Raw genomic sequence first — 71,211 nt, 5'->3', positions numbered from 1 at the left:
CCCATGTGCTGTTGTCTCCCTGAGCCACTGATATTTTCATAAGGCTAGAGTGTTGAAAAGAAAGAAAGTTAGAAAAAGTGAGAAAAGGAGTTAGTGAGAAAATTAACAGCTTCACCAGCATTAGATGGTTTTCCTCCATTGTGCCTGTGACAATTGTAGCTTCCTAATAATCTCCTATGTGTGTAGGGAAGAGAGGTTAAAGAAGCAATAAATAGTGAGGTGAGATCAAAGAGCACATTTTATCTGTAGTTATGAGTATGGTGCAGGGAGAGATAAAATACCTGACAGTATTGCTATGCCGGAGTAGTGTTCTGCAAAGGTTGTTAATTATGTTTTTCACCATTAATGTGATCTTCTATGTTCTAAAGCAGCAGAAGTATAACACACAGCTTGAAAATCCTCTTCAGATTAATTTAATGTGACTTCAGATGACTGTGCTTCTCATCAAATGACCTTATCCTGACATAGCACACTGGAGAGCATGGAACAGAAATTTACTCTTCCCACACCAAGAGGAAAGGGAGGATGAAGGTTTAACTGAAATGGGAATGAAAGGCTTTGGAGCCTTCCAGCTCCAAAGGAGCTTGGTTCTGGTCTCAGTTTGTGTCCCAGCTCCAAGAATAAAAATTATTTTCTACTCAGCAATTGCTGAAAGAATTCAGAGAACAGAAGTAGGAAGTAAGGGCCTCAACCTTGTTGTTACCCAGCCTTGTCCACAGCAAGTCCGTGGGTAGTCTCAGATTTAGGGTAGAAACCAGCACAAGCTCCCACCCTTGCCAAGGTCCTGATGGGCAGGCAGTTAATACATTTCTGCAGGTTATAATTTCAAACACTTCCACTGAAGAATTAAAGCCCAACTTTATTGTTTTCTGGGTTAGTCTGCAGCTACCCACTCTTAATTTAGGACGGGACTACACAACTGCTTAAAAATGTCAGGTGATCTCAGCTGTCCTATGTGTAGCTGGATCAGTTCTGCAGAATATTCATGAGTGCCAATGTAGTTGAAGCTATAGCACTTCTTGTCATGTCCAGAAGCTGGTACTGAGAAAGTGCCCTCCAGGAAACTGATGGTCAGTCAGGTCCTTTGGAAAGCAGGGACACACAGATTCACAAACAATATGAAGAGGACACACATCTGAAAGCTGTATCTGAAACTTTAACTAGTACTTTTAAAAATAATTTGTTGATTTCCTGTATTTTAAAATACAAAATATCTTATTTTCTCCCTTAGGAATTAAATATTTTACTATATTACATAATCGAATTCCCTTTTAAAAGGAATACTGTACATTGCTCTGAAGGAAACATGGCTGCTGTTTCCACTTTAAAAACTACTATTCCTGTGCCAGTAATCTGTCAGTCAGGATATCAGATTTTGGGATGACGATATTCAGAGACGCTGGGAAAAGCCAGGAATAAACCAACCGAGTTTTAAATAGGATCGCTTGATGCCGCTGCCCATTTTTCGACACATCTGCGAGTTGCAGTCGGTTTGCTTGCTGTCGGCACCCACAAGCAGCAGCCCAGCTGTGAGGTTAGGAGCTATGTCCGCCCTCAGCACCTCTAAAACCCTTCCTGTCAGGAGGGTTCTGCGCGGACGGAGGAGCCGCGGCCGCCGCTGCTCGGGGATGCCGATCCCGCGGGCTGGCGGAGCCGCTCCCCCGGCCGCGCCCGGCCGCGCTTTCCGTTTCACTTCTTCCTCCCTGGGCAGAGCGCTTCCTCACGGCGCTCGGGTGCTGAGAAACCAGTGCGGAGGTGGGATGCTTCCAGACACAGGGGGATAAAGCCCGCCGAGGTGAGTGGGTAAAATTCTTCACTTCATAGTAATGAATGTGAATATCGAGGTGCAAAGTCAAAGTGCTGCTCAGGAGTTTGGGTGATTTCCTTGATCCTGGATTTCTCTTGCAAGATAGCCAAGTCCGCACCACTTTTTAAAGTTCTTGTTCATAATGTTAAAACTGTATTTCCTTCTTTTGCCCATCTGAAACGCTGTCCCTGAAGTTTGATAATGGGTGTGAGCTTTCTTCACTGGACCCCCCGACAAAGCTAAAACACCTAAAGCTGATTCCAGACCTGTTGCAATGACAAAAACCAGGAAAAGGCAGTCCATTGGGCCTCGCTGGAAGTCAGCCAAAGAACCTGCTTTGTGATTGTGCAGTACATTTCTCTGCCTTTCAAACTTAAAGGTGAGCTGGCAACAATTGCTGCAGAACCCGGCAGCTGTCTGATCACCCTAACACAAACCATGAGAATGATGCAGACCAAGATGCAAGCTGCTGTCACAGATAAGCTTCCCTTTTGTTTTCCTTAGTATTTCCAGCAATTGGGGTGCAGAGGAAAGAGGTAGGATAAGTGGTCCTTTTTTTCCTCACCTCCAGGGACATGGGTGCCCTGTTTGGCTGCAGCTGTAGGAGGACAGGCTGTCTGCAGCACCAAGAGTTGGCTGTCCCCTCTTCTTCCCCGTTAATCAGTGGCAGATGAGTGGAGAACCAGGCTACAAGAGCTGCAGGATGTGGGTCAGTGTGACACACAGTACCAAATAGGGAATTGTTTTTTCATTAAGGTTTATTTTAAAACACATTTTGTAGTCCTCTGTGTGTGCCTTCACAATATTTTATGTGCCTCTATCCCTTGCTTGTATCCCCATTTCCACTGGATTATGCAATTGTCTCTCCTTAGATGGCCAGGTTGCTTCAAAAAAGGCATCCATGAAGCTCCCCTCTAGCCACTGTAATGTGACTTTTGGTCACTGGAGCAGTCCTAATGCATGCCCTCATAGCAAGTCAGCTATGGAGACAAACTCTGCTGGGGTCTGACCTGCTAAGCTCCTGTTTGGCTGCAGGTTACAGTGTCAATTCCTTAGAGTGTTTTGTTATGCTAGTGGGAATTTGTGTCTTTAGAGAACATCGGTTATGAAGAATTTTTATTTTTTTCTATACAAATGTGCTGGTTTAATTTCTCTTCTCATTTCTTGTTTCATTGTTTGCTAAAGCGTAATACTCCAGTGTGCTCAAAGCTCAATAATATTAACTAAACACAGGTTCCTAGCAAAGGAAAATGGGAGCTGTAGAAGTAAGAAAGCTCATACTTCCCATGAGTTAGTAGTTTGATAAATTCTTCCAGCTTCCTGTTAAGTCTAGACAGGTTTATTCCCATCTATAACCTGTTCTGTACTGGGGCAATAATAGCCTTCTCTGCCTGGGAGCCCATCCTGCTGAGACTGAACTCATTGGTAAATTGAGGCTGGTAGGTCGGTTCCAAGTTGCTGGCAGAAGGCCATACAGATATGTGTGTATCAAGGCTGTGGAGACATTTTAAGCAATAGGGTTGAAAGTATAAGCTTTCTATTTAAAAAAAAAAAAAAAGACCGGAACTGAAGCTTACTGCTCTCTGCTAAAGCATGAAAAAAACGTTCTGGCAAGCACAGAACTCACAAAGTGTGTTCTCCCTCTACTAAAGATTAATTCTGTAGAGAATAGTATGGAACATACAGAGGACTCTTCTTTTGATTAGAAGAAATGCCATTTAATTAGACAACCTCTATAACTCAGAAGGCTAGTCAAACCCTTCTGAACTCTTACAGTTCTGTTCTGGTCAGAATTTATATGGAATTAATTTTCTTCCTTGTGCAGTAAAGTTTCATTACAAGATCACCATGAATTTAGATCTAATGGATACCAAATGGAAAATGAGCAAAATATGAAAAAGCCTAAGATTCACTAGAAATGTAATGACAAAACAGGTAGAGCCATTGAAAATTAGAGTTTCAGTGTTGATATCCCAATATAAATGACCAAAAGATATGGGGTGGAGTATATATAAATTCTTAAATGAGTACATTTTCCTGAAAGTATTTGGATAAATATATTGAATCTTGGGCAATGTCTCCTCTACACCTTGGTTCTTCTCCATTTCTTTCTCTGATTAGGTTGGCACTGGATTATTTTGAGTATTCTTACTTTCTCATATGTGTTTCTATAGCCTGGTGTTCCTTCTTTCTCTATAAGATGGAGTGACAGAATTTTGTGTGTTTGGCTTTTAAAATAAAAACTGTCGAGAAGAGTAAAAGAAAGAAGTAGTATAATATGTATTTTTACTGCATATACCTATATATATTTTACATGTAATTAAGTTCATAGATCAGTTATTAACACTGAGATGCTTATTACAATTTGTTATATTTATTGTATTTTATTACTGTTAAAGCAATGCAAAATTAAGCAGAAAAGAGAAAGTGATGGGAAATTTTCTTCAGTTTTTGAATATAGCTTTCCATTTGAACATACCTATTTTTAAGTAAGACAATATTATTGCTTTTAAATAAAAGTCTTTATTTAGAGAGATGATTGGACATAACTCATCTGAAGAAATGAATGCAGAAAAAATTTCAGGGATTAAAAACACCAACTGTTTGCTCACTATGAAATCATATATTTTTAAGCCTTGCTTGCTTAGCCTTTAGTTGAAGATTCAAGTCATGTCAAAATGATTGTAATTTGCAGTGTTCATTTTACCTTTGCAGATAGAATGATGCGAAACGCTATTCTTTGGTGGAGCAGCTTACACATCAGACTGATGTTTGTCTTCTGGCCGTGTGCATCAGCTGGAAAGCAATGTCATGTCCAAAATGAAATCGCTGACTGTAGTCACCTAAAGCTGACTCAAATTCCCTCTGATCTTCCAAACAATATAACGAGCTTGGACATTTCTCATAATCAGCTAAGACAGCTAGGCCCTGCAAATCTCACCAAGTACAGCCAGCTGGTTTACTTGAATGCAGGCTACAACAGCATCTCTAAACTGCAACCAGAACTGTGCCAAAATGTGCCCCTGTTGCAGATTCTAAAGTTAGAACATAATGAATTGTATAAGCTCCCTGACAGAGTCTTTGCTTCCTGCACCAACCTGACCGAGCTCAGTCTAGGATACAACAGGCTAAATATAAAAAATGATCCTTTCAAAACCCTGAAGGTAAGAGTCAGAAATGCACCTTCTCACGTAAATAAAGTATAAATGGGGAATTTAGTGTGTTTTCCAGTGTGCATACAGAACCGCTGCCTTGGTATCTCAAAATACCCAACATATAATCTTTCTGAAATCTTTCTGATTATATGTTGATTTTTGCTGAAGAAGAGGCCATGTGGCTCCTACTGTTATGGCATATTGGAGTCTCAGTCATCTTTGTGAGTCAATGGTCTCCATTCCTTTTTCTGTGTTGCATCCCTTTAAGCACCTCTCCATGCAGGATATGTGCTGAGTGAATAGCATAAGCAGATGATGAGAATAGCAGCAAAGTGGATGGTGTGGAATCTGAGCTGCCTGGTAGCCTAAATTTTAGAATTTTATCTGGTAGCCTAAATTCTCAAGGTTGAGTTTTAAGTATTCAAGCCAGGAAGGCCAGTGCTCAGGATGAATGTAGTGTCTCTCAGGACTTTAAGAATTGAGAAAGTGTAAAAGTGCTTTTATTATACCTTTGCTTTCTTTGGTAGTTTACATGTGGTAGCAGAGATTGGGGGACCACCACAGAAAGCAGGAAAGGATTATTTCACTGTCTTTGCACCAGGTAGGAATGATGCAAAAGAAAGAGCCTAAGGACAAAAAGAGTAAAGTAGAGTAAAGACAATGTGTAGGTGCTAATTGTCACTCAGTGTTCTAATGAGTATTCTAATGGTTTTGAATAGATCTGAACTTTTCTGTTAAACTCAGTATTCCAGTTCAGTTACATAAAGTGTACTTGCTTGCATTGTAGGACTGCTGACACAACTAAATACAAGTGAGTTCAGCTAGCTTCTATGCTGGGAAATTCACCTTGCTTTTTCCATTTACAGGGCTGCACCATGCTGAAAAGATATTTAATACTGCAATAGTTGCAACTGCAGCTAGCTGTAGGCTTTTTCATTTATCACTTTTCCTGAGCCAGGAGGGCCTTCAGTTAATTAAGGAACTTTAACTAAATCTACTTTGGTTTGCAGTAGATACTTTAGCAGGTTAATTAATGGTATTATTAAACCATGAAAGTTACTGGTGTGAAAGATACAGAATACTTCTTCCAGCAGGAGCTTTAAAGCTGCCATTTCTCTATTACAAATTTATTTTAAGTGTAGTTTTACAACTGATTTCTAACCAATTATACTCCAATGAAATATTTCTATTTTTTTTTTTGTCTATGACATGAAATAAATATATACTTTTCTTTTTCTTGCATCTTCTCTCCAGAACTTGAATATTTTGGACCTATCTCATAATTCTTTGAAGTCAGCCAATTTAGGATTGGAGCAACAGTTGGAGAAACTCCATGAGCTCATGTTGGGTAGCAACCAAATTACGGAGTTGAAAAAAGAAGATTTCAGTTTTCTTAGCAACACCTCATTGAATAGTCTTGATTTGTCATCAAATCCACTAAAAGAGGTAGGAAACATTTCAACAGAAATTTAACAGGTATGAGTATAAAATGGAACTATCCTGATTTACCCTTTATGGTTGTATGGCACTTACAATACAATTTTGACCCACTGAAGTCCAAAACCCATTCTATTTTATATACCATTACTCCTGACCTCCAGCAGTAATTCACAGAATTCTTATTTTGCCACTGAAATCAGCACAGGCTGGTTTCATATGGGCTGGTTCCATGTAGATCGGATGTCTCAAGCAAGACCTAATCAAGATGCTCTAAGAATCCTTACCAGGTATTTTCTGTGCAGAACTTTTTTTGCATGTGCTGAAGGTAAAGGGCTAGCACACTTTCTAAGTGGGTAAAGAGTGTGGTACTATGCAAGTCTGGTTACACAATCTAGGTTTCACTTCCCAGTTAATCAAAGAGAGTGTTCACTTGTGGCTATGGGAACCCCAGAGAAATAATCATTCCAGAAATGTATACTCACTCCTCTAAAAAAACCCCAAATGAGTGCTGTGTCTTCCATCTACCTCACTGTGCTCTCTGACCTGCTTCTCAGAGTTACAATTCTCTGAAGAGTGATGGTAAGTGAGGCAATTCTGAACTGGTTGACCCTCAGCATACAGATAATGAATATCCATTGAATTTCCTTGGTTTGTTTAGTTTTTGTTTGCTTCTTTTGCTTTGTTTCCCAGTAGATTGATCTCTAAAATACATGTACATTGAACCTACAAGAATATGTTAAGGTGGTATAAATTTATATCAGCGCTAAGAGTGAATCCCATCATCCTCTTCTGCTTGGATGCTTCATCCCTCTCTCTTTCTGATACCATCTTTTATGAGACCATGTGGTGGATCACTGGGAAAACTTGGCTTGGTTAACTTGTAGTCCCTACATGGTGTACTGTGTGACTGCACGTAGGGCTATTCTGGCACAAGGGTACAGGGTGTGAGTGAGTGAGTAAATGGCATTACTCCTTTCTTGGGCACTGCTGCTTTGTGCCGCTTCCAGCTGCTCTGGTTTTACAGTACTGCTATCTAAAAAGTAGCCTTATGCATTTGAATCATTCTGACAAATGGAGTAGTTAATCCCTCAATTGGTATCTTAATCAAGATGAGGGACCAGCTCTATGATAAAAGCTTGTGTTCCATATTGTGGAAGCAAATGTATAGTATTAGGTGTCATAGTAGTTTCTGCTTGCACAGAGAAACTGAGTTTCTTCATTTCTGTCTGCAGACATAATAACTAGTAAATTAGTATATCTAGCAGATACCAATAAGAGAAATCTGAAGAAAGATATAAAAAAAAAAATGAGATGCTTCTGGACAAGGAGTGTTGGTCATTGTATACAAACTTGTACCTCACTAAGCCGCTTTCTATCTTCTTCTAAAATACTACTACTCAGGTTCATGATAATCATGTTATAAATGATAGAACTATTGTCACAAGAAGTGTAATCTCCAAAAAGTGTTTGTCTGAATGTGGCTGTGAACCAATTTGTATGAGTTCTATTCTGCTTGAAAACTTCATTTCAAAACCTTTCCAAACTTTTGTTTTATTGGTCAACTTTCTTACATAATCCCCATGTTCAGATCGAGACTTTTTTTTTCTTGTCCTTCCAGTTTCATACGGGGTGTTTCCACACAATTGGAAGTCTGTTTGGCCTCGTACTGAACAATGTTGAACTTGGTGAAAATCACACAAAGAAACTTTGCAAGGAATTATCAAACACAGCGATTAGAAACCTCTCACTGAACCATGTGAAACTTTCCTACATTGGCAACTCAACTTTCCAGGGACTGCAAGGAACAAATCTTACAATTTTAAACCTTTCCCAAAATTCTCTCTCTGCCATAGAAAATGACTCATTTCAATGGCTTTCAAGTTTACAATACTTAAACCTGAATTTTAACAATATTCGCATATCTTCACGTTTATTTTATGGATTATCCAACCTTAAACATTTGAATCTCATAAACTCAATTACTGGGAAAATTGAAGATTTTTCTTTTCATTGGCTATACCACCTAGAGTACCTTATAATGGATAATAACAATTTTCCAGGAATTACTGCTAATATGTTCACAGGTCTGAACAACCTGAAACATCTGAGTCTCTGCAACTGCAACATAAACTTACAAAGAATAACTAATAAAACATTTTCATCGCTTGCTAATTCTAGCTTACAGGTTCTCAACCTCACAAAAACAAGAATCTCTACAATAGAAAGTGGGGCATTTTCTTCCCTGGGACACCTGAGAATACTTAACCTTGGTCTCAATGAAATTAGTCAACAGCTTACGGGTCATGAGTTTAGAGGTCTCAATAATATACAAGATATTTATCTTTCCTATAATAAAAACTTGACTTTGCAAAGTGAATCATTCATTTTTGTCCCAAACCTTAGAAAACTGATGATGAGGAAGGTAGGCTGCAGTAATCTGGCACTTTCTCCTTCACCTTTTCATCCTCTACGCAACCTGACTGTCCTGGACATCAGCAATAACAACATAGCAAACATAAAAGAAGACTTGTTTGATGGACTTGACAAACTTGACATTCTGGATTTGCAGCACAATAATTTAGCCCGGCTTTGGAAACATGCAAATCCAGGTGGCCCTGTTCTTTTTTTAAAAGGCCTTCCCAATTTACAGATTCTTAATTTAAAATCCAATGGGCTTGATGAAATTCCAATTCAGGTTTTCAAGGGTCTGTTTCAATTAAAACACTTGGATTTAGGATCGAATAATTTGAATTTGCTTCCAGCAACTCTGTTTGATGACCAAGCCTCTCTGAGTTCATTGAATCTTCAGAAAAATCTGATAACCTCAGTTGAAGAAAAAGTATTTGGCCCACCTTTCAGGAGCTTGAGAAAACTAGAGATGGATTCCAATCCCTTTGATTGTACCTGTGAAAGCATTGCTTGGTTTGCTGATTGGCTTAATAAGACCCATGTAGATATACCTGGATTGAGGTCCCAGTACATTTGCAACACCCCACCTAAATATCATGGTAGTCCAGTTTTGTATTTTGATAGTTCAGCCTGCAAAGACAGTGCTCCATTTAAGCTTCTTTTTGTGATCTCTACCACTACTGTGATGCTACTAATTTTTATTGTCCTTGCCATCCATTTTGAAGGGTGGAGAATAGCTTTCTACTGGAATATTTTAGTCAACCGAATGCTTGGTTTTAAAGAATTTGAGAGACAACAGGAACAGTATGATTATGACGCCTACATTATTCATGCAAAAGAGGACAAGAATTGGGTGTCCAAAAATTTCATGCCTCTGGAAAAAAATAACCACTTTGAAATTAAGTTTTGTTTAGAAGAACGGGATTTTGAAGCAGGTGTATCTGAATTTGAAGCCACAATTGACAGCATAAAAAGGAGCAGGAAGACTATTTTTGTTGTGACTGAACACCTCTTACAGGATCCCTGGTGTAAAAAGTGAGTAGGATATAAAATTTTATCTGTAAGGGGGAAAACGGATGTTTTAGCAAGATCATGTTTAAATTGTAATTAAATAAAAATAGAATTGAATGAAAAATAACCACACAAAATCTACCTAATATATTGTTACTTCAAAATAATTCCCAAGTTAATGAAGTTAATTTTTGTAGCATACATTTGAATATGTAAGTCAACATTTTAGGCATTTTCTTGGGTGTTTTTTATAGTTTGTTTGAATTGTTTGGGTTTTTTGTTTGCATCAAGGGTTTTGGGGTTTTTTTGTGGTTTGCTTAGATTGTTGGTATTTTTTTATTCCGGTTTTGTTTTGTTTTGTTTTGTTTTTCTTGGGGGGGGGGGGGGGGGGGTGTTTTTTTGGGTTGGGGTTTTTTTTCCAGAAGTCAGGCTGCCACCTTTGCAGATTTCTTTCCTTAAAATTACACATTTGAAGAAAAGCAACAATGAGTAAGACCACTAGCATCATAAGATTATTTTTATTTGCCTTTAAATTAGTCTTTTCACCATTCTTATATAGTGGTCTTGTAAAGAAAGGGATTTTGCTAAACAAGGCTATATCAAGACAGTAGACTAAGGTTATATTTGTAGAGCAGAATTTTTTTTTTCTTTTAGGTAGAGGCAACTAATTTAAGAAGAATAATAACCATGGTATATCACAAACTAGACATGCCAAGACAGTTCCCAGTCAAGAAGTGTTTTTCATTTCTTTTTCTTTCACATAAAAGAAAATATCGATTTTTGTCTTTTTTTTTGCTTCAGTTTCAAGGTGTATCAAGCTCTTCAGCAAGCTGTTGAACAAAGTCGGGACTCCATCATACTGATCTTTCTTGATGATATCCAAGATTACAAGTTGTATCATGCACTTCAACTGAGAAGAGGAATGTTCAGGTCTCGCTGCATCTTGAACTGGCCAGCCCAGAGAGAACGAGTCAGTGCATTTCACCAGCAATTAGTGATGGCACTTAAATCTAAAAGTAAAGTGCACTGATTTTTGAACTAATGATTTGAATTATGGGGTCACTTTTGGCCATCCTGTAAATAGATGTAAGAGTCACTATAATTTATATTTTTTTGTTTATATTCACGTTTTTGTGGATATTTTAATTCAGTTGCACTGAAGTGATGTTGAAAGGGATCATGGTGGATAGTAATTTCAATCAGTGTATTAAAAATGTAGAAATTCTGAAGAGCAGTGGGAATCACTGATGTTCTAGGAAATGATGCATGGTAGAAAAGACATAGACTCTCTAAGGGGATATACAAAAGAAAATGCATTAATGATGAAACAAGCAATTATTTGTAGAAGGTAGAGTGGACACTACTACTTGCTTTTGAAATATGGGGGATTCAGTGCCTCAAACTGGAAAGCTTTCCTTGTGAAACACAGTAAATAACACAGAAAATGACTTCTGTAATTCAAACCAAGAAATACAACCTTTTTAAAGCGAGTTTTAAAACCTTTGTGATTATGCCTTCTGGGGGGGCTAATACTGGTTGCTACCAAAAAGTGACTTTTAAGCTGATAAGTCAACTGATTTAATAAATTTGGTATAAGGAAAAAAAAATTGCTCTTCTCTGGTGAAATTCAGAGAGCTGTCAGGACATTAATACTGAGGGATGTCACCTTGATTCTTAGAATGCAACACAAAACCGTGTGCCTATACGCAGAACTTGAAATCAGTGTGACGCATGGCCAAGGCACAGCTGCTGCACCTGTATAAAATAAAATGTATAAATGGCACAGATATTTTTATAATATGTTGGATCCCAGAAACCTGGGTTTTTTGATCTTTCTGTATTTTCTGGCACTGACCCCCTGGAGAGCATTGCTTTTGACCTGAAGCCTTAGAGAAGGCTTCTAAATTTGAGTGATGGAGTTAAAGTCACGGGTGTGTAGCTAAATAAAAGTGTGTGATTTCACATGGTGAAGGGTTTTAAATTTGAGGTTTTTCTAATACAGTAATAGGCATGGGACAAGATGGAGGATTTTGGGTGGTGTCTCTTTTCGGTGTTTACCTTCCCTCTTCTGCATGGTTTCAGGTAGTAGTTTCTGGTTGGACAGTTAGTGCTGTGCTGTGGGCCACAGGCATTTAGTTACTGGGTCAAAAGTATAAATAATAGAGGTGTTAATTCTCTATTGGACAGTTTAGCTTTAAGAGACCTTGTAGCTAGCTAGGTTCACCTCCATTTTGATTGCTTCTAGCCGGTAGCTGGAAGTGTTGCTGAATTCTCTGTACTTCAGATAAGATTTAATAAAGAGCCAAGCCCACACACGAGAAATTTCACCTCCTTCGTGTTTTTAACCCTGGCTCTGAGTGAAGATGGAAGAAACTACAGAAAAGCAACTAATTAAGTGGTGCAAGAAATACCAGCTGTTACAATAATATAACCAGAAGACAACTTTGTGGAGAAAGTGATGCTACTGCAATTTCATTACCAAAAATTTTCTTACTGGTGAAACAACAACAAAAACAAATAGTTTTAAATAGTATCAGAAACATTATTGTGACTACAGCTAGAGGTAGAGTGGGAAAAAATTTAAAAACTAGATTAATTTCAATTTTTTATTTACTTTTATACACAGTTTTGCCTTTGATAGCTAAAAGGAAAACTGTAAATAAATCAGATAGAATTCTGTAGTTTAATTTCTTGCATATTAACTAGTTTGATCTTTTTTTCCTGAACATATTTTACAGAAATGTGGGCTAGATGGCAATTGCCAGGGCATTAAGCTTCAAACATATGGGCTAGCAGCTTGATCTGGAGAGAGAGCTGAGACTGAGCAAAAGGTCCTTTGCAAGGGTGTTTATAATGTTTAACGTTGACTAAAATGTTATGGTGAATCTGAGCACTAGTTACTGTAAACTAGACACAAGGCAGTCATTTGTATATTTTTGTTAATATTTAATTGCTGCTTCAAGGACCTTCTAAAACTTTGTCAGCTTTTAGTGATCCTTCAATAGCTCAGGAATATTTTTAAATTGCTTTTTCCCCCTAGCATTTCCCTCACCAACTTCAATACCACTATTGCTACAAGAAAGCTGCTTTACTACTTTAGAGAACAGTTCTATACTCAAAATTTTAAGCAGCTTTTCTCATTATTTGTTGTATCTATAGATAAAAAGACACTGGGTTTTAACAGGTTTCCTATGTCCCATGATGATAAAAACCTAAACAAGACAAATAGTGAAATAAGATTTTTCATTCACTGGAATAGTGAAGGGGATGGCAGATGTCTTCACTTGCCTGGGAAGTCCTGGGTGAAAACAAACCAGGCTTCGTTTACAGCTGAAGTGATAGATGATGATTCCCTAATTACAGTAATAGGATTATCCCCATTGTGGTGCTTTCATCTCATCTTTCTGACCTTTTCAGGTGAAGTGACACATTCTTTCTTCATGCTTAGGCCATGAAAGTTGAGGAGGCAAGTTGTTAATTATGGCGTGCCAGGTATGCACCATGTCAATTGTTCTTTCTCTTATTTAAAGACTAACATGTGACAGGATTCCTATCCTAAATGTGCAATGACACATAGCAGCAGAATTTCTCTTTCCACATCAATACAATTTGTTTAGAAAATGCGAACAGTTCATATGAGTAATAAAAATCACATAAAAATGATGAGAATGCATAGAGAAATATTGTGGTGAAATGTGGTACAAGAGGTCAGACTAGATGATGAAATAATCTTTTCTGACCCTTAGAGCCTGACAAATGACAGCATGTTTAGTTCCTAAAGATTTTTCTAGTTACTACAAAAGCCCCCCCCAGCTGGTTTCAGAACAGCGAAAAGAAATGTTTTGAATGCTTAGTTTTGTAATACAGCTAGGAATACAAAAAAGAAGTACTTGGTGATGAATGAAAAATCTCTTTAAATTATAAAAATATGATGAATACATTCTAAACAGTTATTTTAGTATCTAGATTCAGTTTAAAATTATTTACCACAGTAAAAGACATTATATAGGTTCACAATGAGAATAAGACTAATGCATTAAAAAATACCCCTATGAGAGTAATAATCACAGGGCCAGTGGTAATCATCAGTTATACCAGCCCTAAATTTTTCCTATAAATTTTCCCTGTTTTTCTGAAAGTTACCTACTTCTGCTCTGGTCCTGTAGATTTGTTTTACAATTTTATTGAGAATAAATAAACGGGATCACCATGGCTAAGAGTTGTAAATCCTTTCAGGTTTCACAGTCTGTGTCTGAGCTGGCCAGTCTCTTTGCAGTGGGTAGCATCAGGTTATATTATGCTGATTTGCTGATGAATTGAACACCAAATAAATGAAAAGTAGTTCCAAACTTGTAATATCAAAGATAGAAGTAAGTAAGATGCAAGTACGACTAAAAAGGAGCTGATTGTATTGAAAGCAGAATATGTAAAGGACTTAAATGAGGCAGAACGCTCAAGCCTGGAGATTTGGAGTGGAACCTGACTGTTTCTGCAGATCTTGAATGACAGGCTGTCACGATTTAAGAGCAGTATTCCCCAATTTAGCGTTCTAAGCCACGTACTGCTCACTCTCTCCTCCCTCCCCTTGGAAGTCTGGAGAGCATAACTGGAGGCACAAAAGGTAAAGACCATGGGTTGAGATAAAAACAATTCACTTGAAAAAACAATGAAGCAAAAACCAAACAGTAACCTGAACAATATTAATAACAAAGTGTACAAGAGAAGTGATCGATTCACATGTGAGTTGTTACCACATGGAACACGACCAGAAAGAACCCCTGCTCCCTGTGCTTGATGTGAGGTGATACAGAATAACCTCAGGGTCCTAGCCATGGCCCTCCTTGCTACTGCAAACATTAACCCTGTCCTGGCCAGAACCAGGACACAGGGAGAAATGAACAAGTTGCAGACAGTGACGCTTATATATATATATATATATATATACCTGAGATAAACAAACTATCCACTAATGAGCTCAGTTATGCTACATTCACTGTGGCTCAGTCAGGGCTTTTTACCATGGCAGGAATAAATTCAGACTGCGCTGCCTTGAGACTTAAGTGCATCTATCCCATAAGGTTTTGTCAGAACATATTTTATTCCAGTTTGTAAGCAAAAGTCCAGGAATATCCCAGTTTCAAAACTTTTACTTGGTGTTCTGTGTGCTCTCTCTGCCAGCTCATGCACTCCTTGATGTGCTAGGAAGACAAGGCAGGGATGAAATTCCTAGCTTTGTACCCTTGGTTGCTGTGGACCAGCAGCTGCCAATGTAAACTCGATAGTACAACTATAGTCGCTTGACGTACGATCCTGGGGCTCATGCGTATAAAGCAATTGGGATAACTTTCAGCCTGTGCTGTCCTTTTGGGCACTCCAAGCGCCACGCGACCTGTCATGTTCTGAGATGACAATGTTTGCCTTGTCCATAACACCAAGCATTCCAGCGTTCCCAAACTGCTGCTGGAGTGGCTTCTCTTCACCCGGGCAGACACCCCAGTGCTGAAAAACTAGGGCAAAGTTAACTATTCCCATTCGTGTGCCCCCAGCTGTCCGGCTTGTGCCACTGACACCCCCAACCGCTCTCCAAACTGCCTATGATGGTTGGGAAAATCTTTAAAACACGCGAGTTGTTGCTTCCATACAATTCCTTTCTGCGTCTACCCGGCATAGCGATAAAGACACGCTGGGTTGGGTTGCTCTCACTCCGCTCTCCTGTTAAGCCCTTCCTACGCACAGGTGCGTGAAGAGAGCCCTGCTGCTCCGGCAGGTGGGCTTCGTTTTTGCCCCTTAATATTAGATGGGATTCCAAGGGGAGGGGAGAGCCCACGCTTCGCTCGCCCGGCTCGCCGGCCGCAGCAGGGCGCAGGGCTGAGCGGGGCTGCTCTCGGCCCTTCCGCCGGCGCGGTGCTCCCCGCCCAGGGCCCTGCGTGCTCCGCGGGGTTTGTTTCGCTTAGCAACGCCTGCCGGGCCGCGGGCAGCTCCCGCCGGAGGCCGCCGGGCAGGGGCTCTCGCCGCAGCCTGCCATGAAGGCGGCGGCCCTGGGGGTGGGCGCTCTGCTCTCCAGGGTGGGCCGCGCCCCGCCGGCCCCCAGCCCGAGACCCCCGTCCGGCGGCGGCCGCACCGCGGGCAGGGCCGGCCGCGCCCCGCGCCCGGCGCCCAGAGCCACGGACAAGGAGCCCGGGGGGCTGACGGCGGCCAAGGGGCTGCTCATCACCCTGCCCGATATCGGGGAGGAGGCGGCGACCGAGGGCGACGAGGCGGCCGGCATCCCACGGCGACCCGCGTGAGTGAGCGCTCCGCAGACCCGGGGGTGGGGGGAGGTGTGCGCCCCTCACTCCTCTGGCTTCCTTCCACCGGGCCTATTCTGCCTCTGGGCGTCCTGAGGGGTAGCGAACATCTCCGTGGGCAGGGTTTTCCTTCCCCCGGCAGTATGCCAGAGGCAGGGAAGCGCGCCTTCGCGGGCAGGAGCTGTGTGCGGGACGGAGAGCTGGAAAACGCTCGGGGTTCCGCGTGGAACGGGACGGGAGTCAGAGCCCGGCCCCGCACGGCCGGAGGAAAATTGTCCCGTCCTCACCTCGGGATGCCCTGGGAGAGAAGCCGAGGTCCAGAGGGCGCGCAGGGGATGGCGAGCTTCAGTAGGTATCGCAAAGGTCCCTCACATAGGTGTGAGAGCTGTATTAAGTTCTGTCCCGAAGCTGCTACTGAGCATCAAAGCAGGCTTTTCAGTCACTACCTAGTGAGATTCTGAAGCGTCTATAACAGGAGTGATGCTTGGTTTGCGTGCTTCTGTGTTTAATTTTCAAATCTCACCTTGAAGCATTTAGAGTTTGCAACAGAGAAAAAAACCCTGCTAAATATTTTTGCTTCCACTCGGCCATATTTTGCTACAGCAAATGTATACTGGTTTCTTAACGTATTTAAAACTGAAGATCTTGTAAAAGCAAGCAACAGTTGCATTATTGAATTGGTGGAATTTTTCATACTATTGCAACAAAAAAGGAAGCTACCTTATATATTTTATGAACATCTATAATTGCTGCTTCTGTGGTACTAAACTGTGTTAATATTTCTTACTGACAATCAGAAGAAGTGTAATGTTTTGTTAGGTGATGATAGGAATGAATGTATATTTGAGCTTTTAACTCTTTAGGACTGAAATATCTTTTAGTACACTTAAATTGTCAGATTTTGGAATCTCTGCTTTAAGTTCTGTTTCCATGAAGCATAATATTTAAAGTAGGAGCACAAATCCTCCCTGATGTACTTCTTTTATTTCCCCCTACTGCAATCTAGAGCTTTTTGTTTTGTTTCAGAATATATTGTAAGCTCTTTCAGGCTTAAACTTTTACTGTATTTTGTGAACAGGGAGGTTAATCTGGTTTTATGGGTAGTGACAGAGTTCTGTTTATAAGATGTTTGGTGCTTTATAGAAAGAATGCCAGAAGAAATCGGTGTCAGGTCCCTGTAATTTCCTCTTAGCTGCTTCTTTTTTCAGTACCAAAAATAAAGCCAAGTAAAATATCAATGAGTTTATACTTAAAAAAACCCAAACAAACTGAATCCATTATTAAAACAAACTGTATTGGGATGAAGAATAAACCCTGTTATTTTAAAACTGATTGTGTTCAGCAAAATACTCATTTTGACTTGCTATTGAACCATTTCTAATTGATAGCACCTAATTATCCTCTAACTTATACTTTTGTATGCATGGTGGCATTTAAAATATTTTATTCATAGCAGTAAAGGTTATGCTGATAAGGCATTGTCTGTCTTCAAAACACCAAAACCTAACCAGAAAGAGGTAAAAGAAGGAATAAGATACATCACTTTGACAAGGAAAGTCTATACCTTCACATTAGCATTTTTTTAATTAGATGGTTTCACTTAAGCTTTTAGAAGAAGCATCTTAATTAAATATTTAAAGCCTTAGTATTCCTTGCTTAGAGTTGAGATTAGAATTTGTGAATTCCAGAATATATTATTGATTGTTATACACAGAAAGCCTTTGCTTACCAAATAAAGTTCCTTTATGACAAGTTTTATTGCTGTTTAAAATTATTTAAAAGACAACAATGGCCAGTGTATTTTTGCTGACAGCAATCTAACTATGACTAATTGGTTAATAAAGGAAAGGATCCATTTTATGTCTTAGTATTTTTTTCATAAGTATGGACAAGTTGATGGCAATGACAGTACATGGAGAGTGCAAAACAGTGAAAATCTGGCACTGATTTCTTTCTCTTTCCCAGATATGCTAAATTTTCTGATTTCCGCAACTACCAACAACTTGTGTATAGGGCTAAATGTTGGCAGTACTTTGTGAGATTTTGCATTTACTATTTATTTACATAGAAATTTCACATTCTTTTAACCAAATTGAAGGATTCATAATGAATAAATCTTTCTTTATAATGGAGGAAAAAAAACCCTAGTTTTTACTCTTATTTGAAAGGAAAATGTATTTTGCTGTAAAAGACCATGAGATTTCTTGAGTGGCTGAGAAGATACTTTATACTACACTTGCAACAATATGTTAAGGTCCCAAGGTACATAGATTCCTTTTAAAGAAACATTACTATTGCTACTGTAACATGTTGCAATAGGTTGGGTGATAACAACCCCTAAGTACTCTAAAGATAAATCGGGCAAAGCTTAAGTTATGTTGTTTAGGGGCTTGGTAATATTTTGTGTAAACTAGTTTTACTGCTCCCTCTTTTCAGAATTGTTCTGACACATGGGGAAAAAAATGGTTGTGAACTTGGTATGAGAAGTGTAGCTTTATCTGTGATGTACAAATATAATTATCTGTTGTTATCTTTTATTTCTTGAGTCTCAAGCTTTGGGTTTCAAGATTATTAACTTTAAAAATGTGGATATAAGTAACCTGATGAGCTGCAGAAGAGAGTGGAAACTGTGTTTGTCTGTCTCCTGTTTTACCCACTAAAAGCAATAGATCTCTTTCACTCTGATGCATCCTAACCTAGATAGGGCATTGTAGTGTTGCTAAGCTGGTAATTTCCCTTATTGCACTGATCCAAGAGACTAACTATAATAATGTGGTGGTTTGCCAAGGTCTATTTTTACATTGAAATTATGTGTACAAGAGCTCAGAAGTAAATTTTAATTTCACATGGTACTACTACACATTCATCTACCTTCTCTAGATGGATGCGACTACAAATAATTACTAACATTTAGTAATATTTTATATAAAACTCAGTTTTTTGGAAATGGACTTCCAACAATGTTTTGGGTTGTAAGGAACCTTAAAGATCATCTAGTCCTAATCCCCCTGTGATGGGCAAGGGACACCTTCTGCTAGACCAGATTGCTCAAAGCTCTGTCCATCTTGGTCTTGAACACTCCCAGGGATGGGTCATCTACACCTTCTCTGGGCAACCTGTTCCAGTGTAAAGAATTTCTTCATACCATCTACTCTATACCTGCTCTCTTTCAGCTTAAAGACTTTCTCCCTTGTCCTACCACTACATATCTTCGTAAAAAGTCCCTCTCCAACTGTCCTGCTGGTCCCCTTTAGGTAATAGAAGCCTTCTCTAAGGCATCTCCTTTCCTTCTCCAGGCTGAACAATCCCTGCACTCTCAGCCTGTCCCCATAGGAGAGGTGTTCCAACTCTCTGATCATCTTCATGGCCTTCCTCTGAAATTGCTCCAAGAGGTTGACATCATTCCTAGTCTTGGTGTCCAAGAGCTAGGTGCAGTACAAGCTAATCAACTAGAGAATAAATATAAAAACAACAACAACAACAACAAAAAAAGAAGGCAACCCCCCAAAAAACTAACCCTGTAACCAAGTCCTTAAATTCTTCTTATATGCAGAGGACTTGTGTTGTTTGTTGGAAACTAAGATGATATGTTTACAACCAGGCATTTTATTTCTGATCTAGTGCTCAATAAACAGGATTATTAAGTCAACTATGAAAAGAAGGGCCTACAGTCTATGTTGTTACTCTTAACTGTCATGGAGTTCCTCTAAAATTTTCTTAGTTAGGTGACTATTTCTTTCTTTATTTTCTTTGTTCATTAATGTTGAGTTCAGCGTGCATTGTTTGTGGAGGTCACACTTTTAATTCAGGTTTAGGTCCATAATGGGAATTTTTTTTCTCCATCATTATTTTTGGAAATGATGAAAATTCTTGCATACTGCAGTAGTTTGGTGAAAATTTGTTGTCTTTTCAGTGTTCACGCCATTTCTGTCAGTTTTGACAAATGGAATAAATAAATGGGTAAAGGAATTGGAGGTTCCTTGTCTCACAAAATACTCAGGACTGAATCAGTCAGTCTTTTCTCACTGTTGCTGCAGTCTTGTTGGAAAAGTTTCCATATGGTGTGAATGTGTATTTGTGCATGTATGTATGCTGTATGTAAAACATAATGTTCACAAGTTGGCATGTGATAGATTTTACATCCTTACTCTGATGACTTCTGTCTCCTCAGTAGATGCTGTGTTTTGGATTCAGTATGAGAATGATGTTGATAACACACTGATGTTTGGTTGCTGCTAAGCAGTGCTTAGCCCAAGTCAAGGACTTTTCAGTGTCCCAGGCTCTGCCAGTGAGGAAGTGCACAAGAAGCTGTGAGGGAGCATGGCCAGGACAGCAGACTTGAACTGGCCAAAGGAATATTCCACACAGCTGGTGAGCAGTGGTATTGTGCAATTGCTTGGTTTATATTTGCATTTTATTTCTCTCTCTCTCTTTTTAGGAAGGGAGTTGAGGTTGTGGGATAAATAAAGCTTCATTACTTTGTTTTTCAGTAGTGCCTTTCTTCCAGTACACCACCAAGGAAGCCACACTATAGCAAAGATAGATGAAAACTTTGGGGTCCTCAAATCTGCTTGGCTACATCATATTTTAGCAATACGATGACACATCTTGACATCTCAAGCCAGGGTGTTTGTGGTTACAGGGGAAGGAGAAAAGTATTTAGTATGCCTGAATGTATGCAGACTAAGGCCTCCCCACAACTGCATTGCTTCACTCTGTGCTATAGAACTGTCACCACACAACATTTCAGATTATTTTTGGTTATTTGTTTTTTATATTCTGAGAGGATAAAGTTCTGTACCTGTTCTCAGTGATTATATGTGTAATTTTCTTCAGAGATCAATAAACAGAAGGGAAAGCATGTTCCAATCTCTATGATGTTATGCTGCTGAAAGAAGTCTGATTTAAAAAACCAAATATTTACTGGATTTCCAAATTTACATAAAAAGAATACACAGGGAAAGTCTTGTGGATAACTTCCAAGTGTTTTGTTAGGGTGCTACTCTGTCCCTGTCTGTTCAGACACTTGATCCTGCAGCAAGTAAATGCCTCCTATCAGATCCAAAGAAATAAAACACCTTTTCTAAGACACTAATTAACATTCTTTATTATTGTAGTTAATTAAGATGATAGTATTTTTCTCAATTTGATTAATAATTTATATTAAAAAGTCAGATTTACTTCTATAGTATCTTTTACTCAGAAATTGTTTATATTTCCTATAACCAAGAATTATACTTGCAGTTACATTTTTTACATCGAATCAAAATTACAAACAGATTTGAAATTATTTATATAAAATACTTTGTAAGCTCATGACATCCTGAATGAATTTCAAAATTATTAAGCCTTTAAAATTTGCAGAAGAATAATATCACCATATACAAACAACCCTGTCTTTAAAATTGGAGCAGTTTATTCTTACTTTGTTTTATAAGGATAGGAACAGAATCAGCACAGATATATTTCAGGATTCAATATGAACATGTCTAATAGGAGGCATTGCACTTAAGTGTATGTACTACAAATAGCTGCCTGAGATGCTGTATTGTATGCACACAGATTGAGATTGTATTAGAAATGATGACCTGCTTTTAGTGTTGTCAGTGATTTAAAAAAAAAAATAATTACATCCACTTCTTTATTATTTTTCTTCGCTCCAGATGCAATAACAAGTGAAAACCTTGACCCTAAGGGGAAGCAGGTGTTGGGTAGAAGAGGTGATTTTGAGTGCACCTAGCGAGCACTCTGTGCAGGAGGCTGCCACAGAGGACTGACAAACTGTCAATGGTGGTGCAGGCAAGCGCAGAGAAACCTTCATTCTTTCATTCAAATGCTACCTGCTTTTTGAATCAAGCGAGGCTTTTATGTTTATTTATTAATAGAATTTTAACAACATATTAAGAAAACTGGCATTGTGGCAAATTATGGTAATTTGGTCAGATCAAAAAATAGTCACCTGAAAAACTCACCAACAGTTCAACTGTATGAATGCTCCCAAGGTAGTTTGATCATCAAAGCATCGATAACCCATGCATAGCTTCAAAGACAGTAAGTGACATTTTTGTAAAAGGAAAGGGCCAATCAGGTGGTATGATTAAACAATAGCAGTGGAAAAACTCTCATTAAGATTTGTGTTTTCATGCTTCAGATATTATCAGTACTTCATTCATTGACCAACAACCAAATGACTGAAAGCACTGAAACAATTCTGTCAGTGCTTGTTAATAGAGATGAGAGCAAAATGAAAATTATCTCCAAGCCTGGGGTGACACGTACCAATGGAGATGTGCTATAATTTTTTGAGTGTATTTTTACTGACTGTCAAGCCTCTGGCATGTTCAGTAACAGTAATGATAAAGGTGTGTTGCTAGAAGCTAAGAAAGTCATCATTTACTGTATTACCTTTCAAGACAGGTTTTCTTTTCCCTTCACCTTAATAAGCCATGTCATTTCTAAACAAACAAGCCAAACATATTTTAGCTTCCTTAAAAATACTTTTCTGCACAAGGCTAGATTAATGTTCTGTTAAATTTCCTCATGATTCTATTTTATTTATTTATTTATTTATTTATTTCGGAGCTACTTTAGCTAAACTATTCCAGGGATACTTTTTCAAGATATGCCACAATGAGCCTGACTTTGAGAAAGCTGAGGCCTAGGGATTGTAAGCAGGGACAGGCATCATTGTCATCTACCTGGATTTTCTTTGTATTGCTGCAATAAGTGATTAAATGCTGAGCCAAACTGACTGCTTGCATGAGCTATAAAAGTCACTGGATATATCCCATAAAAGGTCCAGACTGCTGAAGAAAGAATTTGGTGCTGCTGTATTAACCAAGTGTAAGAATGCTCAGCCCTGGCACAGCTGTTACAGTGGTCCAGATAGTGCAACCTCCTCTGGGATCTCCAATGACATTTGCTACTGTCTGTTTTACCTGGCAGTTTGTGGTCACTGAAGTTGTTGCAGGAAAGTGAAAGCGTTCTTCCTAAAGATCCTCTCAATCTTGAAAAAGATGTGTTTTGTCAAGCAATAGAGGGAGAGCTTACCATGGCTGACTGCAACCAAGTTGAACACATGACCACCTGACCTAGAGGGAAAAGGATGTGTGCATTTCTTATGAATTTAGTATTTTCTGTGGTATAAATATTCAGCAACACTACTGTCATATGCATGCCTGGAATGCTGTACATTATCGATGTGGACAGTAGTCCTGTCATGTCTGTTTCTTGCTTGCTCCAAAGATGGAGCAGCATTAGCTGGTGAAAGTGTGGAATGACCATTTTGTGCAGTGACAGTTTTTCAGTGTTGTTTGCAGCAAAGTTTGTACATTCTACCCAGTGAAAAAGATACGGACCAGGAGCGTCGGTGCTCTTCCAAGAAAATGCTCTGACAGGGGCTACTGTGTTGAGAGTGACCCTTTACAGAGGAATACTGAGCAGGCTGGATTTGTGGAGTTACGGCTTCTGTTTACTTTAGCGCTTCAAAGAATAAGAGATAGACTTCCATGGTAGTTGTCCCAGAACACTTTCAGAAAAGTTGGTGTGTTTTCAAAATCTGTTTTTTTCCCACAGTTGTATTTCCACACTGACTTGTTCACCATTAAACTGTGCCACACCTACACTTCCAGGGTTGGTGATTAGCTTGTTGGTGATTCCACCACTTCCCTGGGCAGTCTATTGCAATGCTTTGTCACCCTTTCAGTGAAGAAATTTTTCCTAATATCCAATCTAAACCTCCTCTGACACAACTTGAGGCTACCTCCTTTGTTTTCTCATTTTTCCTCTTTAATTTTGAAATCGGAGTTGCAAAAGCCTGCTTGGGTGCAAGCGAGAGATTTGGTTAGTGGCCAATAGAATGGTCCTGTTTGAAATTTTATTACGTTGCCAATCACCATTACTTTTCCCAGTAACTGTTTTACCAGAACCATCTGTAAAGACAGTGGGTCCATCAACAGGGCTTTCCATACTTAGTGTTTTTGACCAACTGGTACTTCCTGAAAAAAATTTAACAAAGGGTGACTTGGTAAATGATAAGACACCTGCCCTGTAAAAGCAGCCATAGCAGCTTGTAACTAATAATTGACAAGACACCACTCAAAATACCAATTCTGAACAGGCAAAACAATTCTTTCAGGATCTCGGCCTATTAATTCAAAGCATAATTTATGAGCCTTAATAATTTCAGCAATTAATTAAAAAAGACCAGGAACAATTTTTATAGGTCTGAAAGGTAAAAACAACCATTCTAAAATGTCTAGAGGATCCTTCCACTGATCATTCCATTGCACAAGAATTCCAAAAGGAGTTATCTTGTCAATAAGAATGAATAGTTGTACTACTTGTGCCAAATCAATGTAAGAGAAAAATTTTTCACACAAAGCTTTCTTGACCATTTCAAGAACAGAAAGTGCTTTTGGGGTCAATTCACGTGCATCAGTAGGATTTTCTGACCCCTTCAACATATTTAAAAGTGGTTGTAATTGTGAATTAGTAAGTTCCAAATAAGGTCTTATGCAATTAACTGATCCCATTAATTTCTGATCATCAGTCAAGTTTTCAACCTTGGTTTGTAATTGTATTTTCTGAGGTCGCACTTGTTTCTGAGATACAGCGAGACCTAAGTATTTCCAAGGTTCAGCAATCTGAATTTTTTGGGGGCCTAAATTTAGGCCATAATTTTGTAAAGAAGTTACTGCAAAAGATTGCAAAATCAGTCAACTGCTCTTTAGTTGCTAACAAAATATTATCCATGTAATGATAACAATAAGGATTTTTTTTTTTTTTTACTGGAGTTAAGGCATATGCTACAAACCACTGACAAATAGGAGGTGAGTTTTTCACACCTTGGGAAAGAAATTTCCATTGATACCTCTGCATTGGCTCAGAATGGTTAATTGTTGGTACTGTGAATGCAAACCTTTTTTTTGTTTTGTTTTGCTAAGGGAATTGTAAAAAACCAGTCTTTTAAATTTATCACAATAATATTCCACTCCATAGGAATCATGGTAGGGGATGATAAGCTAGGCTGTAAAGCTCCCATTGAAGTCATTATTTGTCTCAGGTCATGTAAAAGTTGCCACTTACCAGATTATTTTTTTATAACAAACACAGGAGTGTTCCATGGACTGTGTGAAGGTTCAGTGTATCCTGTGGCTAATTGTTCCTGAACCAATGTTTGCAGGGCAAATAATTTTTCAGTAGGAAGAGGCCACTTACCCACAAAAGTTTGGTAGTTTACCAGGTCAATGCAAGAATGGGTTGTTTAATGCCCTGCAACACAGAAACCCCTGTTAAAAATCTAGTAATTTTCACTCCCCATTGACTGAGGCAATCCTGACCCTGTAGATTCAAAGGAGCAGAAGTAACATATGGCTTTACAGTTGCTTTTTGCCCTTCAGGATTTGTGATTAAAATAACATTAACTGAAATTCCACCCATTGTGGCATCCCCCAAACTGGGCACCCCAATGTCACCTGCTTGCACAGGCCATTGTGGGGCCTTGAGTGTAAAGACACAATTGTCACATCAGCCCCAGTGTCCAGCAAACCATTTGGTTGTATCTGTCAAGGTGTTGCATTCTCAAAACTCTAAGTGCAGGTCAGTGTAGGTCGCTGAGTAGCGCAGTCATTGTTTGTGCCTAAAAAACTTGAGGCATTGCAGTAGATCGAAAGCCTCCAATGGAATGAAGCTGATTTTCTGCTTTGGGAACACAACTCAAAAAAGGAACAATTTGAGCAAGGCGAGTTCCTTTAGGTATAGTAACTGGTGGATAATTAGTTGAAATCATAGCACAAATTTGTCCTTTATAGTCAGCATCAATTACCTCAATATGTACATTAATTCCCAATAAGGTGGCACTAGATCTTCCAATCAAAAGAGCAATGAGACCTTTGCCAATAGGTCCCCGTGCTTCCAAGGGTACCTTAACAACATTATGAGCATTAATAGTGACTGTGTCTGTGGTGGGTATATCAACTCTTGCTGAACCAATTGCTGCCCCTGAGTACTGTTCACAAATGGATAACTTTGCAGAGCTGGGAGGGCTTGTGGCTGCTGAGGTATTTATGCCCACACGCGCCTCTTTGCATTCTTTTTCCCGTTTCCCTGCAATAATTGTCCATTTGCGTGGTATTTCGATTTACGTTGTTTTGTAAAATGTTCAGTTTTACCACAACGATTACAAGTAATTTTATTACCTGGGTTCATTTTAGATTTTGTTTTTTGTTCAACATTTTTAAGGCACTGTGCTTTTAAATGCTTTCGTCCTCCCCAAGAGAAATATTTTTGTGGAAGCCTCAGGACTGATGCCAATGCAGCCATCTTATGCTGAACTGTGCCAACTTTTTGAACAGGCTGTTACCATCTCTGGAACAGAGGGATCTCCTGGCAGAACTTCAATAATTTTTTGGCAGTCCTCATTTACATTGTCTCCGGCCAATTGTTTATACAGAATTTGTCTTAAATTTTCATCATCTACCTTTTTTTCAATTGCTGCAGCAATTTTTAGTACCTTGTCTTATAGTGACAATATCTCGGTTTTGGAGCTGCCAGTTCCACTGTTTTAATTATAGCATTCATACCTATTTGTTGAGCCTGTGTTAAAATTAGGGGATTTTACTGTCTTTGTAAGTTTGGATTAGCAAAAGGTTTATGGTTGAGCAAATCATTGATTCTTATAGAATGATGAGGATCTTGTTGAGGTAGTTGCATATTATTTAAAATTGTTTGCTTAGTTAATTGCTTTTAGGTGTTTTGAAATACTTTATATTTTAGTGGTTGAAATAGAATTGTAATTAAATGTATAATATTATAAGGAGCTAATAAATTTGAATTAATTGCATTATTTAAGAGAATTAATATTAAAAGTTAGCTACTTTTTTGGACAGTTTTGTATGACTTTCTATGTAAAAACTTGATGATTATTATTTTGTCTTGAATTAGGAACTGTTTTAAAACCAGGAAAAGTTATTTTATTAGTAGTAATAATTATATTAACATTTTGTATATTTAATGTTTTAGGTGGACTTATTTTTTTAATAAATCCTAATTTTTCATTTAGGTTGCTTTTATTTTAATATAGTTTTAGAATTGTAAAGGCTGTTGAGTAGTTATAGTAACTTGACAAGAAGGTAAAGTTTTTGAAACATTAAGCTTATTTTTTATTATTGGTTTTACAATAAAAGGATTTATGCATTAATTTAGATATTTTAATTTTTGAAATTTTTTGTTATTATCAGTATCAGAAGGCAATGGGGGTAAAGAGTTAATGTTTTTCTTTGTGCAGTTTAGGAGTAGAAGTAAGCAGAGGAGTGGATGGTTTAATTTGGTTTGGTTTTTTTTAAGGTTTAGTCAGCTGTTCTGTTGGAGACTCACAGTTAGATTTAACACTGAGTTTAGTAAGCTGCTGTGCAGGGGAAGGGTATACGGACTCTTTTGGGGAAAGATACAGAGAGATATTATTAGTTTCTTGCTAATACATGCAGTATAAAGAAACTCATTATTAATCTGTTCAAGTATGTGTGTGTATGTCACATCTGACCCAATGGGGACACTTATGTTCATCCTGCCACTTGCTACTTGGGAGGAGACAACAACTCCTACCTGGCTACAAACTTATTTCATTTGGCTGTAGAGAGTGATAAGGTCCCCTCTGAGCCTTCTTTTTTTCCAGGTTTAACTGCCCCAACTGTAAATGCTAGCTTAAAAGAAAAAGCATGCATTGTTATGAGAACATGATGTGGCTAGTATGTTTACATTTGTTACAAATCATGCTTCCAAAACAATAAAGAAAATGTAAAGATGTGAAATCTGAGAAAATTAATTATTTCAGACAACAAGGCAGCAGCTTTATTAGAGAATGGAATATTATACATTATTGACAAGGGAGCAATGAATAATAAGTATTTTCTATAGGGTGCTATGGCTACAAAATAGACTTTGATTCATCTGTTAAAGAGGTCTCATAGCATGAATGGCAGAAAATAAAGTTAGCATTTTTTCTCTATTAATCGACTTTTCTAAACTCCTCTGGTTGAAAGCCTTTTGGCACGTCCTTTGATAGTTCTCTCCAGTTCCAAGTTAGAGTGATGGAAGTAGTATTAGTAGAAATAATATACTCCCTCACAAATATTTATCCAGTAACTATCATTGTGTTGGTTGGAAAGGAAGAAAGGGCTTGGTTTAGAGAAATGCAAATGATGTCATGGAATTTTGTGGTGGTAAGGTGTGGAGGTGACCAATGGCTGAATCTTGTTGCTGCAATGACAAAAAAGCCTTCCAAAAGGGTTGCACAGAATTTAACTCTTGCTCTTAGTCTCTCCACTGTGGAAATGTAGAAGCAGGTGGAAGGTAAAAATTGCATTTTCTTTACCAGGACGTAACTTGCTATTCTAGATTTTATCTGCTTGGACAAGTTTTTCTTGACAAAAGGCTCTATTTTCATGTGTGTGTGTCTGAGATGTTGGACAAAGCTGCTCCTATAGAAGAATGATTGCTAAGGACAAGGAAAGTTATTATTACACATGCAGTTTTTTAATGATTTACTGACACAGAAGAATGGGGCTTTGAGGAATGCGGAACTATTCTTACTAAAGAGGTTTAAAAAAATATTATCAGAGAACAAATGATAGGCATTTTCTATACATCTTTCTTAGTGAGTAATATTTTGTTTGGTTATGAAACTTTAAAGGTCATTTAAGTGCTGCCATTTGTTTTCCTGTAAGGTGAGGCTTCATGTGCCTTGCTTTTCCAGTTTTATTTTTCAGCATGTTTAATGTTGCCTCTCTTTTTCTTTTATTTTCTCTTTCTCGTATTTTATTGTTGCTTATGAGCAGATCTGATTCCTCCTTTGAGAGAGGCTTTCTGCAAAACGCGTAGACGCCAGAGTTTCTCTGTTCTGGAGCTAGAGATGCATGGTGCTAGTGGCTTACTGGAGCTAGTGCAAATCTGCAGCTGACAGTCTGTGCTCTGCCCTGGCACCCGTGCTCAGGAAGATCGGTGACGTGCACAGGGTAGTTCGGAGGAGAACTCAATTAACAAGGAAAAATCTTTATGCAGGTGGCCAGCATCACATAATCTTTGCTCACCTGCGAAGGCGAGGGAAACCACGTGTGGTCAGAAAGACCAAGCTCGGCGTTCTTTGCGTGTTGCGACGCGAGAGATGAAGAGATTACACCGCTACCGCCCAGGCTGATGCTTTGGGTTTTTGGGGGGAGGCCCGGAGGGGTGCGAGGCCCTGCCGCGGGGCGAGGCGCGGCGCTGCGAGGGGAGCCCGCCGCGCCCCCATGCGCAGGGTGCGGGGTCCCGGCCCGCCGGGCGGCTGCGGCCGGGGGCTGCTGGTGCTGGGGTGAGTGCGGCTGTGGGGCCGGGGTGAGTGTGGCTGTGGGGCCGGGGGCCGCCGGTGCCGGGGTGAGTGCGGCTGTGGGGCCGGGGTGAGTGCGGCTGTGGGGCCGGGGGCCGCCGGTGCCGGGGTGAGTGCGTCTGTGGGGCCGGGGGCCGCCGGTGCCGGGGTGAGTGCGGCTGTGGGGCCGGGGGCCGCCGGTGCCGGGGTGAGTGCGGCTGTGGGGCCGGGGGCCGCCGGTGCCGGGGTGAGTGCGGCTGTGGGGCCGGGGGCCGCCGGTGCCGGGGTGAGTGCGGCTGTGGGGCCGGGGGCCGCCGGTGCCGGGGTGAGTGCGGCTGTGGGGCCGGGGGCCGCCGGTGCCGGGGTGAGTGCGGCTGTGGGGCCGGGGGCCGCCGGTGCCGGGGTGAGTGCGGCTGTGGGGCCGGGGGCCGCCGGTGCCGGGGTGAGTGCGGCTGCGGGGCCGGGGGCTGCCCGGCGGGCAGGGCGTGTGGCACGGCGGGACCCGCGGCCGTCCTGCCGGAGCGCTGCCGCGGTGTAGGCAGACCCGTTGCTGTCCCCATTGAATTTGCCGTCGCTGCCGAGCTTTCGGTGAGCAGCCGGGAGCTGCTCCAGCTTCTGGCGTTCGCTTGTCAGCGCAGGGGAAGTGATGCTGTAGATGTGCTGGGAGGGGTTTTTCCTTTCGTTTTGTTTTATAGCAATAATTTCCCGGCACATCTAATGGCATGTGAATCCATTAGATGTCTTCAAGGAATCAGGAGACGTAGTACAACAACATGCAGTGGAAAATTGTGGCAGAAACACTGCTTTGCTCCACTTCACATCAAGACAAGAGGCCAGAAGTTGTGCTAGGGGAGGTTTAGCTTGGATATTAGTAAGCAGAAGGTAACAGTAAATGGTTTCCTCCTCCAGTGGTGTTTCATGGGAGTCTGACCTGGGCAGTTTGAGCAGGTAAAGAGCAGTGAAGTGTGAACCCTTGGTGGTAGTATCAAGTTGTGGAAAAATACTAAGAGGAAGGGTCGGCTATGAAAAAAAAAGAAAGACCTTATTAGGCTGCCTGGGCAATAACATGGCAAATGTTACAGAGGGATGTACAGGAACAGAAGGAAAACATTCCATGTAGAAGATGGACTGTGAGCTCTCTATTAATTCCTGGCAGATAGATCTTAGTGTTAGGACAAAATGGGATTCAAGTAATGGGGCTGGACTTCATGAATATTTATAGAGACTCCTGATGCTTACTGGCCAAAAGCAGATGCCTAGGGAAGAGATAAGGTATGAAGTGCAAACACATGTAAATGCTTTCCACTGCTGTTGTACCAGCCTCCAAGAATTTAAAATTTTAGGTCTTCCCTGATGAGAAATTCAAACTTATGGTAGGTTTTTGTTGTCTTCTTAACCAAGACATAGTAGTAGGATATGTGATTTGGCCCATTTGAGTGGGGAGTTAGATATTGTCATATGTGTCTCTGGAATATGTGTAATGGCAAGATAAGTATCAGAAAGGATAGAAAAAAGACAGAGCAATTCTAACTGTTGCAGGGCTGTTCTACAGTTCTTGTGTAAAGAGATGAAGAAAATTCTTGAACTATGAGCTGTTTTCTTATAGTTACTCATTCACGAATGTACTTTGGTGCAGTCACGCCACTGTGAGGGTTTTAGGGCATGAAAATAGGTGAAGCAATCTGTTGTTGTGTTTCCAAGGAACACTTTCACACATCCTGTGTATGTTCTGAAGAGGTCAGTTTAGCATATTAATGACCCAACTTCATGCATCGAATGTAATATGTAATTATGAACAGTTGTGTGATTATAAACAGTTTCCACCTACAAAAACAAACAAAAACCCTCCAACAAAAAGCCACACCCTTCCAAACAAAGCAGAAAACATTCCTTCATTAAGCTTCTGTATGGGCAGTTACTGGTTTGTGCCTTTGCTCTGTTGTTGCAACAGTGAGGTGCTGCTTCATTTGTATGTGCTTCCTGCAGAGTTTAAACTGCAAAATCCAAGGAGGATGCCAGTGGAGTAAAACAAGTCTCAAAGTAAAAGTACCTTTTTTTTGAAGCATACCTTAGCTTTTTTTGCCTTACCTACTATTTTAAAACAAGGTAGTTTGTTTCAAACAAATGTTTGTGTCCCTGGATAGGATTGAGAAATTGAAAAATTCAACAGAGTAGTTGTCCTCCTCCTCTCTTCCTTTCCCCTGCCCTCCTCACCTCTCCTGGTGGAGATGTGAATTAACTGTATTTAAAATTATGGAATGTTATGTTTCTGTGTTTGTAGGAAGGGACTGTCCACGGGATCCCCAAATCGGTGTGTCTCTGGAAAAAGTGGAGTGTCTCTTCCATCAGTTTTTGCAAGAAATGTGCAAGAAGCCATTGACAATTATACCTGGTATGCATGCACTTCTGAATAATACTTAATGAACTCACTTTTGACTTAGATATTTCCAGATTGGAATTAATTTTCACTAATCAATCTTCCAGTCATTCTCATGAATAATATCTATTGCACAATATAATGTAGGATACGAATTGACCTAGCCTGCTTTTGAACTTTATCCAAAGGGTTTGAACTTTATTCCTGGTTTGTGATATAGATTTGAGTACTTCAAGACTGTAGTAGAGGGCACTGATTAGGTCTGGAAGGGAAATCAGACTTCATGATTAAATTGAAATAATGCTGACCATTGTTGCAGGTTAGTTAACTTTCAGTAAGTTTCATTCCAGATGACACTGGTTAAGATTTGCCTGGCCTGCACATCCAATTGCCACTGCTTTCCCTGCATCCTGGGTGGGTGGTAGCTGGCAAGGACCAGCTAGGACTTTGGGGGCTTGAGTTGCCACAGCTCAAATTTTAAAGTGCACCAGATGTAGCAACATAAAAAACGCTGCATAGAGACATGTAATTCAGTGCCATTTGAAACATTTGTAGAGATCTTGTGCTTAGTTTTGCAAATGCTTGCTTGTGGTAGCTTCTAATGTGAAAGAGTTAAAGTTTGTTATCTTTCATGTGTTTTTCACATGATCAGTAGCTGATGTGGAGAAACCAAAATAATTGCTGGAGCTGGAATTACAGATACTTGCATATAATTATATTCACATACATACACACACATACATACATATGCATATTTTAGAGTGCCATACAGTTCCAGTGGTGTATGTACATGCAAAAACATAGCAGTGTAGAAGGAATTGCCTTTAAGGCTGTAAATGGTACTAATAGGAGCATGTATTCACTCTACTTTAAAATATCTGCTTGCACCATTTGCTTGGTTGATTGCTTTATTTAAAAGATGTTTTTACAGAAAATAATTGTGTTCTCCAATTTAATTTTCCTTCTTTTCAGTGAGACACTTCCATCACTTTCATCTAGTGGCTGTACAACACCCACAGAGTTGAATAATTCTTGGTCTGGAATAAACAGCTATACTACTAGTTTGTCTACTGAAAGAAGTTCGGTTTACTCCTGGAGGGATGATGTATGTCACAGAAACTTTTACAGCACCCTCTCTCTAAATATTGTAGAAAATACTAGTTTTTACTGATGTTGGACATGCAGCACCTCATCCATAATAGCCTAATGAATAAGTGTATTAGTAATTGAATATTTAAAAAATAGTTTTGGTTGCAAGTTGGTATTGGTGCAGCTAATGTGTAGCAAAGGAAAATGGAATAAAATTATAAATTATGAAGTTTGGGGAAAGCAAAGCTGTTTTACTGAAGAAGGTAGACTTAGTTTTCTGAGTCCAAGCAAATGATAAAACATCTTTTCAAACACTGTACAGTGCAGGAAATGTCTAAATTGAACAGTACTCAGTGTTTTCAGTTATAAAGTACATTAATGAACGTACATATAAATTTCCCCATCTTGGTAAATATTTAACTTTAACACAAACTCAGTTATTTTTTTTTTTTGTAGATGATGCAGAGAGGGGTTGTATCTGTGACAGAGGCTGACCTCTGAGACCTACCTGATGCAGGCTGGTAGTGTTAAATAAGTCCAAAAGTGCTGCAGTTTCTGCTACTTTTATTTCAGAAAGCCTTCCGTGGCTAGTAGTGGTAGTTCTGCCATATTCTTTTTGCATAATGTCCTAACCTTTAGGTTGACCCTATCTGTTGCTGCCAGTCCTTCAGGAGAAAACCTGACTGGACATTGCAGTGACCTGTGTGAGAGTTATTTTCTCATTCCTTTTCAGTGTGATCCTTTCTGTAGCCTGAAGTGCTTTGTGGCATTCAGCTGGAAGTGAATAAGCATGATTTGTGCCTTGAGTTTCACCTTTTTTTTTAGTGTATCAGAGTATCTAATGTAAGTGGCAGATGTCATTACAAATAGTGCCCCAGCTGAAGAACCCTCAGCCAAGTGCTTGCCTCCACATCACTGGATAAAATCAGGCACTTCCGTACTATTTTAATTTGCCTCTGTGTTAACCTAGTCTCTAGTTGCACTGAGTTGTAGGTTCAGTGAAGAGGTATGGAAGGGCATTTCTCACACTGACAGCTGTTTCCTAAGCACTAGACTTGTCACACAGGTGTAAGGTGCCCCCTCTTTGCCCTCCTAGCTGTTGTACTTAGAAAGGAAGAAGAGCACTTGAAAGAGCAGGGAGCTTTGGAGCCCTGGGTGCCAGGGATGCAGTATGTGTCCTTCACATTGGCACAGGAAACAAGCTGGGAGTCCAAACAACTTACAACTGTGGGGTTTTTTTGTGTTTTGTGGGTTTTTTTGTTGTTTTTTTTTTTTGTTTTTATTTCTTTGTTTTGAGGTTTTTTGTTTGTTTTTCAATGTGGGCTGATTCTTAGCAGCTGTATATGTTAATGTCAAAGAAATGCAGCCTTGTTCCTTTTTGCTAAAGCAGCTTGTTCAGTTCCCTGCTATCCTGCTATTTAATAAATTCACACAACATTATATAATAAAAAAATTTCTGAACAACTTTTCCTGCAACCATTTTATTAACCAAAATTAAGGGCATCAGTTCCTAAAGCACCACTGTCCAGATTTATTGAACAGCTATTGGCTTGGGGTGACTTTATGATGCTCATATCCCCACTTGGGTTTTTTTTTAATTGTGGTATATAAATTGTCTCCAAAATATATAATCTGAACATGCATTCTGATATGCTAAATCAAGCTGATACATGTTGTTCTGTTCTTTAAATATCATAGAAATTTTAGTATGCATGCCTATTTTCTAACAACTATTGACTTTATAATATATAGGAATTTGATAAAGCCAACACACAGAGAGTGCATCAGTTGTTTTGGGAGATTGATGAAATGCTGTTTGAAGAAAAAGTGACATCCCAAACAGAGCACCTGCAGGCAGAATGTGCAGATTGGGTTGAACAGTTTCCTCATATAAGGTAAGGAAATTCTTCTTTAATCAGTTACCATTGTAATTTGAATTTTTGGGGTATCATCTTATGGTTTGGGCATCAGCCACACTTGTGCATTCAAATCCATCTCTGGGACTGAGCTGTGCCATAGTTCTGGTTTAGGGCAAATCTGGGGGGAAACCTCTTAATGGGGTCCCTCTAGGAAACAGATTCAGGCAGTCCCTCCCCTTACTGGTTCAGGGAAATATTTCCTTGAAGAGAAGTAGAGAAAAAACAGTTTATTTAACAGGCAAAGCACTTTTCAGCACAAAAATGAACAATACTAAACAGCAAAACCTCTTGCTGCTCAGAAGAGATGACAAATCCAGCAGAATCCCTTCTGTGGGTTGCAGCCTGGCTCACTCAGGCTGTTCTCAGTCCCTCCAGAGCTGAGAAATGCCATGGCCCAGCCCAGACCTGCTGGGACACAGGTGTGAGCTCCTGGTGCTCCTCTGGGTTTTCAGTCCAGAGCAGGTTCAAACAATTCCAAGACAAAGGAGAAAAACCACAGTCCAGGGAGCTTCTCTGCCTCAGCTAGCCAGAAAACCAACCAAAAGCAAAGGAGAGCTCTCTCCTGCTTTCCACTGCAGACAGCACAGTCTGTGTGGAGGATGTGAGGGAGCAAGTGTAGTCTCTGATGACAAACTCTGCACCTCTTCTCTCCCCCTTCACTCCTGGAACCACTCTTAAAGCTGCAGAACTCAATATCCAGCACAGACACCTGGGGATATGAGCATCATAAAGTCACCCAAGTCAATAGTTGTTCAATAAATCTGTTCAGTAAATCAGTTGCTTTAGGAACTGATGCCCTTAATTTTGGTTAATAAAATGGTTGCAGGAAAAGTTGTTCAGAAATTATTTTATTATATAATGTTGTGTGTATTTATTAAAGTTGCTTTCACCTTTTCCTTCTTCTTCTCTACATTATGCATGTTGGAGTTTGCATATTTTCTGAACTTTTAACTGTAGCCTTAACTTTCCATATAAACATTTTTGATTAGCTCTTTTACTCACATTGATGGATATTGGAGTTGGATAAGTGAAGTCACAGCAGATGTTATTTGTCTTCTGCATCCATTTTAAATGTATCTTACAGAGTTTTTTGATAAGAAAGGAGGTGTGTTTACTTTTGTCTACCTTTAGAACAATCTAACAAGTTTTACTATTTGCTCTTAAAATTTATAAACTAGAACTTAACCTTGTGTAAATAAGCGTAACTGTAATGACTTAACTTAACCTTGTGTAAATAAGCGTAACTGTAATGACTTAAATACTAGGCAATAATAAGGTACTACTCAAGGCTCTGGCCCATCAAAACAGTTGTAAATTGTGCTTTTGCATTGCCTACTGTTTGGAGGTGTTTGTGTTCTGGATATTTGCATATGGCTAAGGTTTCCATCTATAATACTGCTTGTTCTCTCCTTTTTATTCAGGGTTTTAGGAAAGCAGCTCCTAGTGCCGAAGGATGAAGGCTTCCAGCATTTTCAGAACAGAAATGATGTCTCTGTAGATATTAAGTGTGTGCCTGGCCTCCTAGAATGTACTGGTCATACAAAAGAGTATGTTAATTTTTTTAAGTTTTCATTTTGGTCTTTCCCCTTCAGAAACACATATAAATATTACTTTTGTACTACTGAAACCTGTCAGTATAATTAAATATTCACTTTCTCCTTTCTTTGACTGTTTAATTCTAATTTCTTCATATATTTTTCAGGCTCTGCATCTCAGGCTCTAAACTGATTCCAACAATATCTCCAATACATACATCACTGGATTCAAGTTCCACTAGGATTTCTGCTTCGGACTCAGCCATGTATTCCTTCCTAGAAGAAGAAATTTATGATGAGGATGGAAAAATAGAGGAATATCTTGCCTTTGACAACAAGGAACTGTAAATAACAGATATATGTATTTTTGAAGAGCATAATGAAAAATTATCAATGAACTGAGTCAGGGTTCATAAACTGTGTTTCTCTTGTGTAAGATACAGTTCCTTCTGTCCCTGTGTTCAGTAGCACAGTGGTCAGAACACTCACTGAGCATGTGGAAGATTAGGTGTGTTGTCTTTTTAGTGGTTTAAAGCTCACATCTCCCATTTCAGAGGAATGTCTTAACCAGTAGTTGTTTTGAGGTATTTGATGCATGGAGATTCAATAAAATTAATACTTAATTTTGAGATGTGGTAGAATGAAAGCATCCCTTCTCCAAGTGAGTGCCTTGAGCATCAGGTTGTTTAGCGTCATTACACAGTTTGTGCTGTCATTGTCTGCCCTAATGAATCTTAAATTCTTTCTGTGCAGAGTATAACTGTTTTGTGAGGAGAGCTGCAGGTTACAGCCTGCATTTAGAGCACTCTTGTGAGTGAGAGTCATTCAGTCATCTTCTTGACAGTGCAGCCTGGGTTTCCTGTGAGCCAGATGAGTGTTCCAGCTGCTAGGCTACTGGGTGGATGAAAGACCACCATGTTCTGTTTTCTAAAAGGCCTCTAAAAGGAGAAAACTTTGGTAGGACTCAATGGGCACAAAGCACAGCTTTTTGTGCTAAGGCTTTAAGCACACTCAGAACAAAGACATGGTTGTTCTGAAAACCTGAGGAATCAGAGACCCTTTCAGTGCTCTTTTTGAAAGAGAAGGCTAGGGTTGCCACCTTTTTAGTAAGCATTTAGGTGTAAGAATACTCTGAGTAGTCTTCTCTCTCTGTTTTACTAAGTAAACATACAATTTGGGAGGGAGATTTGTCTGAAGACTTGTCTTTTGTCTCCTTCATATGCTTCCTGTTTCCTTCAATTCTAAAATACCTTGTTCTACGTAAGTAAAACATTAGGTGTTAAAAAGCCTGACAGGAGAACAACTTGGTCATTTTTTGAGTTAGACCATTCAGCCACATCTCATGTGCAGTTATGAATTATGCAGTGTGATTTGAGGAAGACGTGAAGAAGTGACAGAGGAGAGAAAGGGAGGTAGGACAAGCCAGTAGGAATTTGGAATAATCTTTTTGATCTCAAAAAAAAAGAAATCATTAGAAAACAATATGATGGCAGTAAAGAAAGAAAAAAGTTAAAACTTTCTTCCTGAGAGTGTGTGTTAGAGTTAGGAAATGTTGCTAAAACATGCTTCCCTAGATACAGAGGAAATAGGAAAAAAAAAATTAAAAAGCATAATTGTCCTTACTGTAAAGTAGAGGAAGAAGGTATGTGTAAGGCTATGGGCTCTACTATTCTTGTCATACTCCAGGAATCCTTTAAAGTTGTTTCATCTTTGATCAGTGGTGGAAAATTGCAGATGTGTGCAGGTACACAGGGCATGATGAGAAAGAAATTTCCTGTGTGAGTCCTCTTGACAAATACAACAGATGTTGCCTATGTTATTGTAAAAAGCATAGGATTTAGTCTCAAATGACTGTGTGCCACATATAAAACTTTTTCCTAGACCCGTAGATCTTTCTGTTGTAATGCCCTAATGGGATTTTTAAATTTTTCAATGGCAAGCAAATGAAAGAGAAATCAGTATATATATTTGATAGGTTGTCTTAGGTGAATTTGAATTTGAATTTTTTTATCTCCAGCTGATTGCCTTTTCCTTCCATATGTATGTTTCTCTTGAAGGAGGGGGGAGGGGTAAGTTAATTCCCATGGGAATTCTTTTGAATTTGTTTCCTTTATTAGTGAGGATGAGATTTGGGAACAAAAGAAAATGCGTCTTTCTGAGAAGATGTGTAAGCGTGGCATTCCCCCTGTTTCTCCCAATGCCTGTATCAAAGATGCTGTGGCTTCTGAAGTATTTGATCATATCTGGAGCAATGTCATTGGAATATTGGAGGAACTGATTAAAAAAAATTGGGAAACTAGTATCCCAGGTATTTTATATTTTAATTTGATAATATGGTATTTGTTGAATCTAATTCAGAAAAGTCATCCTTCCCTATCCCCTTAAATTAAGCAAGTTTTCCAAGTTTTATTTAAGGTAACTAGTGCTGTAGAATAACGTGTAATGCCTTGCCACTAGACTGTGTGCACACACATGCACCTAAAATAAAACTTCCTTCCTAATTTTCAGGGAGTTTTGTATGAGAGGTGTGAAAAAGAAAAATACTGACTGAAATAATTTCATTGCAAGAGAGCATGTTTTTTTAAAAAATAATATTAATCACTGACTTGAAGATGCAAATTGATGCTGTTAGTCATTGTTAGTTGGGGTATCACTGACAATGTGATCTGGAACCTAGGAATCAGAGTCTCCTAGTCCTCATTGTTTAAGCTTTATTAATAAAAAGAACCCTTGGGTAGTCAGAATGTTAAAGTGAGATAGACAGTCTTGCTGGTGTGCAGGAGTTCATGACTTCACTATAGGATGAAGAAAAGGTGACACATAATTTTATTTTATGTTTTCATATTCTAACAGACTGCAGTGAGGAAAAGGAAAAGCTAGGAAAATTAGGTAGAAGTGAAAATCTGTTTAGTGTGCGTGTCTTTGGAAGCTGAGGGAAATAGTTCTTTCAATGAATTTTAAGAGGACAGAAGTAACAGAAGAATACCTGAGGTGTGGGTCTTGGAAGTTACCTCTAAAATAAGGTACACTCAACCTCAAATATAAGAATACAACAAAGGAAGAAATGGCAAAATTTCTCTGAATGCTTAGAGCATCAGAAATTAACATTTCAGGTTTTACTGTAATTTAAAAGTTCTTTTGACACCACAGATGGATTGTTTAGCTCTCAGTATTATACTTTAGGGGGGGATAATTTAGCAGTATCCTATCATGATAGGTTTGCCCTTTTATATTTTTGAAGGTCATAAGCTTATTACAAAGAGGTAGTATTTCAACTAGGAAGGAAAAAAATTTAGGTTTATAATAGAAATAAGATGGTAACATATGCCCAAAATGAAACAGTGTATAGCTGCTGTCAGACAAGGTTAATATCAATAGAATTTTTATTTAATATATATTTAATTTTCTTTTTTACTACTTAAAAAGGAAAAGCTCTGGGGACTTTTGGACAGCATTTCACAGGTCTTAGCTATATTTTCTTAAACAACTACTTCCAAATCTACCTGTAGAGGCCAGCTTGTATGTCAGTGTCAGAGAAAGCATAGACAAATGCAAATGCTTTAAAAAGCCCATAATTTTTTTAATAGCATGGAAACAGAAGCTATGGTGAAAGTCTTATTTACTGTGTAGTGTAATATTGTTTGAACCCCAAGAAATTATGGCTGGTATATATAGAAAATAATGCTTATTTCCTTTACTTTTTTTGCTGTTGAGCAGAGTGTGACCAACAAATAGAAAAACTGAAAACAGTTACAGCAAAACTGCAGCATTTGCCAGTCATTCATATTACAGCAGATGTTGGGACCATTCCTCTTTCCAGAGGCTCTGAAGCACGAGGTGTATCTTTTGGGGCTCATTCTGTTTCATCACAGGTAAAAGTAAAACAAACCTTTCTGTCAAATGTTCTTTTTCTTCACACCTTAGACAGTCTTGATCAAACATGAAAAGGCTCTTTTTCTTTATTTCCCCCTTTTTTTTTTCCTTTATACCAATTAGGTGTACTTCAAGTAATTTAATTTAAAAGGAGGTTTAATTTAATGTTCATTTTTTGTTTATTATCACTTATTTTCCTTTGGTGGTCCTTAAAGGTACAATTTATCACTAAGGTATTGCTGCCACTGATTTGCAAAATCTTGTTAAATTCTGTTCTGTCCTTAAAACATAATTCTGCTTTTATTGTGTTCCAGTAATTTCTTCATGGTAGAATTAAGAAGACAAACTGGGGTGTGAAATTGCAACTTGAAGCACTTTCTCACAACACTGCGAGTTTCAGACTCCCATTCCTTCCCTTTTTCTTTGCCTCTTGTGAAGGGGGATTCTGCAGTACATCCACCAGCTTGTTGGCCCTAGGCCTTACCTGTCTTTGTGGAAGCTCATGCTTTTATTGATAAAATGTCCTATTTTGTCCTGCTTGCTGTCTCCTCTCTCTCTCTCCTGATTCATGTTTTGCACATTTGTTTTCTCTTTCAGCCACTGCTTCTGTTTGATTTTTTTTCTCCTGTCTCTCTCTGTTGACTTCAAGTGACTTAATTTTCTTCCATCAGCTCCTTTTCCCTGCTTGCTAAGCAGTGAGATAAGGAGCACAGGAAAGATAGCACAGCAGTCTTGGTTCTCTCCATAGGTGTACTTTGTTTTATAGGAGTCCCAGCAGCTAGGAGAAGTAAAATGCTTTGATAAAGCATGCCCCTGCGCTTAGGGAAAATGGAAAGTTTAAAGAATCAAACTCTGACTTCAACTGAAATTTGTATTTTAAATTGAGTTGCAATTCAGTAACTAAATTGCACAAGTTGTGTTTATAAAAATCTGTTTAAGATCAGCAAAAGAAAAAAGCAGAGTTTCCCCATCTACTCCTGAGAGTTGTACTGAACCATCTTAAAAGGAACTTCTGTAAAAAGAAAAGTAAAATACCTCTTAACCATGTACTTTTTGAGTTCTTCCTTTGAAAAAAAGTAAAGTTTAACACATAGTTGTTGCTTTTAATAGGTTCACCGTTTCTCCAGCAACCTCTGCAGTGATCTGAATGGTGTGATGACAATTCAAGCAAAACCTCTCCAACAGAGGCATGCTGCCACTACAGAAAAAATACAGTAGGTGACATTGACATTTTAAAAATATGACTTTTGCATAATGTAAAAAAATACCTTGCAATTAGAAAAAAATGATACAAAGGCAGTGATTTTGTTTGTATCACTGATACGATAGTAATTTGCAGAGGTTGAAATGATGTATTGTTAAACCCTTGTTTTTCTTGATCCTAATTCCTTATTTCTTTCTCTTTCCCTAGGAATGAGCATGAAGACAAACAGCATAGCATTGCCTCCAGTGCTCCAAATTCAGCACATGCTAGGGCAGGGAAAATTTCTGATAACAGTGTTCTCTCATCATCTCCGGCTCTGCTGGCATCTTCTAGGAAACTACCAAGGATACTTTCTCTCACCTCTGACCAGCCCTGCTCAGAAGTTCCTGATAAGTCCAATGATGAAATCCGTAAAGGGACAAAATTGTGAGTTTTTAATTTTATTTTTTTCTTTTCTCAGAACTTTACTGAAATTTCACCTTTGAAGCATTTTGCAAAATACTTGAGAACTAACCCAGGATTTATTATTAATTGTAGAATTCAGAGGGAAGAAGAAAGCAAGCAGAGCCATGATTTTTTGATTAAAGCTGTTTGTTTTACTTCTTTATTGCTGTATTAGGTGCTGTTAGGTTCTGTATATGAACTTTATAAAGAAATGTACTACTTAATAATTTCATATTACTTCAATGAAGAAATTTGTAATGTGAATGCTCCTGACGGAGGAACCCTTAAAATTCCATAGGGTTGGCAGCTGGGATCGTTTATCTCGTGCTCGTGCACCTGCAACCAGGAACAAGTTACCACCAATAAATTCTGAGGGTATTGAACAATATGGTTCAGTACCTCGAAGGCAACAGAGCTCTGTAAGTTTATTTTTTTTTCTGTGCTCATTTTTTTACCAGTAAAGGACTTCAAGCTATTTATAAATAAATTACACTGTGTCTCTGGTTTAAATGAGTAATTTTACAGCTTGTGTTGGTTTGTATTTAATGCATAGTTTTAACATGCTAATGTGTGTTACATTGGGGTGCAATTAAAATGCAAAAGAAGGCAGTTTAAAACCTTAGGTCACAGACAGATCATAGTGGAAAGACTTCTCTGACAACAGAAAACCATGGTTAGAAAAAAAAGCTAAAAATAGCAACCAACAAGTTAAAAAGATAGTAACCTTGCTTTTCTATGCATCTAGATTTAAATAGCTCTTTTCAGTGTTTTATTCAGTAATGTTAGGTTATATGAATTAGAAAATTATGCTGACTTGTATTATGAAGTAGAAAAGGATAACAACTGAAAAGCCCCAGATTTTATATTGGCCTGTTTTTGAAGGTTGGGGAAGTAATAAATCACCAGAATCAAAGTAAATTGGCACATTGATATATCAACATTTCTGTATTGATATATCGCCATGCCAACATGGAAACAGTCTCACATCTGTTTAAAAAACAGGCAAACACTTAAATTGGTGCTTTTGGTTATTGAAAACTTATTTTTTTTACCTTCTTGTGAACCTTTGTATGTCAACACAAAACAATATTTTAACTTACTCAGTTGCTGCATTCTCTTAATGCTCTTTTTAATTTTCTCAGCTTCAAGAACGATATACTCATAGCAGAGTGTCAAGTGCAGTAGCTGTCAGGACAGAGCAACAGCCACTCAGAGAAAGAAGTGTTACTGTGGATCAATTTTCAAGACCAAACACAACTCATACATTGAGGGTATGTTACGGTGTAAGTAGAGACATTGGAAAGGGAAGAGGTTTTCTTTCATGCCCACTGTTGGTTTACAGAAGGTCGCATTTCTGGGTCTCTCCTGACTCCTGATGTATGGGGATGCCTGCTACCTGTAGAGAGGAGGATGCTAAAAGTTTTGAGGAGGGTGTGGGGCTGTTGTATGAGGAAGAAATTTTTTATAGGTTTTGAGGGTGTGCATGTGCTAGAAGTGTGCACTTTGGTAGGATCCAGTCTGCTGGACTAGATCACAAAAACCATAAGCAAACCCTTTCTGTAGATATGTGTATTATTACTAATAGTAATACACATTAGCTAATGGTATATATTTCCTTTTAACAGAGAGACACACCTCAGAAGAAGTCACTGACTCCTGTGGATTTTGCTAACCAGAGAAGGACCAGTCAAGGATTTTTGATAACAGGTAGGCAGAGAAGAATAACTTGAAAGGAAAAAGGTCAATGAAACCTAATAACCAATTATTCTGTCAAAAAGTGTTCTTAGGGAGAGCCATTTCAGCATAAAAGAACTGGTTTTCTTGGCAGGATCTTTTGAATTTGAAGTTTCTTCTCTCTTCTTCTGAGGTAGTCCTAACTGTTATGGGTAGGAATCCTGTGAAGCTTCTTTTTCCTGTTATGACATGGGAAGAAAAAGATTCTGTCTCATCTTGTGGTCTTTTTTTTTTGTGGTTTTTTTTTGTGTTTTGCAACTATAGCAAAAGTATATGGTGTACAGACTAGGTATTTTTTTGCAGCTGCTAGAATAGTAACACAGTTGCATGCTTGTGAACTGCTCATGACAAATTTTATTTTAGATCTGAAATTAATAAACTTTTTGTATGATGAAAAAGTAGATTTGAAAATGTGCATTTTAAACAAAAATATAAAGCTCTCATAAAAAACAAATCACTATTGATATGCAGCTCTGTCTTCAATTTACAACCCCAAAAAAGAGACCAACCCTGTGTGGCTCATTTTGTTCCATTTTTATAATAAAATTGACTAGCTAGTTCCTGGTGAATTTGAGTCCTTATAAGTAACTTTTACTTGTTTGGAAGTTCCCTGAATTTAATTATACCACTGACATAACAGGTAATGTAAGAATAAGGGCAGGTTAGCAAACATTGATCTGAGCACATTGGTGGAAGTAACTCTCATATCATCTTGGCGTGTCTTTCACAAACTACAACACTTAACAATGTTTTATAAATTTTCCAGGTTCACAGAATTACTCCAGATCCTTTCAGAGAAATCTTCCAACCTCAAGGAAGAGATTTCAGATTGCTTCTTAATCCATTTTAGGAAGAAACAGAAACCCTCTGCACTGAATGAAAGACTGAAGCACTAAATTTGCCTCTTAGTATCTTGTGTAACAAAGAAGGTGTGCATGTGTTGGTGTCTGCTGAGCCTTGAAATCCTCAGGATGCCTGCATTATCTTCTTTTAAAATTATTTGACCGGAGGTTAGATTAAAAACCAGAGCAAAATTAAATAAATGGTTGAGGTGTCTGCTCTGTTTGCAGTATCAATAGACTGTGGCTGCACTTTCTCCTCAGGCATTCTTCCTTTATATTCCTTTCCTAAGGAATTGTTTTTCTGCCTATCAAATAAGGTGTGTTTAGAACATAAAGTGCTATTCCTGCTTTTTTTTTGTTTCCTTAAAAGGTGTTCTAGTCTATCTAAATCTTAGTCATATATAAAATTTATACTTTTAAACAGGAGTTCACAATACTTCCTCTTTAACTGCTGTTTTAACATTTCTTCATTTCTTAGTCTGTCTGATTATTATTCTATTATTATAATATTTGATCTCTTACAAACACTATCTGTACCAACCTTTTCTTCTTCATTTCATTCTTTTGAAATCTCATTTATTGCTCTTCTAATCATCAGTTACTGTTGGGTTGTGGTTGTTTTTTTTAAAAGAGCCGAGCAGCTAATAGATTTTGTAAAGTTGTTTATTGTAAAAGCACATAAGTCTTGAAAGGCAAAGAGTTACAAGTGTTAAAGGCCACAGTAAAGATTTTTGGTATAGAGTCCTAAATAGAGGTAAAGTTTCAATTAGAAGTTGCTCCTGTCAAAGGAGGTGGACCAATGTTGCTGCAGCAGCTTTTACCTTCTTTGGGTGTTGATGATGGTGGTGAGGGGAGAAGAAAAGTGAGAGAGCAGGAACAAAAGCAAAAAGAAAATCTCTTCCTCATGCAGATTCTTATACACAAATTACCCAACAAGCTAAAAACAGGAACTCGAACTATTATTTCTTCACATATTAGAATTCTAGTTTTTTTTAGCGCGCCAGGTTACATATAAACTACACATATGGTCTATCTTGTTTTATCTAAAAAATGTAAGCAGTATTTTTACTATAGTTTTATTATGTTTAAAACTATGTTCTGGAGCCTCTACAGAAGCTTATTTTCGACACTACTATCTAGGACTATGTTTTTCAACCTTTACTAGAACTCGTGCTTTTACACTTGTATCTAAGACTTTTATTCTTTAAAGCACTTAAAACTTTCTCTAGCTTGCTTGCTTATTCTGAAACCTGAACTTACACCTGTATTTTATGTGTGAGTGGCTTAATATACTTTAATTTGTCCAAAGGTTTTAATTCAATCCCTGCACTTTGATTTCTCTTTGAAGAATTCAGAGAGACTTTTGATTTACAGATTCCAACAACTCCCCCTCCTCTTTGAACTATAAAGATTTTTTAACTATTATTTAACAAAATTATACAATACTACTGATTTTTCTATTTAAAAACCTCAACTTCACAATTTTTTTCAGGTAAAACACAAGATGTTAGGTGCAAGTTGAAGATTTTGGCAGTTCTTTACGTCTGTGTGCCTGCTTTTTTATTGATGGAGTGGTTAGTGCTTTTTTGTATTTGATAGGGTTTCACATTCTTTTTTGGAATTTACTTGGGTCTTGTATTTGTGGAAATACAAGCAAAACTTTTTGCCCCAAGTTATTAAAGCGAATGGGCCTTTAATTCTTCTCGGTTCTACATTTTTAATTAAAACTAGAGGAATTTTTTTACATTTTGTTAGTGTATTATTAAAAATGCTTAAAGATTGGTGGATTGGGTTTTGTAGGAGAACTGTTTAGAAAATTATAAAAATACAAGGCCTTTCTTAATTTTATTTGTGGTGTAGTTTGTGTTAATTTTCCTTTTTGTTGATTTAAAATACATTTTAAAGAGTGATGTGGTTCTTTTAACAATTGCTAGTCTTGTGGGAGAGTAAGGAATACTAAAAGTATGTTGAACACTTTAATCTGTTGAAAAGTCAGTCAAATTTTTGGCTGTGTATGCAGGGCCATTATTTGTTTTTACTTCTTGAGGCACCCCTAATGAAATAAAAGCTTGCAAAAAATGCTGATACACGTGGTTGGGTGTCTCCTGTCTGTGTAGGGAGGCATAAACTGCACCTGAGAAAGTGTTCACTGACACATGGATGTTTCTAAATTTCCTAAAAGTTGGGTATTTAGTAATATTTAGAAAATTATAAATATACAAGGCCTTACATAATTTTATTTGTGTATAATTTGTGTTAATTTTCCTAGGTGTAACTTGCACACATCACTCCTCACTTCTCGCTTTTCCATAAGACTCCTTACGAACAGGGAATCTCCAGCCTTTAAGTACAGGAGCACGGTGATAAGGTGTGCCTAAGCTTCTTTTCTCCAAGCTGGACAAATCCAGTTTTCTCACCCTTTCCTCGCATGACAGGCTGGCTACCCAATAATTTGGCCGTCTTTATTGCCTTTTACTACACCTTCTCCACTGTGTCTGCATCTTTCTTGTACAGCAGAACACAACTGAACACAGTATTCCAGGTGTGGCCCGACCAGAACTGAGTAGAGTGGGATAGTTACTTTATCACTCCTGGTGTTGATGCAGGCAAGTCTTGTGTTGGCTTTCTTTGCTACAACAACAAACTGTTCACTCACACTGAGCTGCTTGTGCAGCAGGACCTCAGGTTCCTTTCCATAGAGCTGTTCCCTAGCTTGTGCTGCTTTCCTGGATCATGTTTTTCCATGTACAGGACCTTGTATTTGCCCTTACTGAACTCAAGGTTCATGTTAGCCTAATTTTTCAGCCTGTCCAGGTCTTCCTGCAGGGTGCCTCTCCCGAAGTGCCCACTGGCTCACTCAGTTTGGGATCATTGACAAACTCCATTGAGGCACACTTGATCCCATAATCCAAACCACTGATGAAGATACTAAACAGCGTTGGCCTGGTGTCCTTGCCTGGGGACTCCACTTGTGACAGTTGCCAGGGTGAAAGGAAGCAATTTACCACCACCCTCCAGGTGTGGCCAGTCAGCCAATTCCCCACCCACCACATGGATCACACATCCATACCATCACATCCACATGTCTGCAGGAGGAGGCCCTGGGAAGCCATATCAAAAGCCTTGGAGATATCCAGGTAGACAACATTCACCGCTGGTTTCACATCAACCAAGCAGGTTCATTTGTTGTAAGAGGTAATTAAGTTTGTCAAGCACTTGGTCAGTCTGTGCTGGCTTTTCCTAATCATGGGCTTCATTTGACTTGTAACAGTCCCCAGGAAAATTTGTTCAACAGGTTTCCCAGGGACTGAAGTAAGACAGATGGGCCTATAATTTGCTGGATCCTCTCTGAAGTCCTTCATGTAGATAGGAGTGACAATAGCCTTCTTTTAGTCTTCTCGGATGTCCCCCAAATTCCACAACTCAAAGATTATGGAGAGTGGCCTGGCAGCTGTATTGGCCAGCTTTGTTTGGTTGGATACTGCCAGAGTGCATCAATGTGTGGAGGCAAAACTCCTGTAATAGTTCATACACGAACCCTTCCTTCACAGGTAGTGGGCCTCTGTTTGCATCAGCCAGGATTTTTTTCCCAAGGCCTGGTGCTGGTGAAAGAACATGGATGAAGAAAGTGTTGACTACCTCTGCCTTTTCAGCCTTGTTGGTGACTAATTAATCTCTCCTGTTAAACAGCAGGCAAATACTTTCCTTCTGTCTCTGCTTGTTTACATACCTGTCCCGGTTTCAGCTGGCATACAATTTATTTTCTTCCTAGTGGCTGGCAGAGTGCCGTGTTTTCAATTGGTATGAGAACAATGTTGATTGCACCCTAATGTTTTAGTTCTTGCTAAGTTGTGTTTGCCCTACATCAAAGACTTTTCAGTTTCCCATACTGTGCCAGTGAGAAGGTCCACAAGAAGCTGAGAAGAGAGCATGGCCAGGCCAGCTGACCCCAGCTGGTCAATGGGACATTCCAGACCACAGAAGGCCCTGCTCAGTACATGAACTGCAGGGATGGGGGGGCAGCTGGGAGGGACCTCTTGCTGCTTAGGGGTAGACTGAGGTCAGTGTGTGGTAAGCAGCTGTTTTGTGTAATTCCTTGTGTTTCTTGGGTTTTGTTCCTCTTTCTTCTCTTCCTGTTTTCATTTTACTTTATTATATTTCAGTCATTAAACTTTTCTTATCTCAACCCATGGGGTTTTACCTTTGTTCTCATACTCTTCTCTGTTCCACTGGAGTGGGTGCATGTATGGCACTCTGTTGTGGTCTGAGCCATGATAGTACCTGAAGAACTCTATCTTGTAGTCTTTGACATCTCTGACAAACTTCCATTTCTAACTGCATCTCTGCACACCCTTGCAATGCCATTGTGCTCACTTAGACGTAATCCTGAGCCCAGAAGAAGGTTCACAGAGAACTGGACAAGGTGTTTGGTAAGTTTTCCATTCCTCCTTTATCAAGATTGAAGAAATTTAGATAGGAATGCATAATGTGGCCATTCCAGGGTTTTAAGTAGCTAGAGGTGGCTGGGATGGGTGCTGGAGTATCTGCAGGAGAGAGTACTGAGGAGGTTTCCCTTCTAAAAGGGAAAGGGTAGTGGGTTTTTTTTTTTTTTTTTTGTAAAGCAATTATAGGCAGCCACCTATTTGCTGTTGTTTTGATCCTTCTTCCTTTCCCTTTTCTCTTTAGGAGGATATCAAGTACTGAATGGCACAAATACTCTTGTTATAACTTGTGCCCTACTGGGATTTTCCCTGGCTTAGAGGAGTTTAGTCTTGAGCAGTTCTTTCCTGAACACTGTAAGGAAAAACATCTGTATGGTTTCCAAATATTTAAGCTTGTTAATGGTTTCTATGTATACATCGCTTTGTAAGGGATGTAACATTTCTGGTTTCATTAGGACCTGATGTGAAGGACATTTCACTCCTATTTTCCCTTTCAGTCTTGTGATTGTTTCATGGTAGGCTTTTCAGCTGAGTGTAGGTGTCATGGTTTCAGTAGCAGGGCTGCTACTGGGGTGGCCTCTGTGAAAAAAGGCTAGAGAGTAGAACATAGGTCCTGCTGGCTCCACTCTGGATCCACTGCAGGACATTGCTGAGCTCAGTGGCACCTCTGAGAAAAAGTATTTACAAGTGTTCAAAAAAATGGTAAACAGACAGAGGAGTGTGGGGAGGGAAAAGAGAGGGAAACAGCAGTGCAAACACCAAGGTTGTTGAAGGAGAAGGAAGAAGTGCTCCAGGCTCCAGAGCAGAGATTTCTCAGCAGCATGTGGAGAAACCATGCTGGAGCAGGAGAAAAGAATGAGGAGGGAGCAGCAGAGAGGAACTTTTGTCTTTGTTTCTGACTTCATCATTATCTGTTTTTAATTGTCTATAAATTAAATTGAATTTCTGAAGCTGTGTCTGTTTTGCCCATGATGGTAACCAATAAGCAATGTTCCAGTCTATTTCAGCACATAGGCTTTTGCATCCTGTTGAGGGAGGGAAGTGAATGGGTGGGTGTCTGCTGGCCAAGGCTAACCCACCACAGCTTCTAAGAGGCTGTACAGCTGTGACTGCGATATGTGCAGGCACATCAAATGTCAACAAAAACTTTCTAGTGCAAATACTGATACCAAATCTTCCATGCTGCAAAAATGTAGGTAGCAGATTTGCAGTGCTGTTCTGTGACCCTCAAGTTTTTTCCTGGTCTTAAACTGCCTTGTTTGTTCATTCTACATGACCTCTGGCTCACTTCATGTAGTGCGTTGCATGCTGCTAAATGCTTTCTTTAAACTTGCTGGAGTTTAGCAGGGTGGAGGCCCTGTACAATCTAGCCAAATCACAAAGAAGTGGGCGGAATCTTCACTTATTATCTTGGATGAGTTGTGATCATGCAGCTTGGGAGTGTGCGCTTTTCTTGACACACTGATGAATAGATACAGGTGTGGTGCTTTGGTAGCTACTTAGTGTTGCTTATTAGTTATGCCAACATCACTGGCACCTTATCAGAATTGCTTTACAACAATAGTCTGTGTTCTGGGGCGTGAATGGTGGTCTCAGTTATTGTAAGTCATATTGTTATCCTGGTAGGGAAGATTAAGGTTTCTTAGGAGGCAGGCTTTTGTATTCTGTTGGAGATAATTAATTCATGCAAAAACCAATGGATCCAAACCAATGGATCTGTCTCTGAAAAACAGCAGTTGTGTCTCTCACAAATGCTGTTATTCTCCTTTACCTGTGTGAGAAAGGGTCCACAGAAGCATTTGAAGCTGGAATCTTCCTTGGGATTTTTTCTTGGAAACCTAGATTTTGGGCATGAAGCTATAGTAGCCTAGTTTGGGCATGAAATTTAGTATCAAATTACCTAAAATTCCTCTCTGAGGACTGGGGAAATCTGAGTTCTCCAGCTGTCCAGTCGATTACATATTTTGAAATGGAGACATACTGTGTTTTATTTTGTCTAGGTGACGGCTGTTCTGGACTACAAGTAGCCTGTTTATTTCTGAGTGGCTTTCTGCATAAAGGTTAATCATGTTGTGATGGTGTGTGTTTAGAAAGAAGCTCTTGCTAAGAAAGCCATTTTTTAAAGAAAATACATTTTTTCAGAATGAGTTGTGTACTTCCATATTGTCCCTCTGTTGTATCAAATCGACTTTAGACTTGCTTTGCTTTTCTTTGTTTTGTTTTTGTGTTTTTTCCCCTTGCTGTTCATGATGATTTTATTAGTTTTTCTTGTTGAAGAATCCAGGCTGCATTCTAGGGACTAGCAGAAGCTTGTGTTGTCATTGTGTCTCTTGGCTGACACAGCTGCTTAACAGGTTGCTTGTCCTCTGTCAGCACAGGTAGACAGGCTTCCACTTAGGCAAGAGGCTGAATAAGAGCAGGTTTGCACTGTTACAAGCGTTTATAAAAGCAAAGATTCACTCACCAGTGGAGTGCTCCACTGAAAATCCAATACTGAACAAATAGCTCTCGGGGTCAAAAGGAAATGCTGATCACAATCTGGTAGAAAACTCATTTGTTACAGAACATCCTTCAAATTTTGTTATGATTCCAAGTTTTGGTGACATAATTAGGCCTCAAAGATGCTAGACCTCTCATTTCTTGTTTCTTGGGTATATATATTTTATGTTTTATTCCAGTGTTTCTGCTGCCTTTTATTAACATCATCACTATTGCCAGCTGCTGGCAGGATGTTGCACTGTTTGCTTTGCAGTATTCCCTACTGCTTTCCCAATGTCTTTCCACCTTCTCCTTGCTGTTTCACAAGTTGTTTTTTGTTTTCAGTTTTTGGGTTTTTTTTCCTGTAGAAGGAGTAATCAGCAGTTAGAAGTACAGATTTTTGACTCAGAAGCACAGTCTCTTCATCTAATTATTGGTCCAATGAAGGCAACAAACTTCAAGACTTTTGGTAAGCATGAGAGTATAATTATTCACCTGACAAAGGGTGAGTCTCTTAATCATGTGTGCTTGCTTCCTTCCTTGGATGTCACCTGAACAAGAGGGGACTGATGATTGTGCAGCTTGCCTATGTGTTTGCAAGACTGGCTGCTTTCTGTCACAAACCATTACAAACAACAGCAAGAGTGGCAAAGTTCATTTCCAGCTGTTTACTGTGCAGAAAAATATAATAGTCAGCATTTACGATAAAGTCTCTGCTGGGAGATTGCAAGAACAAAGTGCCAAAATTTACCCCCCTCTGATGCCAAGGGTCACAAAAACATTACTTCTGATGTTCTGAGCTGTTTTTTATCTTAGTTGTTTTGTTTATGCTGTTTGTTGATTTGCTAAAAATGCTTGTGCATGACTCATTTTTGGTACAAAGCAAAGAGGATAAATGTGGCTATGGCCATAAATACCATTTGTGCTTTATTTGTGAATTGGCTGTGAGCCATGCTGCCTCTACCAAAATTCTGTTTCACCAAAAGGTTTCTGAGCACCCACTTTGAGAAACAGATGCTCAGTAGCCCTGCAGCAGCGAGAAGAGGCCCTGCATCCTCCTGTGGCAGGAGGGGCAGTAGTACATATGGTGGGTTTGGTACTGTGTCTACCCTACCATGTAACTACTTTGCAAATTGGGGTACAGGTACTGGTGTTGCCAGTTGTTTTACTGGCACCCTTTAGCCTGTGTCTGAGGATTCAACAAGAGATCAGTAAAGGCTGTTTGAGCTGAGAAGCATCAGTGTGCTTTGCAGTGCTGCTGTTGATCAGGAGTCTTTATGGGCTTTGGTTTTTGTAATGTCTTTAAGCCATCAACCCAGCTGAAAAAAGGTATTCTCCATCTGGTCCTTTGGCCATCGTGTTGGATTGGAGCATTGGAGCAGTTCTCTATGGGAAAATGGTGTTGAGCACCTGAGAACAGATTGATAAAGATGATATATTGCATTTTATTTTCTTTTTCTTGGGGTCAGGATTAAATGTGTGAGACAGTATTTCTTGTTTGGACTTAGATGTTTATTAATGTTTATTTATATTACATTTTATAAACCGTGAGTTCTACAGAACCTTAAGCTAACAACCTGAAAGTTGAGATGTATTTCTTTTTCTACAAGGTCTTTTGAGGGTTAACAGTTTAAGAAATGATAAATTATTATTAAATAATATTATTAATAGTAAAGTATTAAATTATTAATTAAATCATTAATGTAATAATATTTAATTATTATAAACCTAAATTATTTTTATTTTTAACCTAATAACCAACCACTTGTGGCCCTCAATGAGGACTTTTCTATCTAATCAAACAAAATTACTTAGACCTGTGAAGAAGAAAGTGAAGAAGAAAGTGAAGAAGAAAGACATACCTCAGCCCTAAAACTTCTTTTTTGTTTCATACTTATTATATTCTAAAATCTTAAACTTTAAATTTTCCACCACGTGATATTACACACTTCTATTCAATCTACACACTCATAATCTTAGTTTTATAATTTAATTTTGGAAGCCTTCTCTATGGTCATAGGTCAAAAGTAGTGTTTTTTGAGGGTCAGTGCTCATCATCACAGAAAGGCTAAAATTCTCAGTTTCTAGGGTTCCAACAATGATATTGAGAAACCTCACCTACCCCAAAGCAGCAAAATGTGTTGTTTCTCTTGATGGTAATATTTTTTTTTTCCTTCTGAGGTACTGCACAGGCCTGCAGATAAGGTTCTTGCTCCTCACTTGGAGGGCAGGCAGGTCGTTCCTCACTGTTCCCTCTGGCTCACCAACCACCCGGAAATGCTAGCAGGAAGTCCTCTCCATATGAGTTTTTTTTAACTCTGATTATTTTCCTGGCAAGAAGCTACACCAGTGGCCCTTGTGGTAGCTCCGCCTCCTGCTCTGCTGGCCAACTTTTCCGCACCCTTGGCTTAGTGCAGCTGCAGTGCTGGGTACAGGCAGCACCAGTTTGGCAGCAGGGATCAAGGCTCAGAGCAGGACGCTGAGAGGTGATGATGGAGGTCGTGGAAGCATTCTCAGGGCGACCCCAGCTGCTGCCCTGGGGAGCTGGGGTCATTGCTCTGCTTTTGACGATCGTGACTGTGTGGTCCCTGCCCTCCCTGATGGAATACTGGAGGCGGTGGCGGATGGTGAGCTCGGTCCCGGGCATCAGCCCCTGCTATCCTGTGCTGGGAAATGCCCTCCTCTTGGAGCGCAATGGAGAAGGTAATGCCAGCTCACACTGCAGCCCAGCTGTGAGGTCCCTGCACTGCCTGGGGCTTGCTGCAGGGGCCAGTGGTGGCGAGGTGCTCGTGTGGCTGAGCTGTGGGGAAGGGGAGAGTGGGGTATCAGAGGCTGTACTCTTGCCTTTAGGTCTCTCTAGGCAGTCTGCAGAGGGAAACAGTGTGAGGTGTGGGCAGCGAAGAGGAGAGGATGAAACTTCATAAAAGTGTCATTATTATTGGTATCAAAGACTAACTAGAGGTTAAATCTGACAGCAGCTGCTGCTGGGCTCAGACCGTTAGGTTGTTGGTAGGGTGGAGCATGAACGCTGTGGAATGTGTTTTGGTGGGAGGGGGGCGTGCTGCGGGCTCTCGCAGGAAGTGCTGGTTCACAAAGTTAAGCACTGTGTTCTCATCACTTTTTGTTCTGATCCAAACAAAACTTGAAACAATTACCTTCCTCCAAGCAGGCACATGCAAGGGACTTCAGCATTCCAAGTTGCTTTTACCTGGGCTTATTTCCAGAATCATCTGTGACTTAGATTTACGTATTACATGCAAAAGAACTTGCTGAGCATTTATAGTACATCCCTCAAAAGCAAATCTTTTTTGTTCTTGAACTGATTAATGAGACCTTCTTTTTGCCTTCTTTTGCCGGGTGCATGAGGGAGCAGTAATGTGCTAGATGTTGTCTTTCCCTTTGATACTCATTTTTTAACAGGAACATATTTCTTACGGAGTTTGTGGTGTGAAAAGTGTTGCTGAGTCTGCTGCCAGTGGCCCACACTCTGTATGTGCTTGTGATGCCTGTGTATGCCAGCTCTGCTCTGTGCACGTGTGGCTGTGCATGCTGTCAGAAGAGACTACTGGGTCATGGGAGCTTGGTGAAGTCAAGTGTGAGTACAGCATTGGAATACAGATTGCCCAGTGCTGACCACTGCTGAGACACAGTGCCTCTGTTCACAAGGCACACTGTCATATCTTTCCTCTGGATCCAGTCTCATACCTAAGTACCAATGAGACAAATCTCTGGTGTATGTGAGGGCAGCAGATTTCACCAGCTGATTTTGGGGAGGCAGTAGGAGGATCACGGAATGCTTATATGAGCTGGACTGAGAGATGAATCTTTTTTAAATTTTGTTTCTTATCCTCTTTTTAAAAAATATACTTAAAAAAACCCAAAACAAACCAGAACATTTCTTCTATCTCCAGAAAGCAATTTGATGTGAGCTCTGATGTTTTGTGCAGTCCCTAATCTCATTTGTTAGCAGGAATCACGTAGTTCCCATGTTCAGCCATCTTTGCTCTTGTTTATTTATGTAAAAATGTGTGAAGTTTGTGGTTTACAATACTTTCCATTAAAAATATCACCAAAAAAACTTTTAAAAAGGGTAAGCTTCTATGACAGAAAGGAAAGTAACTTTTCATATGATGGGGATTTTTTTATTGGTTTTGACAGACAATTGCTTGAAAAAGTGCTATTTTATTCATGGCAATGTTAGGAAAAATATTTTAAAAATAGCAAAATAATCTGACACTGAATAGTGTTAGATGAGGTGTCAGAACTTTTCATAAGACTAGGGAAAGCTGTATTTGGGCATCTTATTTTATTTTTCTTTTTTTTTTTTCTGTATTTGGGAACCCTTAAATTTTAACTCTGCAGAGGCTTGTAAAGGTGTCATTTGTTGTTTAAGCTTGTTTTTGAAAGGGCAAAGAAATGTTTAATCCTTGAACAATTCTTGACCTCTAATATTGCAGAATGAACCTGATTGTCCTCTGTGATGAGACAGTATCAAAGACCTTTTTGAATCAAATCAAAGTCCATCTACTCTTCTACCCTTGCCAGGTTCTGCTCTCTCCTATGCTTTCTATGTAGCTGAATTGACAAGACATTGACTGGATAATTGTATAATAGTATGGGAGGAGAATTTACTGGGTTGCTGAGCTCACTGGTATGAAGTCCACCTGGCAGCTGGACTGCAGTGGTATCCCTCAGGTTCACTGGTGGCATAAATGGTGCTGTAAGTCTGTGCCTGAAGAGATTAGGACACGTGAATTGTAAAATCCTTAGGTGCAAAATATGCTGCTTGGTCACAGCAGCAGGTTAAAATGACAACAAAATCAAAATCGTAGAGCATGTGGTGCAAAAGAGTTAATTACAGAAGCCTTGCTTATTTTGTACATCCCCCTTGTTGAAGCTCTACTCTGATTTTATATTTCAGATTTTTTTAAACAGCTACAGCATTATGCTGAAGAGTTCAGAAGCTGGCCATTGTTCAAACTTTGGGTAGGACCACTGCCTGTCTTGATTTTGTATCACCCTGACAGTGTGGAGGTGAGTGTGCTGGTCTCCTGTCCAGTCTACTGTCATGCAGAGCAGTGTCCAACCTGTTAGTTTCTATTATCTCAACATAATTTTTGTTAAGAAGGACTTGGACTTATTAGCTTTGGGATGGTCTTCTGAGTTAGTGGTCTTCTTTGTTTAGTTTATGCTAAACAAAGGCATAAAGTAAAGGAATATAAAAAGGCCTAGTCAGAGGGGTTTGTGGGGAATACTGAAGATGACCAGCCAATGAAAGCACCAAAGAAGCATCACCTTTAGCTTTGTTTTCACATATGTGAAAACTTCTGTTCCTAAGATCAGAACAAACAAGCAAACAGAGGGGAAGATGGGACCATTGAAATAAGGATAGAACATTATGAAATTCGGGTTGCAATGCTTGTGTCTCTTTGACAGACTTCTGCATTAAAACTTGGTGGGTCTGTTTTGATGACACGAAATATAGTTGTTAGCTTTGCTGCTGACAGGGATTGTCCTTGAACTAGTAAAGACAGTGTTGTTTCTCTGTTGGAGTGTTTACTGAAGAAATGGTGAAGAAATCTCTCTCCATCTAACAAATAATATTTTTTCCTCTCTGTTAATTTTTTCTGACAGGTTATCCTGAACAGTTCAAAGCATATAGAAAAATCATACCTGTACAAATTCCTGCATCCATGGCTGGGCACTGGACTTCTGACAAGGTATAATGTGTAACAAAATGCAGGTGCACTGCTGTCTTTTTGAAATTTGCAAGGTATATGATAAGAAGAGGTCTCAGTGGCAGAGATGCTGTGTGTGTTTCTGGGCAGAGATTGTGTGCATTGCTTATCTCAGCTGGTCATACTGCAGACCAGTAGGATAGGCCTGAGATTGGTGATGCTTTGGGGTAGGATTGGAGAGCATCTGCACCCTTTCTTTCATTTCATTCATGAAGTAGGGGATCATGAGAAGTGAGCATGGGTAGGACCACAAATCAGAGAGAGAGGAGCAGTGGTATAAAGGCTTGGTGTCCTCCAGTCTTGGAAGGGCAAAGGAAGGATTGGTCTGAATGAAGCAGATATTCAAGAGTCAGAACAAGGTAAGTATATAGTGGCTTTGGTATCTTTGAGCCTCTTCTGCATTTTTGAAAAAAAGGTCAATCCCCGTGTTAGTGGTTAACACAGTTGCTTGTTTGGAGCCCTCAGAGGTGGACTCATGTTTTATGATGGGACCATGGTGTTGTAAAAGCCAGCTGTGATCATGTGGTGTGGGAAGTGCAAGTTCGTATGAGAGGATGAGGCATGCATTTTATCCTGAGTTTGGTTCATGGCCTTTAGGAAGGCAGTAAATAGCAGTAGCAGGGTGCAGAGGTGAGAAATATTTCCATTTGTTCCTTCTGTGGAGTGCTGTGAACAGCTTGAAGAGACATCTGCAGTGTGTCAACCCCTTCGAGGCTGCAGTATTTACTGTGTACTTCCTGTAATGGTGAAGATATTATTTTAGACTTGGAATTTTTTAACCTTCATGCTCCCCATTAATTTTATAGCACTGGAGATAAGTGGCGTTCACGGAGGAAGATGATAACTCCCACATTCCACTTTGCAATCTTGAATGACTTTCTAGAGGTCATGAATGAGCAAGGAAATATTTTGGTGAAGAAACTTGAGAAGCATGTTGACAAAGAGCCATTTAATGTCTTTATGGACATCACTCTATGTGCCCTTGATATCATTTGTGGTAAGTTCAGTTACTGTGGTAAAACTGTAAATGATGCAGAAGATCATGAGTTTAGCTGTGCCAGTTAGTGTAAGATGATTGAAGAGGAATGACCCTGCATATTTTCTAAATACATTTCCATCCTTCCCAGCTTTTCTCCGAGTTTACTACATTCATCTGAACAGCTGAATTTTGGGACTGGCAGGACAGAGGTAGCAGTCTGAAATGAGGTTGTCTTGAGGAGCAGGATTCCTGGGCATGGAAATACAAAGAAAACTCATTCCCTGCAAAGGGATAAGTGTATTCACTTGTCAAAGGGATGGTGTGGTGATAGAAGCTGGGAGAAGTAGCAACTTACTGTGCACACTGCATTTCATATTGCACTTGTGAAATGTTGGTGTTTTCCTCCTAGAAACTGCAATGGGCAGGAATGTGGGTGCCCAGAAGAATAAGGATTCTGACTATGTTTCTGCTATCTACAGGTAAACACAGGTTTTCCTTAGTTACTTTGTAGTTGAGCTGTAATTAATGCTGCTGGTGTCAGGCAGCAAGACCAGGGAGTCAGAGAGGGAGGGATGTAAAGCACTGGAACACACTAACCCTGAGTCACTAAATACCCTGGAAGTGTTTGAAAGACATGTTCCTATGGCACTTAGGGCCATGGTGTAGCAATGGGCTGGGTTAACAGTTGAACTCAAGGATCTAAAAGGTCTTTTCCAACCAAAATGAATCTGTGATTCTATGATCTCACTCCTAGCTGTTGATGGAACTTATTGGGACAGGTATGATACAAAACAGGGGTAGCTCTGAAGGGTTTGATTATTATCGGTTCCTTGGCCTTTTCCAAATTGAACCACAAGTGTGCTTGAAGTTGGTAATAATTACTCCTCTGTGGCTAAAGCATGTGCAAGAGCTGAATAGCAATAGCAATCAGCCCTTCCAAATGTACTCCAGTTGTGTTTGAGTATACTTGAAGTCTCCTATTGTTCATTTTAAATACATTTTAAGTACTTTTATGTTTGGTCTGGTGTCTGGGCATTCAAGTGGGAATGCAATGCTCTCAAGAAACTGAATTCTTGGGGCAGATATTTTGGGGGCCTGTCGTGAGTAGCCTTTACAACACTGTCAATGCTTTGCTGAAGTGCAGTGTGACTGGACTGGATAACTTAATAGGGCTGTTTCAAGAGGATTCCAGCTAAATGAGAATATGCTGTCCTGCTCAGAGATCAATACTTAAAGATATAAAACATGGTTATGCTGGGATAAGTAACAGAAATTTCAAGATGGTGTAAAATCAAGATGTAAATGTGAATGGCCTTCCTTTCAAATAATGGGTTTAAACCTACACAATATGTAAAGTTCTACTTCATTAGGGTGCATAAAAGGTTTTTTTTTGTTCTTGAAATGTGTTATAATTTGGTATTTTTTGTCAAATAATGTTGCATAATATAATTGTTTTGCTCCTAGGATGGGTGATCTAATCCAACGGCGACAGATGAGCCCTTGGCTTTGGCCTGATTTTTTATATATGTTGTTCAAAGAAGGCAGAGAGCACAAGAGGAACCTCAGCATCCTCCACAATTTTACAGATACAGTATAGTCTTTTAAAAAATATATTATTTATAATGATAATTTTCATTTTTGGATCAGTTTTGCCATCAGATCTTCAAAATGGGGATGAGGTTCAGCCTCCTTGATATGCTGTCTCTCTATTGGGATACTGAGGAATTCCCTGAAAAGAAGACAAGAGCTGACTTCCCTTTCAGGATCTCTGTTGAATTTAAACAAGGAAGTAGACTACTCCAAGGGGGTGCCAGAACTCACAGGTCCTTGGCAACTGAAACAACAGAAGTTCATTGAACTCCTGTTCTGCCTGAAAAGCTCCACATCTGGATCACTTCCAATGGCTCACTGCCAAGTTTGGAGCAGTAAACATAGGGCTCTGCATGGTAGTGCTGCTGGGTTCAGTCCTCCAAAACTGAAGGCTGTATTAATTTTCCCCTATTCAGAACAGAACTCGTGAGAGGAGTGATCACATTCAGGTCCCCACGTCAGCAGTAAGGCTCTTTGATATAGAAATCATTAGGCATGCATCACTCACTTGGCATAAAATAATATGTTCTCTCACCTTGTTAGACTGTGGAAGTAACAGCCCTTTCTCTCACCAAATAATTGCTATGTTATTCTTGCCAAAGTTTGCCCTCCCAAATCTACTCTACTATTAGGATGTTATCAGAGAGGCTGATTTCTCTATGCATGTACCCCATGATGTCATTGTATCAATGTCTTTGACAAAGGAAATAAGCTTTGAACTTTGGCTGCATATAATAAGCCACACTGATTCTGTGTTGGTTTTTTTGCTTCCTTTTATTGGAAGTTGCTGCAGTGAGTCATGAAAAAGGCTCTTAAGAAGACCTAAGATAACACTTGCACTCTTGCCATGCTGGGCTGGTGCACTGAATATAAGAAGCCAAATCTTAGAAGATGAGGGACCGTAAATAATAATTGCACCTGGTGCAGGTGCTGACAGCAAGCACTGAGATGAAAGATGGGTTGTTATGTGACACATATGCATGTTGAGTGAGGAAGACAATGTGTCTATGGGATTGTATTTTTTTCTTCCATTCATTGATTCCTCCAAACAGAATTGCATACTCTACACCCTTTTAAATTATTTGGGTATTTTTAAGAGCAATGCCAGTTTATTGAAGAGTTCTGTTTTGGCTTTGCATCAACAGTGGCAATAGTAAGAAATTTATTTAAATCTGTTGCTGGGTCTGTGCATTGACTTGAAAAAGGGAAATCCAGCCATTCCTGTCATACTGGAGAAAATTTGGGAAGCTTTAATGTAACGGGTTCAGTGACACTGTGCGTAGCCTTGTTGCAGGGTTCTGGGATGCCCTGGTTTCTCTTCAGTTTCCTGAGTTTTTTGGAGGTTGTGAGTGAGATCTTTCCTTAGTTCACAGATGGGATTGAGAAGTGGTTATTTGTGATTGTGTTCACACTGTGGTGATTTCTTTGGTATGCTGTTGCCATTGTTTGCATTCATGATTGGTGTGTTCCAAATACTCTAGATATGTTTATACTTCTTGATGACCCCCAAGTTGTTTATGTAGTTTGGCTATCAATTTTCTTGATCGCACAAAGGCTGTTCATGGTTTATTCTATTGCTTGGGGCAAGACAGGTTGGTCATAATTCACTAATACAAAAAGTCAGTTAAATTTCATTACTTAATCCTGGCAGCTGTGCTAACTAGCTCATGCAGACTGCTACAGATGGATGTTGTTGTTTTGATAAATTAGAACAAAACTGTATGAGTCAGATGGCTTCTGCTGAATTCATCATATTTGATGTAATTGTTCTAATCTCAGGTCATTGCAGAAAAAGCTGAAGAACTTAAAAGCACCAAGCAGAAGAAACATGATAATGATTCCAACTGTGAAGAAAATGGTTCCAAAAAGAGAAAAGCATTCCTGGACATGCTGCTGAATGCAACAGATGATGAAGGGAAAAAATTGAGCTACAGGGACATTCGTGAGGAAGTGGATACTTTTATGTTTGAGGTAACCAAGTAACTAATTGATTTTTTTTGTTGTTGTTGTTTTGGATGGTTTTGTTTGCTGCGATTTTTTTGGTTTTTTTTTTCCTCCAAACCCAAGATTCAGAACTTGCAGGTGGTGACTTTTGTCTTAGTTCAGGAGGTTGCTTTTAGCATATTATTTAAGCCCCAGAAGCTTAAGAGAAAATCTCAGTGTTTGTATCATTGGTATGCCCTGGAAAAATTTTGGACGATGCATATGTGGGAGGCCCTGCCTATGTGAGCAGAGTCTACTTATGAAAGCATGTGAGAAATGAAAGCTTAATGGCTGACATGGACCATGGGCTCTTGCCTTTCATTGCAAATTTCATTAACACTGAAGTAAGCTCTAGTTTCACTGTTTTGACTTGCGTTTTTTCATGTCTTCTCATATTTTATTCCTTGCTACATTGGCTACGGTCTTCTGGTTCTGTTGTCTACTGTGCATCAGTGCTTTGTCTTGTAGAAACTTGCCATAGAATGGCTTGGGTTGGAAGGGACCTTAAAGATCGTCTATTTGCAACCGTCCTGCCATGGGCAGGGATGTCATCAACTAGATTAGGTTGCCAGGGCCCCATCCCTACCATTCAAAACTTCTCTAGGCAACATATTCCTCACTAATCTCTGAGTAAAAATATTTCTTCCTAACATCTAATCTAAATCTCTTCTCTTTTAGTTGAAAATCATTCCCTCTTGTCCTACTACTTGAATGACTGCTCATGTGAGAAGTCACACTGCCTGTTTTTTTTTTTTTTTATAAGTCCTCTCTAAGTACTGAAAGGCCACAATCAGGTCTTCCCTTCTCTTCTCCAGGCTGAACAAACCCAACTCTTGCAGCTTGTCTCCATAGGAGAGGTGTCCCATCCCTGTGATTGTCTTTGAGGCTTTTCTTTTTGTCTGATTCCATAAGGGAAGATCTGAAGATTTTCATGAGTTTTCCACACACTTCCATTAGATGGACCTGAATTGTCTCAGAAGAGCTTAATTCATAGAATCATATTAATACTGTTGTAACCTAGAGAAACCTCCTCTCATCTTGCCATTTCTGTCTACAGCAGCATCCTGAACTTCACCAGAAGTGTGCTTTTTCAGTACCAAAACCCTTTTTTGCGCAACTTCTCCCTTTTCTGTTCCTCCCTTTTTTTTTTCCTGTGGTGGACTTTTTTGTTGTTGAGACCATTTTTAGACAGTTTTGTAAAGATTACAAAGTTTGTAAAGTTGTGTCCATGGTATCTCTCCTGTGATAGTCATTGCCCGCCCCTCCACCCCTCCCCCCCCCCAGATGCTGCCTGGACAGTAATGAAAAAGATGAATATACATCTGACTCATTGTGTAGACACTGACAGTTCATGCAGCTCCTGAGAATCAGAAGAGAGGGATTTGTCTTGGCTTATTTCAGTACTTTATCCTTTTGTCAACACAATCATGAATCACCTTTTATCTTGATATTTAGTGTGTTGAATAGAGTTATTCACTCTTGATTCTTGTTTTTGTCATGGTCATGGGACTAATAGGTCTCACTTTTCATGCTATCTGCACACCTAAGTATTTATCTTTGTTAATCTGGACCTGTAGGGCCATGATACAACTGCAGCTGCTATGAACTGGGTCTTGTACTTGCTTGGACATAATCCAGAAGTTCAGAAGAAGGTTCACAGGGAATTGGATGAGGTGTTTGGTGAGTGTCCATTCCCACTTCATTGAAGTTTTCCTGCATTTGTGAGTGGAAATGTGTTAAAAGCCTAGAAGTAGAAGGGGATTTAAGAGCATGTCTTGTGGCCCTTCTGCAGCTTTCAGCAGCTAGAGGTAGTTGGGATGGGTATGCAACCAGCCTTATGTCTTTGGGGCAAGATACGCATGTTCAGCATAACACCTTCTTGTATGTAGTCTTGGTGCATGATAAGAGTTTCTGGGGGGATCCAGGATGAGTTTCTTTAGCCAAAGATGGGGAGTTTTGGTCTTGGTCATCCCTCTGTTTGTTTTTGGACAGACAATACTGAACGTTCAGTTACAACGGATGATTTGAAGAATCTTCGATACCTTGAATGTGTTGTGAAAGAAGCTCTTCGTATCTTCCCTTCAGTTCCCCTGTTTGCCCGTACCTTGAGAGAGGATTGTTGTATTAGTAAGTGGTGTTCTGTGTTTGTCACTTTGCCTTGTGTTAGCATTTTTGCAGTGGAGATGCTTCCGAAGTAAAGGGAAGCATTGTTTTATTTTTTGCTGTTCTGTTGTGTATAGGAAGTCACTTGTTTGCTGTTGTTTTGACTCTTCGTCTCCCTTTCTCTCTTCTCTTTAGAGGGACATCAGATACCAAGAGGTGCAAATGTCCTTGTTTTAACTTATGCCCTGCATAGAGACCCTGAGTTCTTCCCTGACCCAGAGGAGTTCAGGCCTGAGCGATTCCTCCCTGAAAATTGTAAGGGAAGGCACCCATATGCTTATGTGCCCTTCTCAGCTGGTCCCAGGAACTGCATTGGTATGTATCTGAAGAGGAAGCCCTTTTTATGTAACAATTCTGCTTTTGAATGTGATAACTGAGTCAGCAACGAGTACTGTTTGTATAGTGTTCTTCCTCACTCCCCACCCCTGCATTCTCGGCACTGTGTGCCCTGCAAGCCTAGTATTTGAGCTGCCCCATTTGTTTCTTCTGAGGGATTTCCTTTCTTCCTAGGGACCATTGTTTGTCATCCTGATGTTTCTTCCTCTCTGCTGTGCAGCCTGGCAACCTGTTGTTGGGCTCCTGTGTTAGGACATAATTGCTTCCAAATTTCTGATCCTTGGTGTCAGCAACACAGAACGAGAGGAGACACATGTCCTGCACCTGCTTTGCTCTGGAAACACCTTATCTGTCTCTCTCAGCTTCTGAGCTGGATATCCAAAATATGCACTCTGCAACTGATGTGTTCTTTCCCTATTTCTGACACTGTAGTCGGTTTGGTGTTTTCTCTGTCATCCCAGAACTCATTAGTGCTTTCAGATACCACTGAGACGTTTGACATTTATCTGTTTTTCAAGTAGAGGCAGTGTTGTTTATATTGTAGAACATATGAAAAGACTGTTCCTTGTACTGATTTTAAGTGCAGATGGGGAACATCCATCCTGAGTTCCTGAGTGTGCAGGAACATGTGCAGAAAGAGGTGGTTCATTAGTATCATTGCAGAAGTGCATTGTGTGTACATATGTATGGACTTCCATCTGTGTACACAATACAGAGGGGAGAACATAAAAAGTTCTCAGGCACTGTGTTTTGTGTCCTGTCTCCATTTTTTAGTTTTTGTGGCACTTGGTTTGCTTTCCGTCACATTTTTCTGTTCTCATGTTTCCTCATTCACCTATCTCTGAATTATAAATTTAACTTTGTTCTCTGTGCTACTGAATTGTCAGTGTCTATGAGGCTTAATGATCACTGAAGCAATGTCTGTCTGTCATTGCATTGCAGTTGCATCTCCTTTGCTCCTCTCCGCATATATGGAACCATGAGATATTTTCCCTCCCCACAGTCCCTGTGCTGCATCTTCTGCTCTGGTCTGCTGTCCATCCTCCCTGCCTAGTCCATCCATCCAAGATACATGACAAGGCTGTGTTTTGTAGTAGTTCCATATAGAGGGGTGACTGTTTCCATGTTGCTGTTTGAGTTCTGTGTACTAAGGGAAGGAGGACATACTGTGGATTATCCCAAGAAGTCCAGAGTTTTCATGTAGGGAAAAGTGCTAGTGTTAGTTGTATCCACAAGAACTTGATTTTGGCTTAAAGCTAGTTCAGTTCTTAAGTCCTGTGAGCATGCGTGTTCAGCAGCTATTGATGCAACCTGACAATAACTATTTTATTTATCTGCCCTGTAACTCACAGGTCAGCGCTTTGCACAAATGGAGGAGAAAACTCTTCTAGCCCTCATCCTGCGGCGCTTTTGGGTGGAATCATGTCAAAAGCCAGAGGAGCTTGGTTTATGTGGAGAATTGATTCTTCGTCCAAATAAAGGCATCTGGATTAAACTGAAGAGGAGACCAAATGCTGATTCAGCATGAAAGGAATTTCAAGAGTTTACTTCCAAAAGTTTTCAATCTGCTTAGGCTGAGACATATTTTAAAATCAAATATTTTGATGTCAGCCCAGCAATATGTTAAAACTATTTGTTACTTTTTTTTAAGAGAAGATGTAGTAAATAGTTCTCATTGCTCTACTTTTATAGCAGTTGTGAACTTCATATTAATCTTTGAAACACAAGTCTTTGAAACTTAAATTTTAGTGCCTTATCTGCTCAGATGAAGCTAATCTATTGCCGCAGTACCACAAAAGCTTTAGCTATGGTAATAACAACAGCAATGCCTGTGATGAAGTGATCAGCTTACATGCCATAGCGTTTTCAAGTAGCTGGAAGTCTCAAGTATTTTTAAGGTTTTTAGGTTTCATTGGTTCTAAAAAAATGCAAATGATAATCCTTCTTTGTGGCACATTTGGGTTTGTTTTGGTGATGACAGCCTTTTTAAAGATCAAGCAAAAATCTCTAATAAATTCACTCCTCATGTTGGTAAACATTTACTTTTTTTTTGTTTGAGTAAAAGTTTGAAAGAAGGGAGTGCTCTGAATTACCTTTTTAGCAAACTGAACCAAAAGCATTAATCTGTATAACCATACCAGGAATGAGACAGTATGCAAATTAAACGTAGGATTTCATAATGACACAAGCAATGTATTATTACAAACTTTGACAATAAACTGCTACTATGCCTCAATATAGAAATTTTATCTGTTGAAATTGCATGCTTATGTGCAGGTAAATTGCTGATGAATAATTATTTCCTAGCATCAGTTCCTCTAGGGTGATGATCAACTAGATTTTACTGTGCTAGTCAAAGCTGAAACAATGAGCCAGTGTGCTTTTGCCTCTTAGTGGCTTGAAGACAACATACAGAGTTTTTTTGCTAATTAATGTTGAAGAGGATTTACAGTGATGGAATGAAGTACCTGTGAAAATTTCTGATTGGTACCTTCAGGACAGGTCCAAATCTGCTACAGGGCATACAGCTGGAGAACAGATTCTCCACGATTTTTGCAAGGTCTGAAGTAAAAGCTGGTGCTAAACCAAGCTGAGATCCTCTGGCTTTACTTGTGCCTGTGCTTTGGGGCTCCTTTTGGCTGGTGCACGCTGCTCCAGCACAATGCCTGGTGCTATGCAAAGAGGGGCAATAACCCACTAATAACCACACTTGTGTCTTTCATTGTTCTTGCCACTTGGCAGTGAGGGCTTTTGGTGTGTTCTTCTTGCCTTTAGGTTGTTCGTGGGCTGTGGGCAACCTGCAGAGGGGGACTGGGTGAGCAACGATGTCAGAGCTGATATAACAAATACAGACTGCTCCACTCTAATGTGTTACAAAATAAGAAAGGAGTAATCTGTTTTTACTCATTTTGTTGACATTTACAGTTTTTTTTTCTCCTGTTTACATGCATCCTAAATGTTTAACAACATTTGGTCACTAAATACCTGGGATACTGCTGTACTTTGCATAATATCATAATAAAGACAAAAAATTTCCATTTGTTGAAAATAAATTAGAGGTTTCCTTGAACCTGCCAAATTACTATCTTCTGATAAGCCTAGTTTTTAACATTTTCTGAGGATCTTCTAAAAAGACAGTGTTTAACTGATTAGTTTGCATAAATGAAATCACAGATCTTGATAAACAGTCTATAATCACTACCTTTATTTTACCATTAAGACAAAAAAGTCTTTAGTAATTGTAATACTTGCATTCTTCAGCCTTCTTTTTCAAAGATAGGTTTCATTGCTGTAAAATAAAAAGAATTTCAGTTTCCAGGGCTGAATCTAAACACTGTCTTCTTTATAATGAGAACCTTGGAGACCACCTTCATATGTTAATGCATATAATACACTTGTCACATATTTTCCAAAGAGACTCTGAATTAATTTTAATTTTAGCTAATTTATTTCATGCTTTTAGGTACTTGGCAGTGTGAACTTTCAAGGTAAATAAGATTAGCATCTAGAATATGTTTTCTCAGGAGATTTGGCATAGAGTTGAAACCTGGAGAGCTACCTCATGTGTTAAACTGTGTGCTTAAGTTGAGGACTTTCAAGACAAATGAAAACTAAATATTAATTCCTTTTCTTCTGTGGGATGTATTTTGTGGAAACAGTTTGTAAGATAGACCAAATTATAACTTTTTTTTCCGTAAGATATTTTTTTTATGACTTTTATATACACTGGCCAATATTTTTTCTTGCTCTTTGCTTTTGTACCCTAGTCTTCTCATATAATGTGTTCATATCTCCTATAATTTCCTTATACTCTCCAATATGGTAAAGAAAATAATTGAGACAAAAACTGGATAAAACTATAATAAATTCATTATGAAAAGTGTATGGACTCAAATGCTGGCACGAGGATGGCAATGTGAAAAATTCCTGTTTAGTGATGCACAAAGCATCTTTGCCAAGATGAGCACTGATGTAGTCCTATAATCTTTGTGTTCTGAGCTGTTCTGAAATGGCAGTGGTCTCTTATCTTCTGTTGTGAAAATTGGTTCTGAAGCAATCTGACACTGCTATGGAAATAAATACTGAGGAAAAGAGTACATGAACCTACAGGGAACTTCATGCCTGCTGGGTAGATGTTAAATACCTTGCATTGTCTAATGTGCTTTTATTAGGTTAAATCATATGGTGTGTAGTTGTTGGTAATGGTCAGCAGCAACCCTCTGGATGTGGGGGTTTGTTTGTTTTGGGGTTTTATTGTGTGGGAGTTGTTTTATTTTCCTGGACATTCTGCAGTAGGACTGCAGAATGCAGCACAGGATTGCCAGGTTTCCTGATAAAATAATGGGACAGTAACATATTGTGTAATAAAAACTGCGTGTGCATAGCAGCTGTTTGTGATCTTTTTCTGCAGTTCTGTGTATCTGCTGTGGTATTAAGGTTATCAGCTGATTTCTAAACCAAAATACTACACCTTCTATAAAGATCCCTTTTGCATGGTGTTAGAAAAGATACAGCTTTCTACTGGGATGACAGAAATGGAGTGTGTGAGTGTTTCTGGATCATGGTTTGCAGCTGTTACAAGGAACACTGACAACAATGTGTGACCTCTCTCTTTTGGGAGGTTCTGTTTGAGAGCACCTGCAGGTGCCTCAGAGACAGTAGAAGTTTCCAGCCACTTTGACAAAAACTGCTTTTTTGGCCTCTGAAAGCTGCATGTTTTGTACACGTGCAGGGGGTGGAATAGTGGTGCGTCCTAGATATCTACCTGCCTTCATGAATTTAATCCTCATGCTGTAAAAGACAAAACCTCATACATAAATGTTAGCACACTGCTAAAAAAAAAAATAATTTGCTTTGTTTAATTTCACATGTCATCTCCTCTTCCAGCAGCTAAAAGAGTCACAGTCTTTGGAGAATCTTACCCCAGTTTTCTTCCTAAAAGCATATTGCTGCCATGCCCTGGCAAAACTCCCAGTATAGAAGTACCTCAGTTTATAGTCAGGCTGTATTTAGAAGATGACCTTCATGGTCTGCACGGATTAAAAGATTAAAAACTAAATTCACTTTCTAAACCGAAAAAAATACATACATCTGAGATTCATCCGAAAATGGGAGTCTCTTATTTATACTCTGCTAACTATAAATCTATCTTTCATTCAACAAATGGACTTTTCTATTTGATGCCTACAGTATAACTTACGGAGATATTAAGCATCCATTGAAATTGCAAAATATTTTGGTCAAAGAAAGGCAAAAGTTTTCAGTTAGCGAAAGACTCAGCATTTGGTGTATGCCTCATTCCAGGCTAGTAATTGAGGGACACATACAACTTGCTCAAGAGTTACTGTTTGACAGTTTACAGGCCTTGATCAAGACACTGGAACCATGGTGAAACATTCTGGCTTCTCTAATATCTAATAATAACCAGCATCAAGTGCTTTAGTTCCAAAAAGTAAGGCCTTGGGCAGTAACGTAATTCTACATTTATAAAAAAAATGGCAAATCTGATTATAAGAAAAAAAATCAAAGAAGACCTCTGAAATAACAAACCCAGTAGCTATTCGTTGTTTAATATTTGCAACTGTCTTCTATTTCTTTAATGTGATCCTAAATTTTGTTTGCATTGATTTCTTATTTGAAATCTGATTTGCAGTTTTTTCTGGGCTCTGTTTTCAGGAAGAGTATTGTTGACATGATTTCAGGATATGGAACCAATAAACTGGTTTTATTTTGTTACAGTATGCAATGCTGCACTATTCACAAATCAATAAATTACTCTATCCATATTTTTGTAGCCATTTTAGGATGTCAAATCAAACAGAAGATTCTGACCTAGTGAGACAGTGGATTCTTCACTGAGATAATGGCATCGTGACTCAGATGAAAAAGTTCTAGAATGTTGGTTGTAAGAAGAAAATATTTATATTTAGAGCTTGGTTTAAAAGCATTTGATGTTTTAGTTCTCTCTCTCCTTTGTCATATACATAATAACAGCCATGAAGTTCTTCAGAATATTTGTTGGTTGTTTGGGTTTTTTTCCTACTGGAGCACTTAGATTCATGAAATTATTACAGAATCCTCATTCAGATGGAAGGATGTGCATAAAGCCAAATCAAAATGAGAATATGGATTGTTCCCACTGATGCCTTCCTTCTCTCATTTCCTCTGAGAAACTTGTCCTCTTGCTCCACATCACAACCAGTGGGTGTTGTCTCATTACAGAGAGTAGACCCTCTTCCATCTTGAAGTTGTTTTTTGAATAGGACTGCTATAAGAAACGTGGGAAGTAGTTCTATCAGGCAGAATTAGACCTAAAGCAGGCTAGAAATCAGTCATTTATTTCCTGAGGTGAAACAATTCAGTAATTCCTGCCACCTTTGCAGATGAATTAGATTTGTGCGTGGATCACAGTAGAAGTCAGCAGAAAGCAATATCAAGCAGTTGCACTGGCACGGACATGTCATCTTAAAGAACTTGCTTAGGCTGAAGTACCTTTTGGTTCTTTTAACTACCAGGTCAAAATGAAGCAGTAAAGAGTAAAAAGAAGAAGACTAAAACAGTAGCAAACTCTTCATTGTATTTTAGATTATTCGAGTAAATTTTGAACTTGGATCCTCAAAAATGTTTCCATTTATGAAAATGTTTTGATGAGCACTTCTTTGATTTCTGCTATCTTAATTACTGAATCCTAAATGCAACGTCCTGATTTACATAATCTTTAGAATATCGATAGCTAAATTGATACAGTGAGGGAATTAAGACCAACAGTACACTTATATATCAAGCCCTTATGAGCCTAAAGAATATTAGATGGTTTTGAAGTTCTATGCACTTTAAATTTCTAACTCTTCTCCTAGTTTAAAATCATACAATCTCTGGTTTTCAGAGAGGCTCAGGAAACTTATACCAGTTGAGAATTTGTCTCAGAATATTTTGTAATTTGTCCTGTAATAAATATATTTGTCCTATAATAAACAATAACTCACTCATCAACTTAGAGTCCATAATATATTTTTTATCTGTACAGAAGTATA

The 71,211-nt window shown here is 39.2% G+C and overlaps 3 protein-coding genes across 3 annotated transcripts; all 3 read left to right on the top strand.

Moving 5' to 3' along the window:
* Nucleotides 1-4,527: 4,527 nt before the first annotated feature.
* On the top strand, nt 4,528-11,012 carry TLR3 (toll like receptor 3). Its single transcript, XM_062493551.1, has 4 exons — nt 4,528-4,971; nt 6,217-6,408; nt 8,021-9,846; nt 10,624-11,012. The coding sequence occupies exons 1-4, from the start codon at nt 4,528-4,530 to the stop codon at nt 10,850-10,852; spliced, it is 2,691 nt and encodes an 896-aa protein (XP_062349535.1). The 3' UTR covers nt 10,853-11,012.
* A 4,833-nt stretch (nt 11,013-15,845) lies between these two features.
* On the top strand, nt 15,846-44,466 carry FAM149A (family with sequence similarity 149 member A). The gene is made up of 14 exons (XM_062493550.1): nt 15,846-16,105; nt 31,733-31,843; nt 32,801-32,933; nt 34,670-34,812; nt 36,258-36,383; nt 36,539-36,715; nt 38,489-38,679; nt 40,089-40,243; nt 41,355-41,458; nt 41,656-41,874; nt 42,191-42,311; nt 43,035-43,163; nt 43,518-43,599; nt 44,393-44,466. Exons 1-14 carry the CDS (start codon nt 15,846-15,848, stop codon nt 44,464-44,466), a joined length of 2,025 nt encoding a protein of 674 aa, XP_062349534.1.
* Nucleotides 44,467-53,855: 9,389 nt separating this feature from the next.
* LOC134044361 (cytochrome P450 4V2) lies at nt 53,856-65,705 on the top strand. Its single transcript, XM_062493549.1, has 11 exons — nt 53,856-54,091; nt 56,310-56,422; nt 57,023-57,108; nt 57,933-58,123; nt 58,515-58,584; nt 59,570-59,696; nt 61,475-61,666; nt 63,256-63,358; nt 63,671-63,805; nt 63,977-64,156; nt 65,530-65,705. The coding sequence occupies exons 1-11, from the start codon at nt 53,878-53,880 to the stop codon at nt 65,703-65,705; spliced, it is 1,587 nt and encodes a 528-aa protein (XP_062349533.1). The 5' UTR covers nt 53,856-53,877.
* Nucleotides 65,706-71,211: the final 5,506 nt, after the last annotated feature.

This window comes from Cinclus cinclus, chromosome 5, assembly GCF_963662255.1.
Source record: "Cinclus cinclus chromosome 5, bCinCin1.1, whole genome shotgun sequence".
Lineage (NCBI taxonomy): Eukaryota > Metazoa > Chordata > Aves > Passeriformes > Cinclidae > Cinclus > Cinclus cinclus.
The sequence above is the reverse complement of the archived record's forward strand: the minus strand, read 5'-3'. Positions and strand labels throughout refer to the sequence as shown.

Excerpts from the sequence above, each read along its gene's own strand:
- FAM149A (XM_062493550.1), top strand. The coding sequence starts at position 15,846 with ATGAAGGCGGCGGCCCTGGGGGTGGGCGCTCTGCTCTCCAGGGTGGGC. Across the intron at positions 36,384-36,538 it reads TGTACTGGTCATACAAAAGA|GCTCTGCATCTCAGGCTCTA; the intron begins GTATGTTAATTT and ends TATATTTTTCAG. Across the intron at positions 40,244-41,354 it reads CTCATTCTGTTTCATCACAG|GTTCACCGTTTCTCCAGCAA; the intron begins GTAAAAGTAAAA and ends TGCTTTTAATAG.
- LOC134044361 (XM_062493549.1), top strand. The coding sequence starts at position 53,878 with ATGATGGAGGTCGTGGAAGCATTCTCAGGGCGACCCCAGCTGCTGCCC. Across the intron at positions 63,359-63,670 it reads GGAATTGGATGAGGTGTTTG|ACAATACTGAACGTTCAGTT; the intron begins GTGAGTGTCCAT and ends GTTTTTGGACAG. Across the intron at positions 63,806-63,976 it reads GAGAGAGGATTGTTGTATTA|AGGGACATCAGATACCAAGA; the intron begins GTAAGTGGTGTT and ends TCTTCTCTTTAG.
- TLR3 (XM_062493551.1), top strand. The coding sequence starts at position 4,528 with ATGATGCGAAACGCTATTCTTTGGTGGAGCAGCTTACACATCAGACTG. Across the intron at positions 4,972-6,216 it reads ATCCTTTCAAAACCCTGAAG|AACTTGAATATTTTGGACCT; the intron begins GTAAGAGTCAGA and ends TCTTCTCTCCAG. Across the intron at positions 9,847-10,623 it reads CAGGATCCCTGGTGTAAAAA|TTTCAAGGTGTATCAAGCTC; the intron begins GTGAGTAGGATA and ends TTTTTGCTTCAG.